Below are 58511 nucleotides of genomic sequence, written 5' to 3'. Positions count from 1 at the left end.
CAGGACAGACAGCAGGCGTCTGCTGCACTCAGGTCTGTGGTGTGGAAAACAGTGGCCGGTCTTGCAATCAGGTACCAGTAAGCCTAGCCAAGGTTTTCACTGCAGGGCATCCGGAGCAGGCTGTGAAGATGTATGTTGTAGTGGATGGGCAAAGCAACCGATCCCTGGCTAGTTCAGAGTTCTTTGGCCTCTTTAGCTTGGGTGGGGAACATATACAGTTCACTCTCAAGATGTGCGCCAGTGTCCAGAGACAGGGCTGACCTGCTGGGAGCCTGAAGGGCCCTGCCCTGTTTCTCTCCACCTGGCTTGGGGCAGGGCCTGACAGTATTACGGTGTGGTGTGCTGGTTTGACAGTCATGGACAGAATGTCCCTACAGAGAGTGGTGAAGACAGCACACGACATCATGAGCTGTCCCCTGAGTCCACTACACGTCATCGCAGGAGACCGTTGCCTCAGAAGAACAAGTAAACATTCTCAGGGATGACTCACACCCTGGCCAGCACCCTTTTAATCTCCTGCCCTTGGGCAGGAGATATACCGGTACCAGGAGAAGCTGCGGGCTGTGAGGCTGCTGAATGGAAGACAGCAACATTGTAGCTGACATTCGGGTTGGTGGTCGTAGGACAGCACATTGAGTGTAACAAGGACTGAGAGATTGTAGGGGGGAGGGGGGCTTGTTTAATCTCACTGTAAACATGTGGTGCAGTGACAATAAAGTATTTCTATAAAGGAGTGCTTCTACTGCTGCTGGGCAGAGAGGGCTCCGTTTTTGTTTTTAAATTGCTTTTACTTTTTATCTATGTGATTTTAAGTTGTGATTAATATTAATGCTGTATTCTTAGTTTTAGATTTTATTATTTATGTGGAAATTGTTTTCCATTTGGTTGTGTACTTTTTGATGTGTTTTATTTATTGTTTATGGCTTTCGTTATGTTGGCAATTATGTAAATCTTGTCATGCCGCCTTCAGCATTGTTTTAACTATGGAAAGGCGGCATCCAAATAAAATGATGATGATGATGATGATGACAGCAGGTAAGAAGGTGAGTGGCTTTGTGATCGAACCACTCGAAGGTGGAACTCATTTTTCCCTACCGACCTTACTACAGTGTGATAGCTTGCCGGACAATCGTAGCCTGATTCCCACACCAGACATCACACAGCAACACCCTCATCTAAGATCGATCGCCAATCAGATTCCTGATCTGGATCACGAGGCACAGATTCTTCTGCTACCAGGAGTAGATTGCTCTGACCTGCTTTTGTGCAGTGAACAAATCACTGGATGCCCTGTACACCTAGAAGCTGAAATTGGGATGGGTCATTGTGAGAAATGTGTGCTTTAGACTCATAAAAATGTGGCCGTCTTTGCCACAAGTCTCTTGGCTAATGGCTGGGCCTCGGACCCGACACCATGCCCACAGCACTTCACGTTAAATGACAAAGGCTCTGTCTTTGGAACAACACTGTTTCAGACAACCAAAGATGACAATGCATTAGCTCCATTTATAAAAGACAAACAGTTCCTGTGAGGACTGCTGGAGCCTGAACTCAGGAGAGATGTCTCAGGCAGCTGGGTCACACCACTTCCTTTTGGCATACCTAGGCAGTGCTTGCCCAACAACCAAAAGGTGGCTCTTTCTCAACTCAACTCCTTGTGCAGGACTCTAGTGAGGAAGCCCGAAATGAAAAGCCATTTTGTAGATTTCATGGACAAGATGTTAGCAAACGTACATGCAGAACCCACACCACCATTGCAACAGGGTAAAGGATGCTGGTACCTCCCATTCTTTGGTGTGTACCATCCACAGAAACCTAGGCAGATCAGAGTAGTGTTCGACTCCAGCGCCCAATTCCAGGGCTTCTTACTGAACAAGGCTTTCCTCACCTGCCTGGACCTGACCAACAGCCTGGTCGGGGGTCTCCTCCGCTTCAGAAAGGAAGGCGTAGCTGCCATGGCTGACATCCAACAAATGTTCTACTCCTTTCTCATGAGAGAAGACCACCATAACTATCTGCGCTCCTTATGGTACAGTGATGAGCAGCATAGTCAAGACATCCAGGAATACTGCATGAAGGTCCACGTATTTGGAAATGGACCATTCCCCGCTATTGCAAACTATAGACTGTACCAAACTGAAAAGACTGTAGAAGAGAAGTTTAGATAAGATGTGTGCCAATTTATTGAAAGAGACTTCTACATGGATGACGGACTGAAGTCTGCACTCACCCCAGATGAGGCTATCAATCTGCTGAAGAGAGCACAGCAGATGCTAGCAGTGGCCAACCTCAAGCTACACAAGATTGCCTGAACTTGGGTTTCATCTTGGGAAAAACCAAGCTGGCACCACTCCAATGACACTTCATGCCAAGGCTAGAGCTGTGCGGAGCCATGCTGGCAGTAAAACTGGCAGAGTTGGTAGAAAAGGAATTGGGCCTCCAATTTACACAGACAGCAAGGTCATACACAATCAGCAAAGAAGGTTCTGTGTGCATGTGAGCAGCTGGAACAGTGGCGATATGTTCCTACCTATGTGTGTAAAACAGCACATTTTTGTAGCCTTCGGCCCCACCCCACAATATTATATACGTTGCATTCCATCATCTCAGTTTGCTGAGGCAACATGCTCCATTCCAGCATCTCAGCTTGCTGAGGCAACTTGGCTAAAGGGCGCCAAGTTCCTCCTAAAGCCAGACTAATTATCGGGGGTGTTTTCGTTTTATGTATTTTGTGTTTCTATTTTATATCTTGATGCTGGCAAACTGCCCCGAGATCTTTCAGACGAAGCGTGGTATACAAATGTAATGAATAAATGAAAAATACAACAATAATATTGAGTAAGGCAGCAAGGCGTAGTCTTAAGTGCGGATTTATTTTATTTTATTGCATCAACCTATGCGTTTGCCTTTGACCTATCCAGTACTGAAAAGGAAGATGTTAGTTAATAAGTAAACCTGTTGCAAGAATAGTTGTTTTCTGTTTTCGTTTCTAAATGAATGATGGTGTTATTTATGCAATATTTTAATTAAAAAACAACAACTACGCTTGTGACACAGATTGCACCTTAATGGATTGTATAATTAAATTTAATTTTGGGGGAAAGAAAAATATGTCTGAGGGAGGTCAAAAGCCACCGGTGTGACACCAGGGCTCACTCCGCTTGGGAGAAGGGAGAGCCATAGAGCGCCGCCTCCGCCTCCGGGATCCTCCGTTTTGGGCCGTGAGGAGAGGCGTTGTCGGAGAGGGCCTGGCTCCGCCTCCCGCTGGCGCCTCCCACTCCCCACCCCCTACAGCCTCTCTCCGCTGCCGGCTCCAGCCTCGGCCGTGACCACAGTGGAAGAGAAAAAGGGAGGCGAGGGAGGAGGAAAAGAAAGAGAGGAGGAAGCGGGGGGAGAAAAAAAAAAGGAGGGTGTTTATGAGGCGACTTCGGAGGCCGGCTCTTCATTCATGCGGCGGCGGCGTCGGAGCCGAGGAGAGGGGCGCACGGAGCGAGAGAGAGGCGACTGAAGGAGAGGGAGGAGGAGCCGCCGCCGCCGCTCCACAGCCAGCAGCAGCAGCAGCAGCAGCCTCAGTGCGCCGCCGCCGCCTGCCTCAGCCCTCCCGCTCCTCCTCAGCCGGGCTGCCCTCCTGCTCCTCCCGCGAACGGCGGCGGGGGCGCGGCGGGGCCGGACCATGCGGTGGCAGCGGAGCCCTCGGAGGCCCTGGAGGCTCCCTCGGCGCTCGCTGCTGGCCGCCCTCTTCTTCTTCTCGCTCTCCTCTTCCTTCCTCTACTTCGTCTATGTGGCGCCCGGCATCGGTGAGGAGAAGGGCGAAGCCGGGCGGGAGAATCCGTGAGGGGAACGAGGGTGGTGGGGAAGCGCGCGGGCGCGTTCTCGAGAGCCGCCCGCCCAGCCAGTCGCCTCAGGACCTGAAAGTGACCCTGTGTGTGTGTGTGGGGGGGGGGAATAAAATGGGGTGGCGGCTGCTTCATATGTGTGTGTGTGGGGGGGGGGGGAAGCCCCAAGATGGAGAGCCTCCTTCCTGTGAGGAGAAGCAGTGTGTGTGTGTGGGGAGGGTCGCCTCCTCACCCCCCCCAATCGCCTGAGCGGGCGGATGGGTTTTTTTGGGGGGGGGGGAAGCGAGGAGGGTTCTCCCCCTCCCACAACCACTTCCCTCCTAACGGTCGGGAAAGGGGAGGGGCGAGCCGGATGTTTAGGGGTGCTGCTGCTGCCGGGCGGGAGGTGGTGTGGTGCGACCCCCCCCCCCAATGCTGCTCAGGCCCGGCTGACAAGCTGCGTGGTCTCGACTGCCGCAGCCTTGGGGCGGGATCGCAGGCATCTTCTCTCGGCCCCCCCCCGCCCCCACAGCAATGACTCGCCCCCGCCCCTCCAAAGGTGTGTGTATTGAAATTTGTGTGTAAAACAGCACATTTTCGTAGCCTTCGGCCCCACCCCGCAATATTATATACAAATACAGAAACTTCGAGAGGATACCCTTACCTCACCTCCACCCCACCCCCCGGCTTGGTTTGGGCCTGGCTAGTTTCCTCCGTCTCTAGTACACCTTGCCACCACCCCTCTCCGCCCGCATTTCCCGCTCTCGCCTCTCGCCTACCCCGGTTCCGTTCTAAGAATCTATGGCATTCGTTCCCTCTCCTTTGCACCCGCATAGAAAGGGGGGGGGGTGAGGTATACTTTGCGTTGTTGTAGCGTGTCTCTGGCGTGGATCTATATTGCAGCATGTCCACAGTGTTATTCCTGTTTTATAAAACATAAAGTCCGTGCGTTTCGGTAGGCATCGACAGTTGCAAATAATATTTTTTGGGCGTAAGCGGGGCTTTTCGTTCATTTGGGGGGGGGGGTTCGGTATATCCCTGTGTGTACTTTAAGAATAGTCTTTTGACCCCAGTTCCTCCCTCCTGGCTATGAATTATCTCTTCCTTCATCTGTGTTCTTTCTCTCTTTCCACCCCGCCCCCCCCCTTGTATCCTGACCTTGACTAATTCACCTTTTTATCCTCTCCCCTTCTACATACAAACAGAAGGAAGATGTTAGGTATATGGATGGGAGATTGTGAAGTGTTAGTGTAGATTTCCTCTTCCTTTCTTCCTGTAATCTGGGCATTGGTGCCTCTTTTAAAAAGGCATCATGGAAGGATGGTTGGCTAGGAAATTCGCCTGAGTATGGTAATTCCCAAATGGACATGTTAAAAAACATAGGTAAAACTTGCAGGTTGGGCCTTCCAGGTAGTGATTTGGCAGCAGGTTCAAATACTTGGTGGTGATAGTAAAAAGCATTGAATGAATAATTAGTGATGTTGGCTACCTCGCTCCTAAATACCATAAGGTAGTTAAGCTCATATTATGCTGGTTGTTAAATATCTATTATTAAACATCTATTATAAGGGACATTTTTCTGTTCACTTAAGACAAGATTACTGCAGTTCAACTAACTGCTGTCTTCTTGCAGATTTCACTTTCTGTGCTGTCACGTTTATGGTCTTTTTATGTCTGGTTAGAGTGAAACAAAGTTTTATTATACTTTCGATCACCTGCCACAATGTTACTGTTACTGTCTAATGGAGTTTGGGATCAGACCATTTCTCTTGAGAACAACAGTATTTATTTAGTTACAGGTAGGTAGCCATGTTGGTCTGCCATAGTCATTTATTTAGGTCTTTATTTATTTAGTATTATTTAGGTCTTGGCTGTGTTTGAATTTACATACAATTAGGAAATTTGGGGAATACTTTGGATGGTTTTGCAGTAAGAACGTCTTCATTTAATGCTAAATAGCAATTTATTTTATATTACAGAAATGGTTAGCTGAGAATGTGAATGTTCCTGTATACAACCTTTAGGATAGAATTTGGTATTATTTCAGTTAGATACCATGATCTGACCCGTCTAAATTGGTGTTTTCCAAAGTGGTTGACGGTACTGTGCAGGGGATGAATAAAGATCCAGGGGCTGAAAAAGCCTCTATGGGTGGAAAAGAAATTCACAACATACCGGTAGTTTGAAAAAAATAGTTTGGAACTATGAGCTTCAGAAATAAAGGGCATGGGAATATATAGAGTGCCCTCCCTTGCCAGTGAGGAGTCCCAGCATTTAATAAGGTGGTTCCAGATTATAATAATAATCCTTATATTGTACATTTTATGCTTCCAAATAGTGGTTTATGTACTGATATTTCTTGACCCGATTTCATTTATATTGTTAAGATTATGGGTTGGGGTCAATAACAATTTTATATGCTCATCAATGGGTCAGTGAACTCAGAAGTTTGGGAAATACAGATATAAATAAACAGTTACTGTTACCTCAAGGCAGTAACAGGATAGAAATCCTAATGTGATTCTAATGTGATTGAATACTAATTTCAGTACCTTCCCTGCAGTATGAAGCCTGCCATTTGTAACATGTAGTGTTCATTCATTGTACAATGAGGCATCTGACCCTTGAAACAATGTAATAAATCTAGCTTTTTGAACCTAAAGGCTGCAATAGTGTAGTGCAATCCTAACCCTCAGATTTGCTAGCTGGGAGATGTTAGGATGTGGCACTTCTCTCCCCCTTGCTCTCTTGCTCAGCAACATAAATTACTTGTCCTGGCATATATACTTACCATGAGGAGAAATTCTCTGGCAAAAGTTATGCTGGTGTAAAGTGTGGGGAATGCACATGTTACAGGTGAGGAGAGGAATAAACAAAGTTACATTTCATCCTAAATTCATTCTCTAGTCCCAAGAGCTTCACCAAAAATGCCAGCATAAATTAATCACCCCATTGAAGGCACTGGAAGGGCAAAAAATGGTTAACACTGCCTCCCACTCTCCTACAACCCTGACCCCTGGCCAGCAACAGTTAGGATGCAGCTTCACTTATAGAGGACATGGCAGGCATATCTGCTAGTTTAATGTCACACAGGGTAGCTAGCCTAAATGTAAATTGATATTGAATGCATTAGTCAGTGGTTACTTTAAGTAAACTAGTCATACTGCAGTTGCTGAAACCTAAGAATGAATTTATTGCTTGTTAAAAGAGTAGTTTGAAAGCAGTCTGAATCACTGTACCTTGCACTCTGTAAAATGTTACAGCCACTGAAACTTGATGGCAAGAGTTCTATTTAGCAAGGTTGTGATTTTTCTTCCCAGTTTGCATAGTCCATGTAAGTTATCAGTTTGCGTAACTATCAGGAATTTGTTTCCTACTTTTTTATTAACATGCACTGAAAATAATTAGTTTTTTAAAATAAAAAAACACATTTTTTACAACAATCTAATAATAAACACTTCATAATAGTCATACTTGGCAAAGGAAATAAGCTAACAGTCTTAATATCTGCTGTAAAACCAGCACTTTTAACAACGACACACCTGCCTAAATATATCGGTACTTTTAAAATAGCTATGGGTATAGCTCTCAGATGGCAAAACATTCTGTATGCAAAGTGCCACCACTGAAAAGTCTTTATTATATGCTAAAGGCAATCAGGAACATCAGGAAGACTTGATTGTTAGCATTGCCTCACAGATTATGCTGAATGAACATTAAGTCCTATATGCATTATTCTTTCAATGCATATTTGCATTTGGGAGTAAACATTGAATACACTGGCACTTTTGGGAAAGCATACATAGGACTGGGCTATTAATCTTGTTCTTTTATCTTCAAAAATGTACAGTGGTGCCCCGCTAGACAAATGCCTCGCAAGACGAAAAACTCGCTAGACGAAGGCATTCGTCTAGCGGAAGGCTGCCCCGCAAGACGAATTTGTCTATGGGGCTGCCTCGCAAGATGAAAATTTTTCGTCTAGCGAAAGCGCGGCTGTCATTGCCGCTTCGCTAGACGAAAAACCCGCTAGACGAAAATTTTCGCAGAACGAGTTATTTTCGTCTAGCGGGGCACCACTGTAATGTGAGATGTGTTCAACAGTTCACACTATTGAATTCACCAACTTGCCACTGTTGAGTGCATTTTTTAAATTCTGGTGAGATCCCCTGCCCTTCTCACGAGTGTGAAGAAAAATGAGGCAATCTTGTTTACCTCAGACATAGTCTCAGAGGGTTTGGGAAGGCAATATGTCCCCCAATCAACTCAGATTGTAGCTGGATATCCTACCCCATAGCTGCACAGGTCCTTGGAAGCTCTCCACTGGAGACATCATCGTTTTCTAGGGAGAGGGTTGGGGCAGTGCCGGACGCTAATTTGGGTTGACTATTAAGGGTGTCTAAATTATAGACTTATATTTGTTACATATATGGAAGAACAATTCCTTTCATAGTAACTAAATTTTCCTACAGTATCATAAGGTAGTTCAATTATCTGTCCCATGGTTTTATTTTAGATGTGTTGTCCTTAGAGACACTCCTATTCATTAAAAGTTTTGACTTGCTTTTTTAATATAATTCTCAATATTGATGCTACTGCTGGCAGTAAGCTTTGGCTTCCTCAGGCTATATACTTTGAGGCAAAGTCAGTTCTAGTAGGGGAAATATATCACAGGAATATATGTTGTTCTTACTGCAATAGAGTAAGATGGTTACTCTCTGGAACTAGTGCTGCAGTAGACATTTCAGAGTCCTGAAATGGATAAGCAAAATAATACATGATGGCAAAATAACTAAGTTTAATAGAATTGGAGTTTGAAGGGAGCTGAAGGGGATTCTCCCCCATTAAATAGAGTATGATGTGCTTAAAGCAGGACTATACAATGTATGAATTGCAAGCCAAATGCTGTCCATGAACCATATATTTTGGCTTGCATGTCTGCATATTCTGCAAAGCAGGATTGTATTTATAGGCTTAATGGTGTACTGTGCTTAGCAACTTGGTAGAGCACAAATTCTTCATTTAATGAGAATGACTTGCACCTGCAGTGCAAGACAGTATTGGGCAAGTAGACAGCATTGGGCTAGATAGACCAATTGTTTAAGGTCGTTTCCTATGTTCAGGGTAGCTTAAAATGTTATTGAAAAATGCCAACCAAAGCCTTGAGAGCTGCAGGGGAATCCTTACTCATAGTCCAGTTAATTAGTGTAGCACACTGGCAGTAATTTGGAACAGGGAGTTCTCTGTAGTAGTACCCTGGTTGTGGAATTCCTGCCCAAAAGAAATGCATTTCTCCCCTACATTGACAGGTTTCTGGTGCCAAATGTTGCTCTATTCTTCAAAATTTTGGGAATTAAATATATTTTTAGAGTACACTGGTATGTTATTGCTGCATTTGTTAATGATTGTAAATTGCTTTCATATGATCTTTTGTTAGTATTTTTGTGTGATAGATGCATCTTTAAGGAACTATTTTGTCACCCACCCAAATGGATGAAAAGTAGGTTAAATTGCAATCAGTAACTACCAGTAATTTCTTCACATGCACCCACTTAACAATGATTTTTCTTTTTTTTACATTTTTTTAGATGTCTTAAATATGTTTTTTTATATTGTTTTCTTACTTGTTTGCTGCCCTGGGCTCCTTTGAGTAAGTAAGTGTCTTCTTTGTGTGTTCCTGCCAGGTGAGGTACAGGTGGTTATGAGTAAGAAGACCTTATCAGTTTTGGCACCCCAGAACAGAATGACCTCCATAGGGAGCTCGCAGTGCCTACTTTCAATGTATTTGTGCCCTAGGTGGTCAAATTATGTCCACATGCCTTCTAAAGGCAATAGATTTAAAAAATAATTATTATTTTCTACCCTGCACGTCATGTTTTTTTTTAATGCTCCATCGTGTTTTTATTACCCAGTGCATGTTTTCACTTTTGTCTCATTCTGCAAGCTCTAACAACTTGGTGAAATACTGAAAATAAATAAATAGCACCAGACTTCCCCCCCCCCGCCCACTTGTGATACATTGAGTTCTTGATCATTTAGTGGATCAGGGAAGAGGGTCTTGCCTTCAAGCTGGGGATTGGCCTAATTAGTTTGGTTTTCTCTTGGACCCTAATCCTTTCTTACAAATTATTTCAAGCTTGCAATCCTTCTTGAACTGTGTTAATGTGAATTGAATACAGTGCACAAGATTCATGCAATTGCTGACTGAGAATGGGTAATGCAAACTTTTTTTCCTAGCTTGATACCTAGATTTCAGAAAGAGAGAGAACTCACTTGTAGTTAGGAAACCTTTGGCTGGCTTTGAAAAATAAAACTCTGACTCATAGTCTTAGTAGGCTACAAAGCACTTATAAACATTAGCTCCTAACAGGTATACTTCTCAGGTTCTCACTAGACAAACAGTTGTCAGTTGTATACACTAATTTACTACCAATGTTTGGACCAGTTAAAATTTATCTTAAGAGAACAAACTTGTTCTATTGCTCCCTTGTCTTTCTCTCAGTCTAAAGCCAAGCCTGGTTTCTGCACTCAGGTGGAATTGGCAGTACATAAGGGCTACATCTATTTCATATACAGTCATACCTCATGTTACATTTGCTTCATGTTATGTTTTTTCAGGTTGCGTCCCGCGGCAACCTGGAAGTACTGGAAAGGGTTACTTCCGGGTTTCGCTGCTTGCGCATGTGCAGTAGCTACTAAGCTGCAGGTTTTTTTACATGTTGGTCATTGTTTGACAATATTCTTTAAATTTTCTGGTTATCAGAAAATCTTACTAAGTGAATTAGGAAAAGTATTTCACGTGGATCACACCTTCCTTATCACATGTATTTAGATTCCCAGTGGAATACCTGGCATGGCACTTTGAGGATAAAGTCATTCAGCTTTGTAGTGCCTTAGGCTTAGATAACACTGTTGTTGCAGCTCCAGTTGATGTTTGCAATGCAGCTCCTTCCCAGTGGGATCAATTTCAGTTCATGTGGCCTTGATATGGATAGGACTCTCACAATGATGTAACCAGCTTCTTGCTCTCTTGACCCTTGCCTCAGTTTGGTGGGGTTGACTTAATTGGTCTAAGGTGTGCTGAATGCATGTTTACATGATGGAGTTGTGCCTCCTGCACCCACTTGGAAGCCCACCTTGAATCCTGTAGGTTACAACAGCTCCTTCATTCTACATACAGGCAATAGGGTGTCTGCCTGGTATGTTTCAGGAAATGGTGAAAAGCTGCCAGACCAGCCAGTATGCATGGTGTGACCATTTTGCATGAACGTGGCAAATGCCAGATGGACTGGTTTACACATTTCACTTTTGTAAGAAAGTGCAGCTAATTTTTCACCACTTGAGCCATATAACACTGCTGCTGTTTTCATTTTCTGACATACAGGAACATATGAAAAATTGTCTTTCACTAGTTGACTATGGTGCCGTTTCCCAGCAGGGTTCTTTCCCACAATTTAAAAAGAGTCAGCTCTTCAAAAGCTTGGGCTGCAGTTTATCATAAGAACAAATCTGGGGCTCATTCTTATCTCTATGAAGAATAATGGGGTTTAAAAAATGGAAATAGATATGTATGCAGCTACAGAATGCATGAAAATGTATCTGTAATCATGGCCTGATGGTGTCATATTCATGCAAATTGTATCTTTGTACAGTATGCAAACTGGCTGCAGACTTTTGTATATATTACTGTGGTAGTGAGTGATAGGCAGATCTATAAATGTAAGATCTTTCTGAGCTGTGTGTTTCTGATCTTGCAGTATTTTTGGACAAGCTTCTTGCCTGTGAGGAGGGGATCCTTCCTGGATCAAGAAATATGGATAGTTAGGCCTTCCTTATATTAAGACAAACCTATTATTATTAATAGCATTTATTCATCACTTACTACATAAAATGTCTCATAGTTGTAATTCAAAACCCATACATTATACAAAATATAAAAAAATATAAAAAGTTAAAAGGAGATAAGACTAAAAGTGCTTATCCTGCAATAACATAGAAAGGATGAACACCAATATAGGCTTGGGTATCATTATACTGTATAACCCCAATTAAGATCCAAATGTGTGGAAGAACAGGGACATCTTTGCCTGGCACCTCGAAGTTGATGATGATGGTGCCAAGCAAATCTCTATGGGGAGAGTATTCCACAATTGGGGAGGCACCACTGAAAAGCCTGTCATTAGGTTGCCACTTTCAACACCCATTTGATGGGGGCACACAAAGAAGAGCCTAAATTGACAATTTCAGGGTCTAGGTAGGTTCATGTAGGGCAGGCATGTCCAAAGTCTGTTTCAGGGGCCTAATCTGGCCCGCTGGCTGGCCAGCCCTCATGGCAGTATATGTATTGGGGTAAAATCCTAAAAAAAGCTTAGCAACTGCAATCCTTAAAAAAAAACCACAAAAAAACCTCAACAACTTTGGCCTTCACTCATGTTCACGTCATCAAATCTGGCCCTCTTTGTAAAAAGTTTGGGCACCCATGACCTATTTCCAGGTTTGCGATGTTCGAGTTCCAAGTTGTTCATCAACTAAGTTGTTCGAAAACCAAGGTACGACTGTACAGTAATCAGAAGCTGATGCATTCAGGCCAAGATTAGTCTTGTAAAATTAGCCCTCCTGTTCCCAGTCAGCAGTCTGGCTGTTGAAGGCTGTACTAGCTATCATTTCCAAACTATCTTCAAAGGCAGCCCGGCATATAATGCAATGTATCCTTGCTGATCTCCAGCAAAACGTTTAGATCTGCAAGTAGATCCCAATTTTCTTTCTGCCTGTGCCTCATTATGCTACCAAATTTAACAAATAGTTTGTTTTATACTTAATATCTTCAATACAGTGGATCCATATTGCAGTGGTTAAAAATGCAGTTTACTATATGGCCTTTATTTTACCATGTCAATTTCCCTTAAAATCCCAAGTGTAGAGCATTCAAGTCTGGGTGAAAGTGATCAGTCCTGTAATATATACCCCTTCCACATGGTGGAAGTGACCTTGTATATTGTTGCTGACTGGACTTTGTATTCTTGGCTGCTGAATAGTGCATGATCTGCAAATCGTATGGTCAGTCTTTAAATGGAATATTGCTTGGCTCCATAACTCCTCAGCTTTAATGGGTTTATTACTCAAAGCAAGGGGGCAGTGATAACATGTCATTCTGTTTAGAGCTTTGCTTCCGGATTAGTCTTTGTACGAAAGGAGTGGCTCTGGTGGTATGCATAAGGTTGAGGGAATAGTTCGTCTTTTCTGCTACTAAACAAAGTTTAATAGAAGATCACCAAACCATGCAACATGTTTTCATTATAGTAATGCTTAATAAACAACACACCGTGTTTGCCTCCTCTTTGGGTGCAAACAAGTATTGTAGTGATCAGAATAGTTTGTTGCTAGGAGTAGTGCTAGTGTCAGCAACACAGAAGTTGGAGAGGTCCTCTGTTATGAAAGAGGTTAGTTTGCTTATTGTATATATGAGAGACTGGTAAACGTGCATCACTTTCTAAAAAAAAAAAAAAAAGCCTTTTGCTGCTGCTGGAAAAACCATCCTGATACTATGCATGTCCAGTAACAGCTTTGACGTTTTAACAGGAGCTATTTGCATTATTTAAATACAGAGAGAGGTCCTATCTAGAGGTTGCATGTGCTATTTCCTTTCTTCTGTTGCTCTGAATTTGACTTATATCCTGAGACATTTCTGCCCCTTCAGATGGCGCAATGGGTCAGTGTGTCTGGTTGTTAACCAGAAGATTGGTGGTTTAAGCCCAATCAGGGATAGCTGTGGGCAGAATTCCTACATTGCAGAGGGTTGGACTAGATTACCCTTCTGGTCCCTTCCAACTGTTCAGTTCCATGATTCTATGATTGCCCCTTCCATGTTACCTGAATAGGCTGCCTGATCTATGAATTGGACTTCTGACTGTATTCCTTGCATATTGGCTTCTATGAGGATAATCAAGATGTAACTGCTTGAACATTTGGACATTAGTCCTGATTGAAAACAAATCAAGCAAGGATCTCAAGAGTGCAATAAAGCCTTGCTTGCATGTGAATCTTTTTTATACTGGATATGTTTATCTCTTATTTCAGTTTGACCCATAGAATCATTGAATTATTGAGTTTGAAGGGATCCTGAAGGTCAAGTCCACCCCTCTGCAATACATTAATTGCTGCACAGCATTAATATTACCTGCCCTTCACCCTAAGGTTCCAGAGCAAGTTGCAACAATTAAAACACAATATCAAAAACAGTTTATAACAATTTTAAATTTATGGAAATAAAATGGGTCCTAAACGTATGCATCTCGGGTATGAAAAGCTGTTCCATAACTTAGGGAGTTCCATAACTTAGGAAGTGCCACAGAGAATGCCCTTTCTATAGTTAACAAAGCCCTTAAATGATAGTATTGAATAGAGAACTATGTTTGGAATCTCACAAAAATCTATGCAGTGGGGCATTTTAAAATGGTTTGTGTGTCTTTATATTATATGCAACTAGAGCAATGAGTAACCAGTCACTGCTTTTTATGCATATGGATCTTGATGGGTGCAATTGTACATTCAGTTTTCTGAAAACCTGGTCCTTTAAGCCTTGCTTGGATTCCTTGCAGTGGTAATCTTTAAGTGCTCTCTGTCAGTTCAGTCTGTTCTGATCAGATTTAAATGAGACAATGGTTTTAACATCCCTTGAAAATGCAAGGCTTGTAAATATTCTTTGGAAAAGATGAGATTGAGCTATCACGTCGAACTTTCAGTTTTGACACAACCTGATATAATGGATCAATTTTACACATCCTTGGTGCTATTTCAACCTGTCACTGCCAATTTGCTTGTTAACAGTGATTTTCTTCCTTGCTGCTGAATGCTGGCCATTTTGATGATGATATTGAATGTGGATCATATCTTCTTCTTACTCATAGCCGAGTAAGATTGTCTTCCATGAATGTGGTCAAACATGTTGGAGCAGTGGTAGTAAGGTTGTTCAGAAATTGGTATTAAAAATGAAGAAAATCTATTCCCTCACACCCAAACAATGTATTACATTAAGAATATATTGCATTCATTAGGCCAGTTACAGTTAATGTTTTATGCTTTTCATTCTTTGCAAAATCACACAACTTGTGTGGGTCCCCCTCCCCCCCCCGAACTGGAACTTTGTATGTTTGTTCTACAGTGGGTGCCCAGGGGATTTCAAACACTGTTTATGGCATTAATAATGTTTAAAGACCACCTTGGATCCATCAGTTAAAGCAATAGAGACAGATTATATGAATCCGACACACTGTGGGACTGAGGTTAAGATGGGAAATTTGTTTGTAATTTGAGGTACCTTTCTCCTTGGGAGGTAATTCAACATGTAAAGCAGGGTGGTTCACTGTATGGCCCAAGGACCACATGCAACCTGCAGTGCCTTTTTTGGTGGCACTCAGCACCATTTGATGCCCCCTCAATCCTTGTACCACCTTCCCAAAGCTGAGTAAGCAAGGCATTGGTCTTTGGGAAGGAGGTGTGAGTGCTCTGATAGGGTGCTAGAGTCCTCTCACTTCCTTCCCAAAGCCTAGTTACCATTTTTTCCAGCTTTGGGGAGGAGATAGGACGGCTCCTCTGTCCAATATTTAACTCTAATTCCTATATCTTCCTTCTATAGGAAACTAAAACAAACCCAACTTCTCATAGAATAAAGAGTCAAGCTCCATGAATGCATTGACCAGAAGTCAGTGAGAGGCACTAATGGAGGGAAAAGGGAGCCTCCTAGTGCTTAAGACTTCAGTGTAATGTAGACTATCCTTTGCCAACCTGACCAGGGCTAATGTGAGTTATAGTGCAAAACATCTTAAGGGCATCTGGTTAGCAAAGGTTGATGTAGGCAAAACACTACACTTCTCAGTCTAAAATTACTTCTACATCACTCTGATTGTTTGTGTCCTGAAAGACTGTGCAATATGTCTTAGAACTGCATTGATCACCTGTAGCCGTATCACACTGATGTTCGTAACCCAAAGATGCCTAGTTGTTTCCTTTACATTCTCTTCTGACAGATCAGCTTCCTGTTGATGGCAAAAATGTTTTGTTATCTCCCTGAGTTTATTTTTTAAATCTTTAATCCCATTTTTTTTTCACCTTATGAGTTCATAAGGCCATCCAGTTCATTCTACACAGACTTCCTGCTCCTTTTTTATAGACAATGCTACCAGAGTTGATGCCATCAGCATTTTCCTGCTTTCTTTCCCAAGGTCACTGAAGAAAAGTGTTGGAACATAATAAATCCCGGAGTCCATAAAGGAGGTCCACTTGCTATTTAACTCTGAAAGCTGTCTTTTTAGCATAGCTTTTCATAATCTCTTAGTATGTACATCTTAAATTTTTCTTCAACTTAATTCATTTTCTTCATAGCATTAAATCACACATAAATTCTGGATGTGAGTTTCTGGCCACTTAATATGCTGCTGTGGCATAAAAGGCCATCTCTTCCACATGTTCCTCTGCTGTACAGCCATAAGTAGCAAAAGGAAATCATGTAAAGGCATTGGTAACTCTCACTTCAACCCTTTTCTACAATGGGATCTTTATATTGGTTTCCTGCTAGGTTTGTTTAGTTGCATATGATGTTGTCTCCTTGTACACATGAGACTTCAACTAATCTCAGAGTTGCATAAAGGGCCAATTGCTTATCCAAACAACACATACATCATGTATGCAAGTTTTGAAGTTGTGGAAACCAAAGGTCAAAAAGGGAATAAGAAGGCATGCATGTTATCTATGTGATGTAACACTTTCCTTTCTATTATAAAAAGCATTTCCATCAATTTATAAAAAGTTATGAAACTTCATTGAGCTCATTTCATGCTTGTAAATGGTAACTTGCTTAATTGGTTCTAGGCAACTAAGCAGGGAAGCTTTACTAAAGCAGTTATTCTTTACTTTAGGCCACAAGTTACCAAGATAAGTATGTGGGCAGGTGGACTACTGAAAATCTTCATAAACTGGAAAATTTAGGATTTTATCCAACTAAGTTCTACTTAGAGTTGACTCATTTAAATTAAGAGGACTAAATCAGCATTCATTTCAATGGGTTTACCTTGGGGATTACTAATATTGAATAGAAACTGAAGTCTTTATTTGCAATGCTGTGTTAATTGGGTTTGTGTCAGGAAAGTGACATTCTGCCTTGTTTTGTGCCACAATGATCTGTTTGGGAAGCAAATTTTAAGTTCTTCAAATATGATTAGTGCTACTATTTTTTTAAAAATGGTGGTTCTAAATCTCAGATAAAATGGTGCATCAGATACTGTAAACCATCATTTTCAATTATTATTGCTCCCTCCTGGAACTGGTGTTGCTTTTAAGAGAAAGCTATACTATACATCTCTCTTTAGATTTATCTTCCCAGCAGAGGTATCTCTGGAGAAATGTACTCAAGATCCTTTTTTACTGGCACAGTCCCAGGAGCAATTAAAGGCTTCCCTATACAACAGACTCCCAACAGGAGAGACCTCTGGAGTGTTTAGATACTCTAGTTATAGCAGAGAGCAAAATAACATATCCTCTTGTAAGTAGAGGAAACCCAGACTTGACTATTGTGTTTTGAATTGTTCATATAAAAAATTCCTTCCAGCCTTTCACTCATGAAATGAAGCTTCAGTATACTGCCAAGGAGGGAATAAGATATGGAGTATACCTTGAATAGAATCCCATGAGACTTGATGTTTTGTTTAAGACAGCCATGTTTAACAGCTTGCCTGGTAGCCATAGGCAACCAGGAATTCCATGCATACAAGTAGGTGGAATTCATTGCAGGCGAGTAAGCAGGTGGAGGATGGTCAAATCTCTCTATCCCTCCTCTTGTCAGTTCACTTAATTTCTGTGCTAGCTGTGCTAGCTTAGCTGCAGAGGAATGAAATCCCATTGCTCTATGGCCAGCATATTAACCAAGCAGGTTTGCAGTGGATTGGCAGAGGAGGTATCTGCTTGAGATAAGGCTTTTTTACTAGTCTTCTTGAGAGGCAAGTAGCCTGTGTTTACATGCTGACTGTGGAGGAGTGAGATTCCTTTACACTTCAGCCAACATTGAAATACAGTGGTACCCCGCAAGACGAATGCCTCGCACAACGAAAAACTCGCAAAACGAAAGGGTTTTGCGAGTTTTTAGTTGACTCGCGAGACGAATTCGTCTATGGCTCTTTTTCGCAAGACGAATTCGTCTGGCGAGGTACCACTGTAAGCACCGGATCCTCGCCCCGCCGTGTTTTAAAGCTGCAGGGAGTGCTGTTGTTCGCTCCTTGCAGCTTTAAAACGCGGCGCGGCGCGGATCCGGTGCGCGGGGGGCGGCGTCGGATCGCGCACGGCCATCCAAAATGGCGGCGCGATCCCCCCGCCCCCCGGAGCCTTGCCCCGCCGTGTTTTAAAGCTGCAGGGAGTGCTGCTGTTCGCTCCTTGCAGCTTTAAAACGCGGCGCGACGCGGATCCGGTGCGCGGGGGGCGGCGTCGGATCGCGCACGGCCATCCAAAATGGCGGCGCGATCCCACTCCGCCCCCCCGCGCACCGGAGCCTCGTCGCGCCGTGTTTTAAAGCTGCAGGGAGCCAACAGCAGCACTCCTGTTCGCTCCCTGCAGCTTTAAAACGCGGTGCCGCGCCATTACAGGGAGCTGTAAAGGCTTACCTTTTTCTCCGGTCGGGAGGGGTGTTGTGCATCGCATCCATCTTGGATCGACTGTGCATGTCTGCGATCTCCAGACATGCACAGTCGATCCAAGATGGACCCGATCCATCTTGGATCGACTGTGCATGTCTGCGATCTCCAGACATGCACAGTCGATCCAAGATGGATGCGATGCACAACACCCCTCCCGACAGGAGAAAAAGGTAAGCCTTTACAGCTCCCTGTAATGGCGCGGCACCGCGTTTTAAAGCTACAGGGAGTGAACAGAAGCATTGCTGTTGGCTCCCTGCAGCTTTAAAACACGGCGCGACGAGGCTCCGGTGCGCGGGGGGGCGGAGTGGGATCGCGCCGCCATTTTGGATGGCCGTGCGCGATCCGACGCCGCCCCCCGCGCACCGGAGCCTCATCGCGCCGCGTTTTAAAGCTGCAGGGAGCCAACAGCAATGCTTCTGTTCGCTCCCTGTAGCTTTAAAACACGGCACGGCGAGGCTCCGGTGCGCGGGGTTGGCGGAGTGGGATCGCGCCGCCATTTTGGATGGCCGTGCGCGATCCGACGCCGCCTCTCCCCACCGGAGCCTCATCGCGCCACGTTTTAAAGCTGCAAGGAGCGAACAGCAGTGCTGCTGTTCGCTCCCTGTAGCTTTAAAACACGGCGCGGCGAGGCTCCGGTGACGGTCGGAAGGGGCCCCCGGACTTTTTTCCCCATAGGAACGCATTAATTAAATTTTAATGCGTTCCTATGGGAAACGGTGCCTCGCAAGACGAAATTTCCGCAAGACGAAAAGTCTTGCGGAACGAATTAATTTCGTCTTGCGGGGTACCACTGTACAGCCTGTTAGGCTACTAAAGATGTTTTGCATGTTTTTAATTTTGTGGGTTTATTTAAAGTCTAGTTTAAAAGCTTTCAGCCCACATAGTGAACAGGCTGATGTTTTGTTAAAAATATGCTAGTTGCTGACCACATGACCCGGAAAGCTGTCTGTGGACAAACGTCAGCTCCCTCGGCCTGAAGCAAGATGAGCACTGCACCCCATAGTCACCTATGACTGGACTTAACCATCCAGCTGTTCTTTACCTTACCCTTACCTTTTGCTAGTTGAAAGTATGAATGGGGGCTGCAATAGTCAGTGGGATAGCTCTTGGCAAAACTCTCTGCCACTTTCCATGGCCTCTTATTCCATATCTACCTGTCATTTCCATATGGAAACATAACTTTCCATGTTGGTATAGGCAAGCTTTATTCACCCCACCCACTCACAAGGTAGATAGCAAAATGTACAATATGAATTCACTAGGGTTGCCTTAGCCAGGATGCCTAGCTGCACCCCCAGATCCTCCTGTTTGAGTTATTGTCACTCTGTGCTTTAGAAAAGTCAAAAACAGTGCAAGCAAAACCTATCCCAAGGGGAGAGCACTTGGCAGAGAGGTTAGTAGAAGTATCATTGTGCTGAACATTGGCATATAGGGCAGAAACAATATGAGGTTCCCAAAAGTCCAGCACAACACGAGATACTAACAACTTTATTTTTTATTATAGAACATTTATAGTCTGCCTTTTTACGTACTTAAAACAAAATAATATAGCATGAAATTTTTTTGCTGTCTTCTTTGGCAATCACTTGTAGCCAAGTAAGATTATGTTGCATGAACATGTACTTCCGGTGTGAGCGCCATCTCCAGCGGTTGCGAGCTGTCTCTGCTCCGAGACAGCTCCGGTTTCCCTGGGGGTTAGGAGTCCCGCAACCGCGCTGCGGGCTCGGTAAGCCACGGGAAGGGAGTCCCGTGGTCCAGGTTCTCTAGCGGGCCCCGCGGTGCCGACCCGTTCTCATGCTTCCCTTGTAAAAGGGAGACATGAGTGAACGGGCTCCGGCATGGGGCTGTAGAGACCGTCCCCAACCGGGCAAACGAAGCAGCGGCCAGCCGCTGGAGATTGAGCGCTCCACTTTTCCTTGATCTGGACTGTAAAAAGGAATCTGTAAGTACAGATTTTAATTTCGATCTAAAGTACTTTAATTAGGCTTACAGGAGAGAGATTTAAAACGAGGAAGTCCGTCTCTCCCTGTCGCGGCAAGTTCAAAGTAACACCGGATTAGGCTGTTGTTATTCAAGACTGGCTTGAAGTTTTAGGCTGATTCTGATTTTGGACTTAAGAAACCCCTGTGTGGGACAAGACTGAGAATTCTGATTTATTTCTTCCGGTGGTTGGTGATCTACAGAGTGAGAAAGTTAACCCTCTGATCTAGGGGGAAATGGCGGCTGGGATCTGAGCAGTGGACATGGAAAAGTACTGAGACTTTGTTATTTCCTCCTACTCCTGCCTACTCCTGTTTGGTTCCCACGGTCCTTCCAGACCCAACAATGACTCCAGTGCAGAGGAAAATTTTATTGGAATTACAACTTTTGCAACAGAATGTCATTGCCAAGTTTTCTCAGATTCAAAGGACTTGTAAGAACATTGTTGAGGAACTCCAAGAAACAATTAGAGGGAATTATATTCCAGAGATTTTACCTGAAGAAGAAAAGGCACAAGTACAATGGACGTAAGAGGACGTAAGAAAGTTTCATGGACGTAAGAGGTCAGAAACTGGTAACCGAGACTGTATAACGGCTTTCTGGGGTGGCAGCCCAGAAATGCAGGAACAACAACTCTGGGAATTACAATTTGATTTGAAGAGTGCAGCAAAGATACTTTGTGACAATGTTTTGGTTTCTAGGTATCAAGGAAAATGTGACATTCTGGAAGAGGAAGGGAACTGCATTAGTGTGGGAGAAGAAAAATCTGGACTGGAAAAATGTTGGGGGAAAACCTGGGGGGAGATTGAAATGGGGGGAGGGAAGATGGTGAGGAGGGGGATGGGGTAAAAGGATTTATGAGACTTAATAGGAAGGCTAACCATGGTACTCCGACGTCAGAGGGTAAAAAGGATTTGGAGAATGGAAGAAATATTTAGGTTTTTTGAAAATGAGTTGACTATAATATTTTTGAAGTTGGAATTAGAAGTAATAAGAGCAACAGCTTTACTGAGTTAAGAGAAGAAAGGATATAAGAAGTTAAGATTTGGAATGTGATGTTTTATTTGATAAGAATAAGTTTTATGATATAAGATTTGTTGATTATAATTGCAAGATTAAAATTAGTTATAAGGATTTAGATTTTACAATGTTACAAAGTTACTAAAGAAGATTCGAAATGAACGTACAAGGGAGGGTGAGAGGAGGTCCCAAGTAAGATTTGGAAGAAGTGAAGGATTTTTAAGTAATTGTGTTGTTTTTGTGGGTTGGGTGTATTGTGTTGTTTTGTATGGGATGTGGGTATTTGTAATTGGTTTAATTTGGAAAATCCAATAAATTTTTATTAAAAAAATATATATATGTTGCATGAACATGGTATAACATAGTGTCTACATGAACATGTAGTACAGGGGTCAGCAAACCTTTTCAGCAGGGGGCCGGTCCACTGTCCCTCAGACCTTGTGGGGGGGGGGGCGAACTATATTTTGAAAAAAAAAGAAGAATGAATTCCTATGCCCCACAAATAACCCATAGATGCATTTTAAATAAAAGGACACATTCTACTCATGTAAAAACACCCTGATCCCTGGACCGTCCGCGGGCCAGATTTAGAAGGTGATTGGGCCGCATCTGGCCCCCGGGCCTTAGTTTGGGTACCCCTGATATTATAACTGAACACCTGTAGATAGAAGTCAGCTAAAGTATTAGGTCTAACCTTTAAAAATCTAACCAGGCAAATTAAGAACATATCTGTTTTTTAAATTTCTTAACTAGATGGCAGAAAAAGGGCAGGGAAAAGGAAAGGGATGTCAGAGTTTGGGACATGGTCAGAGAATGCTTTGTGGATTCAGGGAAGGGTAGTGGTGACCACAAATAATGGCTGATTACTGAGACAAAACCAAAATGTGTAGAGTCTTCAGCAGCATCTTGAAAATATGTGTAATTTAGCTTTGGAGAGTTTCCAGTTGCACCTTTCAGTATACACTAGACAGCTATTTTTAGATTCCAGAATTCTTGGCACCATGTATAGAGGGGGAGATTTGGCCAGTTGTCACTGACATCAGATGAGACCAAAGCTGGAAAAATTTTCATAACTGATGATGTACAGCCTCTCAATGAAAAGTTCAATGGAAAAAGCTAGGGTTGAATTCATGAGGATTCACTTACCAGTAGTTCATTTACAGTATTTTTTCTCTCCAAGCAAGTTGTAGACAAGCGGAGTCACTTAAACTAAGGTTACCAGATTTTTTTTCAATGAATCTGGGGACACTTTTCAACTTCAGTCGGAATGATAGTGGAAATGATAGGAGACTGATTTGTAAATCAGGACACGGGGACATCTGGGAACCTTAACTTAAACATGTGTGTTATGAAAACTTTATGTCAAATGTAAGAGTTCCTAAAACTGTTTAAATGCCTTTTGCCAAGGTTTCATGCTTATAAGGAGCACAAATGTAGACTTTGGGCCACATTGCCATTTACAAAGCTGCTGATGGTTCTAGAAATACATCATAAATACATTCCAAAGGTGGTGTTTGCAGTGTTAAATTGCCCTGTATCATAGTACACCTGTTCTTGGTTCCTTGTTGTACAAGCAGTGGCTTGCAAGCTGTTGATTGTTCAATCCTCATTGAAGCTGATTACCAGCATTGAGTCTTCCCTTGTAACGGTATATAAAATGTAGTCTAAGTACATGTCAGTAGCTAATCACTAAGATCCTTAGGGCAAGGAAGTCATAGCACTACAACAAGAGAGGAAAGATCACTAGTTCAAGTTTCACCGTCACCATAAATTAATTATGGCCTTAGGCAAGCCACTTACTGTTTCAGACCCCTTCTCCTAATATGTAACTTGGTTATACTCACAATAGTTTGCAGGGCGTAATAATAGATTACTTGAAGTATGTCTGTAAACCCAACTCCAGGAACCATGGAGATTTCATGATGTAAAGAAAATCAATACTAAGCTAGGCTACAATGAAAACCACCTTTAGAACATTTCCCTGACAGGAACAAGTTAGAAGTGAAGTTTTCGATCTGGGAAGCTGTCTACACACCTGCTCCCCCATCAGGGCCTAAACATGCAAGTACTAAATACCAACTCTCTAAGCTGGCTTCAGTGTGCATTAACACATTCCTTTAGCCAGAAATGTAATAATGGCTTGTCAAGTAAGATTGGGAGGGTAGTGAGACATCCAGAGCTGAAGGCAATTCTTTAGATAGAGTAGTATATCGGGAAACAAAATTTTAGTGTCCCAGCTACATTTGACCAGCAATATATTGAATGTGGGAAACAATGCATTTTCACTGTTACTCAGATAAAGAAGCTCTGTTGGATGATTTAGGAATTGGGTTTCATGTCCCACAGCCATAGTAAAGATGGTGTGCACTGAGAGACGTGAAAAGACCCTCTGAAGCACACGGAGAAGGGAGAAGCCCCATTTAAGGGTTCTGAGTGCTCCTTTTTCCTGAAGTTTTTCCACTACCTCTCCCATACCTTTGGCCAATTATTGAGACAGAAATGTGAAGTGCAGCCAGAATCCAAATGGGAAATGTAAACAGAATGGTGTGAAATGCTTAACTAGGCAAAGGCCTTGCTGCCTCTCTGTCCACAGTCCTGTGTTTCTCAGTGTTTTTCTGACTCGTGGCCCACTGCCAGAGTCCACATTAATAATGTATGGCTTTTTTATGTCGCTGCCTTCCCAGCATCCCCTTCAGCTGCTGAGTCAGAGAAGATTGTTACAGCAGCAGCCTCCAGAGCAACAGAAAGCAATGAAATCCTCCTGCAGTGCTGTTGTGCTGTCATCTGTTATGCACATCTGCTCTGCAGGAAAGTCTTTGCTAAAGATGTTCTGGTTTAAAAAGCCAAACAAGAATGTGACTGTTTCACCAGTTAGTAACTGAAGAATGTATTGTACATCTAGAGTGGATGATCTTAGTTTAAGATTTCCATCTAGTATATGCCTGAAGAGGGGAATGAGTTTGTCTGCAGATTGCTGTTTTCTTAAATATTTGAAGCATAACTGTATATGCCATAAACTACATCATTTTTCCTCTGTGTCTGGTTCATTCAAGGTGATAGAGATTATAGATATCACTTCGCTGTTGAAAATGGCTGATTAAAAATTTTAAGGAACCCAAAGAGTAGCGATATATATGTATATATATGTTAAACTGTGTCATGAAGGCTAGTTGTGTTAACTCTGTTGCAGCAAAAACAGCAGTGCCTTGTGACACTTTAAACTTACTATGGCCAGGGGTTAAACAATGTGTGGCTGGCCAGCTGCTTCAAAGAGTGTGTTTGCCAATTGTTTTAAGACAACCCCTGCACTCCCATCTGAACCACTCAGATCTGAGTGCAGGGACTGTATTAAAATGCTTGGGAAAACACACTTGAAGCACCCTCTTCTCCTTTAAACACCACTCATGCAATGTTAAAGGGAGAGGTGGGTGCTGCTTTAAAGTGTGCTTTTGCAAAAGGATTTCAGACAGCCCCTGCTTGATGCTCTGGAGGCTCACACAAGAGTGCTGAGGTCATCTTTAAACTGCTTACAAACAGTGAAGGGGCTTTGAAGGCATTGCAGGTTCTCAAATGTCCAACTGCCAGCTGGCTGCTTTGTGTTTGAAATCTTTGCATAAAGGATTGTGAGAGGTGTGTTGCTCTGCCCACATGTCAGATTTGATCCACAAGACTGATCCTGCCAAGGATCTGGCTCATGGAGCCAAAGAGGTTCCCCACCTCCATTTTAAAGTATTCTTCATTTTATACCATTTAAAAAATCTGTTTTATCTGCAATAATATATAACCAATGCATTAATATCCTGTCTATTATTTGTGCTTTGGCCTTATCTGATGAGTTCTGGCAGAAACTGCACATATATATCAAATAGCATAGCAAACAATGTATTTCCTGTCAGTTTTACTAAACCAACATGATTGACTAATTATATTTCTTTTAGTGTGCCAGTAGTTGTTGACTAGGTTTAAGTCTTATATGCTTGTGTGATTTCCGTACTGGTAGTAAAGATTACTTGGCTTACAAAACAGCTGTCATGCATTGTTAAAAGTAACAAACATTTTTTGCATAATGGCTACTCGAAGAGGGGGAAAACTGGTTTACCTCTATATAGCAAAGGAAAAAACTTTAACTGAGGGCAGTGAGCAGTGACAATAAGCTCTGCAAATCATAAGAATGCAAGTTAGAGATCTACTTAAGCCCATGTTATGTTGTTGTTTTTGCTTGTCACATATATGAATGTACAGTGGTATCTCGGTTCTTGAACATAATCGGTTCCAGAAGACCATTCAGCTTCCGAGATGCTTGAAAACCAAGGTACTACTGTACCAGAAGAGAATAAGTAGGTACAGTGGCGTAGCAAGCCTCTGCACAGCTGGGGGCAGCGGCGGCGCAGAGGCACCCCCGTGGGGAAAGTCACAACGCACGTGGATGCAGAAAGGGGGAATTTCCCCCTTTCTGCGGCTTTTTTTCGGCGGGGGGGTGGGCCAGCGAGGAGGGAGTGTCATGCCAGTGACAAGCGTGATACCCCCCCCTTGCTGGCCCGCGCCGCCCCCCCCCGCCGAAAAAGCGGCGGAAAGGGGGAAAAGAGAAGCAGAGCAGCAGGCACTTGAATGCGCCTGCTTTGCTTCCTTCCCCCCCTCCCAGCGGTTTTTTTCGGCGGGGTGGTCCAGCGAGGAGGGGGTGTCATGCCAGTGACAAGCGTGACACCCCCCTTGCTGGCCCGCAACCCCCCCACAGAAAAAGCGGCGGGAAGGGGAAAAAGAGAAGCAGAGCAGCAGGCGCTTGAATGCACCTGCTCTGCTTCCTTTCCCCCCCTTCCAGCGGTTTTTTTCAGCGGGGGTGGGCCAGTGACACCCCCTCCTCGCTGGCCCACCCCCTGCTAAAAAAAACCACTGGAAGGGGGGGAAAAGGAAGCAGGGCGGGGGAGGGGTGGGCTGGCCAAAGTGTCACCCCCCATCCCCTGGAACTAGGGGCGGACTGCCCCCCCACCCCCCTTGCTACGCCCCTGGGTAGGTAGTTCCTGCTCTTATCTGCATTGATAAAATTACTTTCTATTAGTTTTCATCCTGGTGCTGCTGAATGAAAAGTTCATACTTGAGTGAGTGAATTGTCAACTGCTGTAGAATTGCTAATATACTCTGTTGATTTGCAAGAGGAAGTTCATATGCCGGAAAAAATAACAACCTCAGATATGCTGATGATAAAACCTTGATGGCAGAAAGTGAGGGGGAATTAAAGAACCTTTTAATGAGGGTGAAAGAGGAAAGTGCAAAATATGGTCTGAAGCTCAACATCAAAAAAACTAAGATCATGGCCACTGGTCCCATCACCTCCTGGCAAATAGAAGGGGAATAAATGGAGGCAGTGAGAGAGTTCACTTTCTTAGGTTCCATGATCACTGCAGATGGTGACAGCAGTCACGCATTTAGAAGACGCCTGCTTCTTGGGAGAAAAGCAATGACAAACCTAGACAGCATCTTAAAAAGCAAAGACACCACCTTGCCGACAAAGGTCTGTATAGTTAAAGCTATGGTTTTCCCAGTAGTAATGTACGGAAGTGAGAGCTGGACCATCAAGAAGGCTGATCGCCGAAGAATTGATGCTTTTGAATTATGGTGCTGGAGGAGACTCTTGAGAGTCCCATGGACTGCAAGAAGATCAAACCTATCCATTCTCAAAGAAATCAGCCCTGAGTGCTCACTAGAAGGACAGATCCTGAAGTTGAGGCTCCAGTACTTTGGCCACCTCATGAGAAGAGAAGACTCCCTAGAAAAGACCCTGATGTTGGAAAAGATGGAGGGCAAAAGGAGAAGGGGACGGCAGAGGATGAGATGGTTGGACAGTGTTCTCGAAGCTACTAACATGAGTTTGGCCAAACTGCGAGAGGCAGTGAAGGATAGGCGTGCCTGGCGTGCTCTGGTCCATGGGGTCACGAAGAGTCGGACATGACTGAACGACTGAACAACAACAAAAATGCAAAAGACAAATCTATCTAGTTAGGAAAAGATGATCATGTGTTTTCACCCTCATTCTGAGCCTTTTCTCACCAACACATGCAAGGATCTATGTATGAGCTTGCTAGTTTGTGCCTGGCAAGTACATTTTTTATTTTGCAAGAGCACAGAATCAAGGGTGGTTCCCACCCTTGTGTGCCTTGGAAATCATGAGGACTCTTCACAATGCCTGGCTAAGTTCAGAAGCATTGAAGTATGGGAGAAGCTCTCCTGGATGTTGCTTTAAGCCTCAGTGGCACTTGGAAAACGACTTCTTGCTCCTTTCTCAAGCCTGAAGCTTACTGGATAGGTGACAAGTTTCCATCCCTTTCCTAGCTAAGACTCACCCTGCTCAATTTTGCTAGGTCTCAAGTTTAGAGTAATGTCAGAAGACCCTGTTCTCTCCTTCTGGCAAGAATAAATTTTGTATGCTACCAAAGCGGAATGAGATTGTTAGCTCCTGCAATATGTCTGGGACAATATAACCAACATAAAACTTAAGCATTTTGCAAAGTTTATTTAATTTATCTAATATATTTATATGCCACCCTTTTGTATAAACCTCCTAAGGCAGTTTAGAATAAAATGTGTATGTTCAAAATAAATTAATTTGATTAGGTTCCCTTACATTGTGTTGTCTTCTTCTTTGGCAATCACTCCTAGCTGAGTAAGATTGTCTTCCATGAACATGGTCTTAACAGTGAGTCTGTAAGTGACACTGGAGGCCAATTCTGGATCCACACATCTTCCACAGGGACATAGGTTTCTGGGCAGGAGTTGATCATGGTGAGAGTTTGCCATATGTGCCTTCCTCTTAGCTCATTTCTTCCTTTCGTTCTGAGTTTGAGTGTCTTCAAAGTCCATGACACCTTTGGTAAAGGCTCCAATTGGAGCGTTCACAGGCCACTGTTTCCCAATTGTTGATGTTTATACTACGTTTTTTAAGATTTACCTTGAGAGAGTCTTTAAACCTTTCATTGTCCACCAGCATTATGCTTTCCATGTTTAAGTTTGGAATAGAGTAGTTGCTTTGGAAGACAATAATCAGGCATCTGAAAAACATGACCAGTCCAACGAAGTTTATGTTGAAGAATCATTGCTTGGACACTCGTGATCTTTTCTTCCTCCAGTACACTGACATTAGTCTTCCCAGGTGATATGTAAAAATTTTCAGAGACACTGTTGTTGGAGTTGGAGATGGCGTTTATAAGTTTCCATGTTTTAAAAGCATACAGTAAAGCTGGTAGTACAATCAAGCATTTTGGTTTCCCTGCAAATGTCCCAGTCCTCAAACACACTGCACTTCAATCGGGAGAAAGCTGCACTCACTAAGCTCAGGTAATGTTGGATTTTGCCATCAGTGTTGGCCCTTGTGGAAAGATAACTGCCTAGGTAGGAGAAATGATTGACACTTTCCAATGTTACACCATTGAGTAATCCAACTCAATGTGGCGCTGCAGAGGGGTTGTTTTGTGCTTGTTGGTGCAGCACTTTGGTTTTTTGGATGTTGAGCGATAGGCCCAAGCTGTTTGTAAGCTTCTGTGAAGATATTTAGGATGGTTTGGAGGTCATTCTCTGAGTATGCACACACTACGTTGTTTTCAGCATATTGAAGCTCTATGATGGAAGTTACGATAACCTTACGCTTTGCTTTCAGCCTACTCAAGTTAAAAGAGCTTTTCATCTGTTCGATATGTATATGATTTCTACCCCAGTGGAGAGTTTCCCTTTGACAGTGTGTAGGATTATAGCAATGAAAATAATAAATAGAGTTGGGGTGATAACACAACCCTGTTTAACACCTGATCCCACTGTGAATGGTTCACTTTGAGAGCCATTGTTATCTGTAATTGTTGCTGTCATATAATGGAGGAGCTGAAGGATTGTCTTCCAAGTTGTTGGCACATAGTTTTGGGAACTCTGCCAATACTAAGTCTGTGCTGTATACTTTTTTCTTAAATATCTGTGCAACCATTGCTTGTTTTAGTAAGAACATTGCATCTTTTTGGTCTTGACTGTTGTATTTTGTACATCCAATTTACAGTTGCAGGACTCTAAAAGAAACCACAGTCAGATGCTCTAATCAATATTAGCTTACCCTGTTGCACTTAAGTTGAATATTTTATCTTATTCCAGCCATTATTAGAATTTTTGTTTGTGATAATAGTTTGTCTGCTCAGCACTTTCTCCTTTGTGGCAGTATACAGATAGCTTTCTCAGCTGTGGTTTTAGACATAATTTTTGTGTCTAAAACCACAGTTGAGAAAGCTGTCTGTGATTTTTTTCATACCAGCAAAATACGAGTTGGTGTAGTTATACACCTATAAGCGTATAAGTCAAGGGACTTAGTTGCGATCTAACAAGATTTAGGTGGATTAAGCTCTGAATTTAATCAAAGGATAAGCTCACAGCTTTACTTGAAATGAATCAACCTTCCTTACCATTCAAAAATAGCTTTCAGATAGTTGCCATGTGATGGCACGACTATGTTTTAGCAAAGGAGGTAGGAAGGAAGAAAATGGCTTTGGGATTTAAAAATAATCTGTGGGTCAGTGTTCAAATAAAGGGACAAAGCACTGTCCTATACTGAGTGAAATCAGTGGTCTGCCTTGCTTAGTAGTTGCTGCCTTTTCTGGCCAATATGTTGTAAGTAAAGTCTAACATGCTATTTATGTGTATATGTGCTTCTGGAACAAGAGTGCACACTTACCAGTACTATTGCTCTGGCTTAACTGAAACTGGTATAAGTTCCAGTGACTTCCTGTACATAGGATTGCTATGTTAGTCAGGCAAAGGCTGCAGATAGGTTCATAGCCTTCAGGTACAGTAGTACCTCTGGTTACATACTCAATTCGTTCCGGAGGTCCGTTCTTAACCTGAAACTGTTCTTAACCTGAAGCACCACTTTAGCTAATGGGGCCTCCCCCTGCTGCTGCGCCGCCAGAGCACGATTTTTGTTCTTATCCTGAAACAAAGTTCTTAACCTGAAGCGTTATTTCTGGGTTAGTGGAGTATGTAACCTGAAGTGTATGTATCCCGAGGTACCACTGTATTTGAACTTTAGTTGTGTGTCTTGGTCAATGCTGTATTCTAACCCTGTTCAAGGATTGTGGAGTTGCTTTGTTTAAATATACCTAGAGGTACTAGCATTGTAATTGGTTTGAAACCTGACACAGGCACACCTGGCCACTAAGGAGGTGGCTGTATGTAAATGGCAATCCCTTGAGAAAACAAGAGAGTTGAAAGCAATTAAAGCAGCCCCAAGCAAATAAAATGAAATAAAGGCTCACTAACAGCTAGACAAATTAAAGTGTGTACTTCATGCAGCAAAAACTGAATCTAGGTAGGAAAGGGGTTTAAATAATGCAGAGTAAAATACTAAATGCACCTTCGTAGACAGCACAACAACAGTAAATTTGTCACTAATGTCTGAGCCCATTTTCATATATAAGCAGTACAGCAGGTTCTGGTCCAGTAATAAAGCAAATCTCATTTTCCAATGTGACTAGTGTTCAGAGGCAGATGGAAATAGCGGTTTTGAGAATCTTAATCCAGATTAAGATTCTGAGTTCATTCTTCCAAGCCCTGAGTGAGGACTTGCAACCATGAATATATTCGTTTTTTTTCTGGAGGCTATGTGTACTATGTATGAAGATTTTGTTCTGTTTTGATTTCAGTAAGTTTTTTTTTTAAATAAAGGTAAAGCACTACTGCTAACATGAATTCTTGAGATAGCTTGTACTATCTATCTATATCTATCTATCTATCTATCTGTCTGTCTACAGTATATGTTTCCTTGCACCTATGGTTTACTTAAATATTTTTAATGACTTTGTTTTTAAAAACCTTGAAAGAAAGCAGATAATTATTAAAAAGACAATTATTATGTGGATGTCATCTTCTTGACCAGATGTAGGATGAATATTCAGAACAGTAGAATTGGGTACTATGTTTAGATTTGTGTGATACTTGTCTGAACGCAGCAGTTAATAGACTGTAACTTGTGGTTATATTTCCTTTTTAAATGTCATTTAAATTGTGAACTATTTCTTGGGTAATGTGCTTTTAGGAAGGGGCTCCTGGCAAGTTTGGAATTTATTTTTCTGCGTTTTAAATATACTGTAAGCTGCCTTGAGAAATTTGGTTATACAAAAGGAGTAAAAGTACCCCCAAACAAACGAATGAATGAGTGAGTGACTAGGGAAGACCAAAGAAGTATACAATGTTTCTCTAGTACTCATGTTCCAGTCCTAATAAATTGGGAATCTTCCAGTCAGCAACATTAAGGGCCACTACTTCAACAGCTAGCTCCCAAATATTTGCAGACCAAAGATTTATTCAAAATAAAGTTTTGTATATAGAAATGATATCCAATATGTTGTAGTGCATGTCTGATCCTTGTCAATGAAATTCCAAGCCTTTTAAGAGAAAAGTGGGATTTCCAAGACAATTGGAAATTTCTAGAATTTACAGGCACTCTGTGCTTGGTGATTATTATGAGTGGAATATTTTACTTGTGCTGTGTCCATTCCTGCTACCCTCCTACCACTGACCACCGACCACCTCCTGTTTTATAAATTTGTATTTTGGATAGGATGAGAGAAATGAAAAGGATAACATGTGCAATCCTTGGTAGCAGATCTAGAAATAGGAACTTTGTTGAGTCATTTCAAGGATTTTCAGGAGTATATGTTGCAATTGCATTCTGTTTACAGCAAATCCTCTTTTGATTCCTGAGACATGCCTCTCCCCCCACCACCCCACCCCGATACTAGTGATATTAACTCTCTGCTGGGTGAAAATCTCCAACCTCAATTCTAGTTGCTTTAAGACACAATTGTACCAGAAGCCAAACTTTTGTGCCTCCCTTGTCATTGGTGCTCAAACTGATTTTGTCAGAGAAGCATCCTTATTATGAGTCCCTTCTATTTGTATTTAATCAAAGGGATCTTCTCCTCACTACAAATGTAGATTTTTAAATTTTCACTTAAGTATCTTAGGAATCTTTCTGAACCACCACGTCTTTCCTTGGATCAGCATCAGGTGGTTTAATCTTACTTGTAGTGTGATGAGGCTCTTTTCCCGTGACTTTGGCAGAGAGGTATGTGCCAAGTATGTGCCCTTGTACCCATGCAGTGTCAGGCGGTTCTCTCTGAGCTTGCACAACCTTACAAACAAGATAAGGTCTTATGCTTTATATTAACTCAGTGAACTTTCCCGCTTCCTTCGCAGAGCTTTTGGTGTGCTTGTCTCCAAGGCTGCTAATGAGGGAAATTTACTTTCAGGCATGGAAGGGAAGCAGTCAGAATGGTCAAAAGCTGGTTACCAGATCTAAAGCTCCTTAAAATGTCTGCAGTATTCAATGACTTACACGGTTACCTACGGACATAGTCAAATGACTTGCCTTATTGTTTGGCCCTTGACATTTCTTGGATTTTGTATTAACCCATTTATTCAAAGATTTGCTAAAATGCCATCTGAAATGGCGCTTTTAAGATTCAAGGAAGCAAAAATCAGGCAATACAGTATGTCATTAAGTGAGATTTCTAATGGAGTGCTATTTACTCCAACTTCAAGCTCTTATGAAGATGCCTAGAAGCTACAGAACATTCTCTTCAGGTCCATTACATCAGTTTCTGCAATCTGTATTAACCGTACACTCTACTCCATTATAAGGGACAGGTCTACACAACCTTTATATAAGCTTTGTTACATGTGTACTGTAATTTCTCAGTGGAGGAATATCCAAGTATCTCAGCTGAAGTAATATGATGCAGTGTGACATGGCTAGTGATGTTAAAATCTCGAGTATAATCTTTTGGAGAATAGTCTTTAGAATATTCTTGATTAATGAGAATATTAGAGAATTTTAATTTAAAACAGGAGAATATTCATTTTAATGCATTGAAAATGATATAACTTTAATAATAATATTAATATATTTCAGTATGTCAATCTCTGGTAAATGGCACCTTGTACCATTGAATGGCACTGCAAAAACCAGTTACTGGCACTAAATAAAAATATAGAAAGGTCAACTGTTTAAATCAAGGCCACCTCACATGCTGTTACACATAATTGTTATAGGCCTAGGTACTTTTAAGTGTATAAAGCATTAAAGCTACACACACACACACACACACACAACACTGTATGGCCAAGGGTATAGAATTGCTAAGAATAAGGTCACACCAAAATAGAAAAAGGCTATTACATATAGTTGAAATACATACAGATTCAAATGTTCATCAAATTAAATGAATAGCTTTTTAAAAACTAAAAACTAAAAAAAAAAGTTTTCTGTCACTCACATTTCAGAACTGCCAGTGGTGAATGACACAATGCCCAATTGCCCAGTAATGTAACTGGATCAAAAAAATCATTATTCATTACTTACACTGGCAATATCACAGCGTGACTTATTATTTACTAGATTTTTTACATGTGCGTTGTAAAACTGGTTCTTGCATTAGAATTTACAGTTTGTGGAGAATATTCTCCAGAAAATTTTCTAGCGGAGAATATTTTCACCTCGCCTCACTAGACATGGCTATCTCTGCTGAATGGCACAATGCAAACTGAATTTCAAATTACAGAATTTGACTTCAGATTATATCATTTGGTCCAATTATAAAAACAGAAGAAACTATCTTGTCTGACTATCTATTGGTTTAATTGCCATTAAACCCATTCTGTAGTTGCTCAGCCACACAGTTAGCATAATCAAGGCCTGTTCATGCACCTTGCAAAGTTAGAAAGTTCTGAGTACTTCAGAGTTCATACGATGTACAGGAAAGGAGCATAGCTCAGTGATACAGCACATGCTTTTCATGCACAAGCTCCCAGGTTCAGCCCCCAATATCTCCACATAGGGCTTGGAAAGACCACTGGCTAAAGCCCCAGAGAGCCACTGACAATCAGCATTCTGGACAACATTGAGCTTGATGGGTCATTGGTTTGAATCTGTAAATGGTAGCTTCCTATGTTCCAAATGAGAATGAAACACTTACCTATAACACTATAATTTCTACATACATTTTGCAGTGTATTTTGCACTACAGTTTTTTCATATATGGGTGTCTAAACTGTGTATATAAAGATGCTTTGAGACTCACTCTCCACTGCCAGGCATGTTATGAAGTTAATTTGGCAACATCTAGAAAGTTGGAATTTGTTTTGTATATCCATCACAAGTTGGAAAAATGTGACATTGTGGACCTCAGAATAAGTGTACCGAGAAAGCGAGCCAATTTTATTAATTTGTTCAAAATACTTTCTACTGCATTTGCAGCATTCAGGGTGACTTACAAGAGTTGGATTTCTATAGGAAGTTACAGTCAACAACCATAATAAACAGCAGTACAGTAGGGCGTGGAATGGTGTAGGAGCTTTTCCTTCTGCAATTGAAGTTTCCTCTGTGAGGAGTGGGATTTGTTGTGGCATGGGGCAGAGCAGTCTACCACCTCTAGTTGCTGGAGGCAGTTTGGATGGGGGGTCCATCTGCCCAGCCCCGCTTACACACCAATGTGCCTTCCTATTGGCAGGCAGGAACTGCTACCAGCATCATGCATAGCTGTGGTAGGCAGTGGAAACCAACTAAATAGGGTATTTGTGGGACAGAGTTAGCCCAGGATCTACTGGATCCTGCACTGACCCTGCTGCTGTCACATGATGACAGCAGGCCTGAATACAAGCCTCTTCCTTGCATCAGTAAGAGCTGGTGCAGCAAATGGTTATTTGTCCCCCCTCCCACCTTCTGCCCCAGTTGGCATGAGTGCTGGGGCTGCTGAAACTGCAATGACTACACTGCCCATCAAGCATTGCAGTTGCCAGTCTGAGAGTCTGGTTGATCCCAAAGTCTGAAAGTGGGACAAGTGACATGCACATATGCATCTGCTTTATGCACAATTATATCAAAGGTCCATCTAGCACAGTACTGTCTATTTTGGGCAGTATCTCATTGTGGTTTTCGATTTTGCCCTGCCTTCTGAGATTCGTTTTAACCGGAGATGGCAGAGAATAAACCAGGGGCTTACTGCATAGGAAAACACATTATCTACCACAGAGCAACAATGTCTTCTTCCTGTGGCAGACAGTGATATATTCTTGCAGCATGCAGTATTGTATATTCAAGCGAGTGACTGACATAACCACCAGTTTTTAAATATTTTGTGTGCAAAACATAATTGGTTTGTGCTTCTTAGTTGCTGAGAATTTATCAGAACTTGAGACAAGCTGCCATCTGATGACTGACTAGGAAGAAATATGGGTGCCATCAGAACCATTTCTAAAGACTGCACAAGTGTTTAATGTTTTGCATTTTTGTCAGCAACTATTTGTGTATGGAGTTGTAAAGGTTTTTGTTTGTTAGCAGCTGGCAATCTACTGCCACTCAACAGGCTAATCTTCTGTCTTTAGGTCTGCAGGGGCTCAGATGTTAAAATTTGCCACCACACTAAAATTGGATTGGATCTCATATTTACCCTTTTCAAAAATCCACCAGGCTAGATAAACCCATTAATCTGCATAATAATAATTTGTAATCTGTAGATGATCTCATTTATCAACTAGAGTATTTTCAAACTGTATGACATATGTGGAAATTATTCTGCTGAGTGGTTTTTTGGAGGTAGCTGTTGCAAACCATTATATTCTGATGCATAAATGTGCAGTGGGCAAAACAACCCATGGTTTCTTTTGAGACCAGGAAAAATTATTTTGCACATCCCATTTGCTATGATAATGCAGATATGAAGATTATTGTTGGAACTAAATATTTACAGATAGGGTTTTGCTTCCCTCCCTTGTATGCATTTGCTGCACCCCTCAGCTTAAACAAATATGCGAGTTATATGTAATTGTCTCTTGTCCTCACCCCTGAGAGAGGCACCAAGATTTGTGTGCTTCTTCAGGTTTGGACCCTTGTCCTGATATTTAAGCTATGATTAAAAGTTTTTGTTGAGCCTTTTAGGAGCAGAAGTCCATACCCCTTAATGTAGATTTATTTTTTATTTTTATAACTTGTCTGAGCCTTTGAGAGAGTACAAATATTTTATAGATACCTAAATGGAATTGCTCTTTTTGGCTCTTGCTTATACATCATTGTGGGACGCGGGTGGTGCTATGGGTTAAACCACAGAGCCTAGGGCTTGCTGATCAGAAGGTCGGCGGTTGGAATCCCTGCGACAGGGTGAGCTCCCGTTGCTCGGCCCCAGCTCCTGCCCACCTAGCAGTTTGAAAGCATGTCAAAGTGCAAGTAGATAAATAGGTACCGCTCTGGTGGGAAGGTAAATGGCGTTTCTGTGTGCTGCTCTAGTTCACCAGAAGCGGTTTTGTCATGCTGGCCACATGACCCGGAAGCTGTACGTCGGCTCCCTTGGCCAGTAACGCGAGATGTGTGCCGCAACCCCAGAGTCAGACACGACTGGACTTAATGGTCAGGGGTCCCTTTACCTTTACCTTTATACATCATTACACCTATACATCCTTCCTAGCAGACTCTCTTGGGTGTTAGGATCATCAGAGGAGGTCCTCTTGGTAGTTCTACTGCCCTCAGAACTTGGGGGAGTGGGGTTGATGCAGTAGAGGGAATTCTCTGTGTTATTTCCTAAACTGTAAAACTCTTAAGTGACTTCTTTCCCTCTCTCTGGTTTAGTGCCCAACAATTTTATTATGAAAATGAAATATATCTCATCAGTGCCTCATGGAAAATAACTTGCAAATTTTCAGAAGGATGTGGGTAGGGCTAGAGAGTTCAGGTGACCTTTAGGCCCTCTAAAGCAGATGAATGTTTACCATGGATCTCATCTCATAGAAAGCTGCTTTATAGAAGTATCTCGTCAAATTGAGCTGAACATTATGAAGCCAAGCTTTCTCTAACTCAACCAATCTAATGTGGCAGCTGTGAGTGAAAACCCTTTATTTACTTAAAGCATCTATACTGTAATTTTTAGCCAAGGTAAGGCTATAAATAACACAGCATGGAAACATTTTGATTAATATAATTAAGTGGAAATGCTATTGTGAAAGAAGTATGGTATCTTGGTAAAGTTTATTCCTTGAAAAAATAAAAATAACTCTAGTGTCTGTATTCTGCTTAAGTGGAATGCTGTACTTTCACCCCTGCTAAGTAGCATTTTAATGGGACTGAGTTTGTTTCTAAATACTTGAATATTTGTGCTTGTGCATTCCTTGTTGCCAGGATGCCACTACCACTCTTTGTGTACTTTATACCATAATGCTAATTGTTGATTCAATTTATTTATAGTTGCCATTTTCATGTGTTAGAAGAGTCCTTCTTCCCCTTGATTTGCATGAGTATAAAAACTACCTTGCAAGGTCTAAAAGATTTTAATAAGAAATGCAATTTTATTAAATTTCCACTATGGCTATCAGTGGCATTGTAAAAATGCATTAAAAGCATGACAGATATCTGTGAGTTGGTCATTAAAAGCAAACTCAAATATTCTTGCAAAACGTCTGATGAAGGATAATGTCTGATTAAACAGAATATTCAAATATACTTATTAAGAATATTTTGTGAACAAGCCCTGAATGCCTCCAGGAGCCCACCCAGTACTGGTAATTTAAATTCATTATCTTCAACTTAAAGGAAGTTTTCAGGCAACACTGTTTGGATAATAGCTTGGCATTACTACTGGTTGAAATTTCTAGCAATTTGTTAGGTGTTTTTGTATGACAGCTGTTTTGGTGTATTTATCTGTACATCATCCACTGCCTAGCACAATTATATGTAGATTAGATGCCCTCCCTCCCTGCTGCTGATGAGATACTGGGGTAGAGGGCGCCTGAGGAATGTTTTGGATCTGCCTTCTCAAAAAAGCATGTTGCAGAAGATTGTATCAGAATTTTTTATCTGGGCTGTACAATGTCAGACTGCAGGTTGGCTCTCACATTATTGAATCTTCCTCCAAAGCCCACCCCTACTCCGTCCATATAAAATTAACTTGTCTGGGAGAAGGCTATGTTAGAACCCTTTCCTTTCATATCTAGTTTTTTTTAAAAAAAAATATGTGGATATGTTTATTTTTATTCATGGAAGAGCATTCATGTGAGTACCACCCCTTTCCCATATGACCTAGTATGAAAGCCCAGCTTATAATATATATATGTAAAGCTGAATGAGCACAAATTAAATGTGTGTAAATTGTGGGCTTACTGTACAGTAGTTTGGAAAACTGTAGGCCTCTTGCACAGGATGGTTGACAAGAATCTTCCTGAGAAAGTGACTCCCTGCTTTCCTCTGATGAGCCATGGCTCTATCAAATGAATTTATTATCTATGAGCTTCCCCAGATGCAGTCTTTTCTTGCTGACTGATGCTCTAGAGTCTAGCCCTTTGTGTGGTACTCAGATGTATGTGTCTAGGCCAACATTGTGTTTTTTTATTTGCAGGCCAACTTTTTAGTACTGCATCAAGTAAAAATCAAGTGCATTTTCATACAGTTTTCATACATTAGTATCTGAAATACATGGTTCACTTTGTGTGTGTTGCATTAAATAACCTCAGTGTGAGAATAAGTATTGATCAGGGCTTTCACCCCACTGGACTTCTCCAACATGCAATAATTAGAACAATTTCTTCACACATTCTCCTATGTAGTGTAAACTTGCAAGGGGCCTTTGTTTCCAAATAGGAGAGCCCTTCACTGAATAAAAACTTGGTGTTTTTTGTCAACTTGCATTGGCATTGCACATTCTGCCTGGATGGAATTTATTTTCCACTTCTGTCAAAATAAAAGCAATGGCCTGGAGTTAACAAACTCTGTGCTTGAACACATCTGAAAAAATTCCAGTACTACTTATCTCCCTGCCTGCATAGCCTGTGGCAAAACTCGCATCTAGTCTTCACAGTTCACTACATAGCATGATTGTAAAGCATACCTAATTGCTGTCTTTGGTGCCCTGTGTAGCATATGTGTGTGTTACCTTATTTCTCACTTCATGGTCCTTCATGGTAGTGGCACCCCCACCCTACAAAATGTCCTGCCCAGGGAGGCAAGTCTAGCTAGTTTTGCTCATATTCTAAAGGGTGAGAAGAGATGGAACTTCCTGCAGAGTATTGGCATTGCAGGTTGGCCCTTGTCGTCTCTTCCTGCTTTCACTAATTTTATTGAATTTCTTCACCTCAAAGCACACAAACCTGTTCCAGTGCATGTGAGTTTAAGCAAAAAACAACCTATATATACCACACATCTAAAATACACAGCAGTTGAGAAGCAATATACATAAGGCACATTCTGTAGTGACCAGTGACAAAGAAATAATTTCTAAAAGATTTTAGAACTTGTTTTCTTTCTGCAAAAAGGCGGTGACTAATTTAACCTTTGTTTTTCTTGCAGTGAACACCTACCTCTTCATGATGCAAGCCCAAGGCATCATGATTCGTGAAAACATGAGAACAATAGGAGCTCAGGTTTATGAACAGGTGGTCCGCAGTGCCTATGCCAAGAGGAACAGCAGTGGGAATGACTCAGGTATGTTTAATAAACCTTTCTCCTAAGGTAAAAAATACCATCTCAGGTAGGAGTGGGGAACTTACCTTTGTCTGACCTTATCCCAAGAAGCATTGAACAGCTTTCAGACACAGTAGACTGAAAGCTGCCGCATTGAGATTTCCAGTGGAACCAGTGTATGATAGTGGCATTTGTAAGGATACTGAAGTATCTTGTTTTCTATTTGAATATCTCGGATAGTAACCATCTATGTTCCTGACTTGAATTTTAACTTTACAAGCTTTACTCTGATTAGATTACAGGGCTGTTACTAATATATAACACACTTCACTTAACTAACACTGTTTCTGTTATGACCTGAATAAAATGCCCATTCCCTATGTTTAATGAACTCACATATGGTGCCAGTAGTTCAGCTGCACAGCTCTCTTCTCAGGGGTATCTATTTAATACATTAGATCTGTCAGAGGTCTTTTTTCAAATGTTTCACCTAGGGTACACAGAATGTCCCAGGTTCAATCCCTGGCATCACCAGGCAGGGCTGGCAAAGATTACTTACCTGAAACCCTGGAGAGCTGCTGCCAGTCAATGTAGACAATATTGAGCAAGATGGACCAATAGTCTGGCCTAGTATAAGGCAGCTTCCTGTGTTTCTATGAAACAAAGCCAGAAGTGATTCTGCAGTTTATACCATCTTCTGGATGGTTACCTAAGTCACTTAGTAGTCTTCCCAGTAGCCTACTGTGCAGTGATTTTGCCTGCTGATGACACAGTTGACACTCTTCTGCCAAATAACATTTTTGATCACTGCTCATTGCTATATGAACAGTTCACACTGAATGAGCTAAAGTGGACATTAGCCTTGTTTTGCACGTCATATTAAGTTATAGTACAGAACAAACATGGTTTTGTATGAACCAGCCTCATGCTTGTGTATGCTTCTCAGTACTTCCCATGGTGCTCCTCCCTTGCTCCTGAAGTACCACAGACAAAACAAGCTCATAGTTTCTTTCCTGGACCTGGGCTCCATTTGTGGACCATTAGAAGGATGTCTGCAGTCAGTTAAATAACAGTATCTCGACTTGAGTGCTCATTATCTACAAGAAGGTATAGCCTACCTTACCTTCAAGCCAAAAGCTCATTGGAGACCTGTTACTTTGACTCCATGCTGAAACCTAGGAAAGCCATCTAGTTTCACTACATTCCTGGGACATTGAACAAGTATGGGGAGAAGTAGGCTCATTGTTTCTGCACTAGATGATGATGATGATGATGCAAAAAGCAAAGCAGATACACAACCAAAAAATTCTGTTTACCTCACATGTCTATTTGTTCAAAGTCCTAGGTAAAGGTAAAGGGACCCCTGACCATTAGGTCCAGTCGCGGACGACTCTGGGGTTGCGGCGCTCATCTCGCTTTATTGGCCGAGGGAGCCGGCGTACAGCTTCCGGGTCATGTGGCTAGCATGACTAAGCTGCTTCTGGTGAACCAGAGCAGTGCACGGAAACGCCGTTTACCTTCCCGCCGTTTACCTATTTATCTACTTGCACTTTGATGTGCTTTCGAACTGCTAGGTGGGCAGGAGCTGGGACCGAGCAACAGGAGCTCACCCCGTCACGGGGATTCAAACTACTGACCTTCTGTTCGGCAAGCCCTAGGCTCTGTGGTTTAACCCACAGCGCCACCCACGTCCTAGGCTGTTCAAATACTCTGAGCTGGAATTAAGTACTGCACTGGTCATCTCATTGCTCCTAGTGTTATATTGAACCCAAAATAATCATCAAGCATACATTCATAGAAATTGTCATCATTTTGGGCTGACATACAACGCTTGAGTCACAATTGGTTGCAAAATCAACTTAGTCTCCTTTGTTCAGTATTGTTTGGCAATAATAATGTCATTTTAATTTCCATTTAACTACCACACCCAAGAGGTGGAAACTACTGCAGATTTTCTCCTTCTGGGAGGACAAGTGAAGTAGGAGCTCTGTAAGATTTGAATTTCCCTATGCATATGGGAAGAAGGAACCTTTAATAACCTTGTACATCTGTCACAGTTTTTTAGATTACACAACTAAGCCAGTCATCTTTGTAAATGGCAGTTGTCTCATTTTCCTAATGCTATTTTTAGATGGCTTGAGGAAGTTATGAAACCTGGCATGCAATCCAGGCAGTTGGTCCAAGGGTTCTTTGGTCCTAGGATGCACTATTGATGTATTTTGGGAAGAACTGTCATTCAGGTACATTTGAATAATCCACATACCTTTGAGTAGTTTTCTCTTTCCACCTGTGGAGAAAAGACAAACAAGCTAAAATTTAGGAGAATGGTAGAATTGCAGTGAATATGAATGCAGTGAAGGTTTATCTTATTTATGGAAAGAGCATAAGAACCCTGCCAGATCAGACCAAAGACCGTCTAGTCCAGTATCCTGTTCTCACAATGGCCAGTCAGATGTCAATGGGAAACCTGGAAGCAGAGCCTGAATGCAACAGCTCTATGCAAGATCCTAATAATTAAATGAAGCTTCTGCTAGTAGTACTACTATTGAACTCTCTAGCATTTTTCAGTGTGTGAGCAGGGAACCCTGTGCTATATGAAAGCACATCAAAGTGCAAGTAGATAAATAGGTACCGCTCCAACAGGAAGGTACGCCGTTTCCATGCGCTGCTCTGGTTTTGCCAGAAGCGGCTTAGTCATGCTGGCCACATGACCCAGAAAAACTGTCTGCGGACAAACATCAGCTCCCTTGGCCAGTAAAGTGAGATGAGCACCGCAACCCCAGAGTTGTTTGCGACTGGACTTAACTGTCAGGGGTCCTTTACCTTTTTGATATACAGTGGTGCCTCGCAAGACGAAATTAATTCGTTCCGCAAGACTTTTCGTCTTGCGGAAATTTCGTCTTGCGAGGCACCGTTTCCCATAGGAACGCATTAAAATTTAATTAATGCGTTCCTATGGGGGGGGGGAAAGTCCGGGGGCCCCTTCCGACCAGCACCGGAGCCTCGCCGCCCGCGTTTTAAAGCTGCAGGGAGCCAACAGCAGCACTGCTGTTCGCTCCTTGCAGCTTTAAAACGCGGCGCGACGCAGCTCCGGTGCGCAGGGGGGCGGAGAGGGATCGCACACGGCCATCCAAAATGGCGGCGCGATCCCACTCTGCCCCCCCGCACACCGGAGCCTTGCCGTGCCGTGTTTTAAAGCTGCAGGGAGCGAACAGGAGCATTGCTGTTCGCTCCCTGCAGCTTTAAAACGCGGCGCCGCGCCATTGCAGGGAGCTGTAAAGGCTTACCTTTTTCTCCGGTCGGGAGGTGTGTTGTGCATCGCATCCATCTTGGATCGACTGTGCATATCTGCGATCTCTGTTCGCTCCCTGCAGCTTTAAAACACGGCACGGCAAGGCTCCGGTGTGCGGGGGGGGGGGGCGGAGTGGGATTGTGTCACCATTTTGGATGGCCGTGCGCGATCCCTCTCCGCCCCCCCGTGCACCGGAGCCGCGTCGCGCCGCGTTTTAAAGCTGCAAGGAGCCAACAGCAGTGCTGTTCGCTCCCTGCAGCTTTAAAACGCAGGCGGCGAGGCTCCGGTGCTTACAGTGGTACCTCGCCAGACGAATTCGTCTTGCGAAAAAGAGACATAGACGAATTCGTCTCGCGAGTCAACTAAAAACTCGCAAAACCCTTTTGTTTTGCGAGTTTTTCATTGTGCGAGGCATTCGTCTTGCGGGGTACCACTGTAGTAACATTCATGAAAAGCATGAGGAGTAGAACAAAGCAAGCAGAAATACAACATGTACGTGCCTGATTTTAATAGAAATTTGTTTATTTAAATATGGCAATGACCATAACAAATAGGCATGATAAAGTGGCTCATCCAGATGCTAATGGTGTCCCCTGGACTGTCATTGCTGATTTGCTTGTCAGCTTCTGTTGTATTATGTTCCAATATAATAAGCTTTATGACTGCTGACCTTTATGGCATGAGTTGAAATGATGGAGGGGTAATTTTCAATGTTAGGCAATAATTGCAATACCTTTTCTGTCTTAACTTTCCAGGCCCTACCAACTCACTTGATAGCTTGGGGATAGTGAATCGTGCACTGAAAATGCAAATTAACACTTGTGATTTGACATTTCGTTGTTGTTGTTTTTTTAAATGCTCTGTGAATTGTTCAACTGACTGGGGGGAAAGGCATAACTTACAGCACTTGGACAGAGATGGAGTTAGGAAAAAACCCCAAATAGATGGAGAAGAATAGGCAGAGAGGCACAAGGCTGTACCTGTGCTACAGTCCCCAGAAGAACCTCGGCTCATATTCCTGTTAAACCAAGAATACCATAGCTGTGCATAGAATTTGCACAGCTTAAGATTCAACTGCAGCATCCTGTAAAGCAAATTATTTGTTTGAGCTAGGTGTCCGTAAGTGTCTTAGTAGGTTCTTGTGGTTGAAGGGAACAAGGCAGTTGTAGGAGTCTGGTTTAGGAGAGCAAAGCCTACCTGACCAGATTAGATTTGGGCAAAGGATAACAGCCAGAACATTCATTACATAGTTGAATTAATTACCCATACTCAGAGGCATAGCAAGCCCAAGTGGCACCTCGCCGCAAAGCATTGTGGGGGGGCGGAAAACGCTCACTGTGACTCGAAGGGGTGTGGGCGGATGGTACCCCAGGTCCAGGCGGACTGAGTAAAGCAAGCACAGCTAATGCTTTTGCAGTGCTGTGGTGAGTCCTAAGCCCAAAGCTCTAAATGTTGTGGTTAGCGGCAGGTATTGTTGATGAATAAAAGAGGCTGCAAAGTTAATAGCCTAAATAGCACTCTTCTTTTCCCTCATCCCACCTCCCAGATTATCCTCTTGATTTGAACCACAGCGAAACATTTCTGCAAACAACAACTTTTCTTCCCGAAGACTTTACATACTTTCCAAACCATACCTGCCCTGAAAGACTCCCTTCTATGAGTAAGTACCGAAGGACTTGCAGAACAATTTGCCTTACTTTCTCATCACTCCTTTCATTTCGTAGCCCCTCATCATCCTTATGGGCTTCAGAGCCAGTTGGATGAGTAAGTAGGAGATACTCTTTGTTTTCTTGGTGTATTTGAAGTCTTCATTGTTCTTCAGGAATTCTCAATTTTCTAGTAGTAATGAGTGCTTCACTGGTTGAGCGATTTACTTTGAGAAGATTGTAACGCTAATTCAGTCCAAAGATGAGATAGCGTGTTCCATGTATTGCTGGTCTTAAAATATTCAGTCTCAAACATGAACTCATATAATTATGTTGAAGGACTAGGCTACATACCACGTTGAACAATTGGTATGTGAGTCTTTTAAAAACTTTAAATGCAAGCTATTATTATTATTATTATTATCACCCCACCTTTTCCCCTAATGAGACTCAAGGTGGCTTACAGATAAAAACAAGGACAGCTAAAAACATAGAAAAATATATCATTAAAATACAATTAAACAGTGATAGAATTTAAACTATATACATATATAAAATCTGTTTAAAATGTACCAACAAGCCATGAGGCGGATAAGGATTGTAACTATGATAAGTGCAAAAAGTTTTACAACCTCCCATGTTGTTATCCCAAACCTGATGAGACAGTCTATCTGCTTAACACTTTACAGTTGAATTCAATGAAGCTTGAATTCAAAGCATGAGTAGGCAAACTAAGGCCCGGCCAAATCGCCTTCTCAATCCGGCCCGTGGACGGTCCGGGAATTAGCATGTTTTTACATGAGTAGAATGTGTCCTTTTATTTAAAATGCATCTCTGGGTTATTTGTGGAGCATAGGAATTCGTTCATCCCCCTCCCCCCAAAAAATATAGTCCAGCCCCCCACAAGGTCTGAGGGACAGTGGACTGGCCCCCTACTGAAAGTCTGCTGACCCCTGATTCAAAGTGTTGAACTTCAGCTGCATCATTCCTTTAATATGAGAAGTCAGCTTTCTACGAAACATATTAGGCACATCCCAAAATCAATTATAACACCATATATAGAGAGAAATCAGTTGCTTTTGACATACTGGGAGTTATGAAAATGTAAGAATTGAATTGTGCAGCAATATAATGGGGTAAAGAAATTCAAGAATTGTAAATGCATATTCTTAATCAGAGCTTTACTTGTTTTTTCTCATGACCTGCTTTTTAACTATGTACGCAGAGGGCCCTATTGATGTAAATATGAGTGAAATCAGTATGGAAGAGATCCACCAATTCTTCTCTCAAGACCCTGCTATCAAACTAGGAGGCCACTGGAAGCCTAAAGACTGTTTGCCTCGTTGGAAGGTAATCTAAAGACAAGGAAAGCTGAAGCTCATCTTTCCCAAACAATAGTATTATTATACCATAAGGAAAACAATAGGCTTGCATAGCTAGCTTACACCCAATTTTGGCAGAAAATGAAAAATACTTTTCCCTTTGTTTTTTAAAGAAACAAACTTCCAAAGTGCCCTGCACAAAATCCCTCAGATGTATCTGCCTACAGTTTGGGAGGCTTAATACACTCTGGAGCGACTGTTGAGCTTGCAAATTTTATCCACTTCTGTGAAAAGAAAAAAAGTTGTGGTCATTTTACATTCCCTATTATAGTAAGTGGGGATGCAGAAAAGAACCTCATTTTTAACACATAGTTCTGAATAAGAAATCAGTTTAGAAAGGGCTGCCTTCCAAAGCTATAAATCTTTTGGCAGGTGCACACCCATACAAGCTTTCTCTTCCTCAGGCTATATATGAATTACACAGTCTAGCCAGGTCTATGTTGTTAAGTGTGTACCTGTGGTGGCTGAAGCTTTCTGTTGTTGTGTAAAAGAATTAAATAGGTTCAGACCATCCTGTTCCCTAGCATGGAGCTGTCTAGTCATGTCTTTAATATTCTGAAATCCCTAACAAAAGTTTGAATTGCAGCAGGCTTTAAAACGCTAGAAGGATTATGAAATCCTGCTTCAAATTCTCAAGGGATTGAGGATAGTCTAGCCAGTTGTCCATTCTTGCAGATTTTTTTTAATTGAAGATTGTATCCATTTGATTTACATGTCCTTGGTGTTTTGTGCTGGTAGCCTGTGAACTGATAGTTTAGGTTGTTTCCAAGATCTAGAAAGAACTAATGGTCATTTTTTTGTCTCTAGGTGGCAATCCTTATCCCATTCCGCAACCGTTATGAGCATCTGCCAGTCCTCTTTAGACACCTTATTCCAATGCTGCAACACCAACGTTTACAGTTTGCATTTTATGTTATTGAGCAAGTAAGTTAGTTTGTGTGTATTGTTTCCCCCCAATCTAATTTCTCTTCAGAACATACATTGTAATAAGATGACATAGTAATGGTTTATTTCTGAAATACATGTTGAGAGAAAGAGAGGCAGTAAACTCTGCTTTCCATAGGGCTCTTGCGTACTGTATTAAATCCCTAAAATGTGCCCAGAATGTGCCTGCAGTTAGTGATACCAAAATGCATGCCATGTTAGCTTTCCTAGTGTGGTAGTGAATGTCCCCTTTCTGTGATCAGTAGTTGGGGCCCAGATACTACTTCACTTTACCCTGTAATCAATCCAGCAGGTTTTTATGAAACCTCTCCAAACATATACCATTAAACTAAATTATTTTCTGGTGTCACAGTTTTCTCTGAAAGCTGATATAATCATCCCATAAGTTCTTTTTAGCTGATATTGCTGATTTTGGCCTTGGTCTTGAAATGAACTTTTCATATTAAATTGCTGTGCAGCAGTGAAATGCTCCTATAACTAAACTCTCTGCAAGTAACTGAGATACCATATCTTAACTATTTTTTGCCATGCTGCCCTTAAAGGTGCATGTGAACTCCTCAGGGCTGGGCACTGGTAATTCTTAGCCTAGTGTGATAAATTGCCCTATGTTTATGTAGCAAGCAGAATTTATTGGGGAGGCAAGAAAAGGAAGAAAATTGTTGAAGTAATTGCCAAGCTGAAGTAAATTGCAGTTACTCTAGTTCATCCAATCTGGGAGGTAATTAACTGTTAGAAAGTCAGTATATATGGGACCTGTAGAGCTTCTAGCCCCCAGGCTGCGGAAAATGACCAGGCCACAAATCCAAACTGGCCAGTCTGTGTAGTATTGGGCAAATGGGATCTAGAAGAAACCTAACCTGTTCAAGCAGTGTTGCAAGTTAATTCCAAAAGCCCTTCCATCTTTTGTGTACCTTCTAATTATTTTTCTGCCTTGATTTAGAATGTATTTTTCTTCAGGTCTTTCCTGAAATTAGTTCTAAGCAGTTATTCTGTGGAAAAAGGGACAGTTACTTATCCCTAGCTACTCATTGTGTTTTTCTAACAAAGTGAATTTTCTGTCAGCCTGAGCCGCATGGTTGGTTTATTTAGCTCAACATTGTCCTAATGTGCAGCAGATTTCCAGGATCACAGTCAGAAGTATTTACCAACACTGAGTCCCTGAATTTCTATTGACTGGAGATGATTGGGATTGAACATGAAACCTTGTAAAGCATGAACTCTGCCAATTAGCTGTAGTCCTCACATTGGCAATTGATGAGAGATAGCTGAGTGGAACAACGTAGGCTTTGCATCCCTAAAGTTCCTGGTAGGGATGGACACATCAGGTTTTTTTCCAGTCAGTCGATTTCACACAGAAGTCTGTTCAGTTTTTGCATTATCTGTGATTTTAAAAAAGAAATATATGTATTTAAAATTGTATTAAATACATAAATGTATTCTTTTGCAATATATTTAAATATGTTTATCTCAATACACACATTTCTAATTTTATCCCAAACACCCACCTTTTTTTACATGTTTCATTTTTTTTTTGAGCTGAAAACTGTTGCAAAATTTTGAGAAGTGCAAAATCTGCATTCTGATCCATGCAGTATACTAAGTGATATGAATTAGGTCAGCACTTAAATGTGAACCAGAACTCTCCATCTCTAGTGCTGTAAACAAATGAATGAGCACATGTAATTAATTTGTTGGGATTCTCTCTCAGGCTGGTAACCAACCCTTTAACCGCGCCATGCTCTTCAATGTTGGCTTTCGGGAAGCAATGAAGGACTTGGACTGGGATTGTCTAATCTTCCATGATGTGGACCATATACCTGAAAATGACCGTAACTATTATGGATGTGGGCAGATGCCAAGACACTTTGCAGCAAAGCTGGATAAATATATGTATCTGTAAGTAACTACAATCATGTGCTTTACTTTTCAAGTTAAAACGGTTAAAGTAAGCAGAGGCAGACACTTCTGTGTCAGTTTGCATCCTAGAAAAGTGCTATTTGTGACAGGCAATGAAAAGGAAGCCAAATTTGTCCTTACTTGTATTAAGTTCTGCTCATAGTAACCTTGACTGAAACTTCTTTTTATATAGCCTTCCTTACAATGAGTTCTTTGGAGGAGTGAGTGGCTTAACAGTGGAACAGTTTAAAAAAATCAATGGCTTTCCAAATGCCTTCTGGGGCTGGGGCGGAGAAGATGATGACCTTTGGAACAGGTAAATTGCATGCAAAATAGGTGGGAGGGGGTGCATCACATGCAAGTTCTAATTGTGTTATGACTCCCCCATAGGCTATCCAATTCCCACTGTGCCAGATGAATAATGAGAATTATGATATAAAATATTGTGGCATGGGGGTCAGGGCTGGCTTAACTTTGGAATGTTTGAGGATTGGTGACACTTCTTCTGGGGGACACACCTATCTTGGCAGTATAAGCCGCCCATAGGCACTGCCCATTTCCCTTCTATGTTATTTGGTCATGTGCCTGTGACTTCCAGTCTTTCAGACTAACATTTAGACAACTCCCACCCCCCTCTCCATGACTTTTAAGGAAGATCTTCCAGGATCTGTAACATTTTTATGTCCTATGGGATGGGTTTTCTTTACTTAACAGTTCTGGATGGGGTGGTGGACTGCTCTGTCTCAGGGTCACATGCTTGCTCCCCCCCCAATTGCCCATTGTATTTCTTAACTAAAGTATGATGTGCAGTTAAGCTTTTGACCTGCACATGGTGTAAATATGATCATTTGGTTATATAAGATTGTTAGGAGCACTAGCTTACAAACCATTTGTGGGGATTATTGCTCAGATCATGCAGTCCTGGCAAATGCTGAAGTCAAAAATGCTAAAAAGTTTTTCTCTTCCCTCTTCCCTCTTCCCTCTCCAGAGTGCACTATGCAGGCTACTTAGTGACTCGGCCAGAAGGAGATACAGGGAAATACAAGTCTATTCCTCATCATCACAGAGGAGAAGTGCAGTTCTTAGGAAGGCAAGTCAAATTTTATCAGATTTCCTGGCAGGCATGTGTCTGTTGCTAACCTGTCTGATCCCAAACACTAAAACTCTGCCACCTTAAAAAACTAAGGGTGGAGTCAAGTGACTTAAAAGCTTCTAGTGTGATACTTTAAACCATATATGGGGTGTTGTTGCTTACATTCTCCAACATCATTTTCCAGCATCATAGTTAAGCCTGGTGTAGTCACACTTCTTCAGAAATGTATGTGGATCTGAAGCTTTGTTGTCTGTTGTTACAGATTATATTGTCTTGCACCTCTGTGATTCCTTAGCATTTGAATCCATGCTTAGCCATCCTGAGAGATGCAAATGATTTTAGCATATACCTGATGTGTTATGTCTACCACAGAAATATATGTAGTGGCAGGTAGGAACTTCTGTTGTGCTAAATCAAACCTACCAACCCAGACATTCATATACAATTTCCTTGTGTCTCAATTCCAGAAATCACATTGATTGCCCAGTTAATGTAAATAGAATAAGAATAAATTGCTCAGCCCTTTCCCAAACCTGCCCAATATTTCAGTTGGATTACCAAGAGTGAAGATTCTGGATTGTTGTGCAGAGCTCAATCAGCTCTGTAACCTCACCAGAAACATCAGTATGCCAGCTACAATAAAATTAATCTGATCATGGACAATCCACATGATTTCCCTCCAAGCCTCACTGAAATATAGCTATGCCATTATTTTGCTATACATATGCATTGCATGGGGCTTGGGCAGAATAAGCTGACACAGTGTACCCAGACTAATTTATATTGAAAGCTAATAGCTCAATGGAACATCTGATTTGCATGCACACTGCATCATTTTCAATCCCCATCATCTCCACGTAGGTCTGGGAGACACCCATTGTCTGAAACCTTGGAGAGCTGCTGCCAGTTGGTATAGACTGTATTAAGGTGCTGGTAGATGAACCAATGGTCTGACTCTGTACAAGGCAGCTTCATGGGTACAATCAGCGGCATACCCAGCAGCCGTCGCAATACTTGAGAGAGGCTCATATGGTTTTCTCTGCCTTAGCAAATGTGGATTTACTAATGCTTGCACTTGGGAAATATGTTTCTCCTATTTTATTCTAAAACATGCTTCTGCTACTTTATTCTGAACCATGACATTCAGAAATCTAAAAGCGATATAAGCACTTAAACGTAAATAACTTGATGAGTTCAGTATTCTCCACTTGAATGAGGCTTTCCCCACCACTTTCCACAAACAGGCAGCTAGATATTTTATACATTTGCTTTAAGAAAAAGATGTTGGGGATGACTTGGCAACTTTGTCGGTAGTGGCTATTCTTGCAGGATAATGCCAATTGCTATTAAATAACAGAAATTTTTATAAAGAAGTAAACAGGAGTTACCGCATTTTACGCTCCATAAGACACACTTTTTTCCTCCTAAAGAGGAAGGGAAAATCCCTGTGCGCCTTATGGAGCGAAGGCTTCACTCCACGGTCTCCCCCCATTCCCCACCACATTCGGCAGGAGGTGGGGAGAGGCAGCGGCGATGTTGCTGGATCGTGCCAGTACCTCCGTTCGCCGAAAGAAGCTTCTTTCTGCGAACGGAGGTGCTGGGCACGATCCAGCAACATCTCCGCTGCCTCCCCCCACCTCCCGCCAATTTCCTCCACCACCCCGCGCTGCCCTCCGATACCAAAGGCAGGCTTTTGGGATCGGTGCAAGGTGCGGGGTGGTGGAGAAAACAGCGGGGATGCTGCTGCTTTCTCCACCACCCCGTGCGCCGATGCCAAAAGCAGGCTCATCCCCGCATGCTTTAAAGGGACATGGTGAGGAGGGGAGAAACAGAGCGTTCTCCCCTCATCTCCATGTCCCTTTAAAGGAAGCGGGGATGAGCCACTGTGAAGGGAGAAGGGGCTTCCCCTCCAGCGCCCCCTCCCTGCCTTTTAGAGGAGGAAAACCAGGAAAATATTTTTTCCTGGTTTTTCCCCTTTAAAAAACAGGTGCGTCTAGTGGTCCGAAGCGCCTTATGGGCCGAAAAATATGGCATACAGTTTGTGTGTGTATAATTTATTTACAGTTGTACCTCGGGTTGCGTACGCTTCGGGTTATGAACTTCCGTAACCCGGAAGTGTTTCCCGTCGCACACACGAGCCGCACATGCACAGGAACGTTCTGCGTGCTTTGCGCATGCGCAAAACACGTTTTTCGGGTTGTGTACATGTTGGGTTATGTACAGAGACCCAGAACGAATTGAGTACTTAACCCGAGGTACCACTGTATTTGAATAATAAATTCCAGTTTCCTAACAAAAATTACAATAAAAACACAAATAGCATGCCAATTCAAGGTTAAAAACTTCAAGTTCCAAAATAGGATGGTAAAAACTTCAAGTTCCAAAATAGGAATGACATCTGCCAGACCGTTGGCAAGGACTTCCAAAGGGCAGAGCCTGTCACACTAAAGGCTCAGTCCCTGGTGAAGGCTGGCTGAACGGAAGGATGATGGGGGACAACCAAATGTGTCCTAACAGAAGATCTCTGTGATTGAGATGGAGTGTAAGGGATTGGGAAGTCCTTAAGGTACAGTCAATTCCCCATTGGTGTGTTATTGACACATGTACAACCACTGACACACCCAACATTTTTATCAGGGCAGGGGGGCTTACATCCTGCAGAAAACGTGTGGTCCCTTGGAATGCAACTCCTGCGTAAATGGGCAGTTGCCTGTACTTGGAGCCTAAGGTTTTTCTGTTGTTGTTTTTAATGGCTATGGGAATTAACACAAGAATCTTGGCCTGGTAGCTAGCAAATTGGCAACTAGTGCAGTTCTTTCAGCAAATGAGTGGCATGTAGTTGGTAACCTGCTCCTGTGTGTAGGCGTGTCCATTGCATTCTGCACTTCTTGCAGCTTCCAGACCAGATACAAGGGCAGCCCTGCATAAAGCACACACACATATTGTATGTGTATTGCAGCATGCTCTCTAAATTAACTGCACACTCAAGCATAGAATGAGTCTGCAGTGCATGTTCTGGGCTGTTTTCCAATCTCTCCTTTGCCTTGATGAGCCATTTGATGCATTGTTTCACTTAACTTCCCAGCTTTCATTCTGGTGCTGAAGTTGGCAGGCAGAGATTGTGTGTAACATTTAAAATCAGATTAGCCATGAATTAAACCTGCCTGCAGGTAATGTCCTTCAATTTAGCAGCCTTTCTTCTCTAACTCCAAATATGTGGGACAGAGCGTCACTGAAGTCCAGTTGGATCAGTCCAGAAGCCTATCTAGTTCGGGTTTCTGTTTCTCATCATGATGCCTATGGGAAGCCCATTGGAGAGTGGCCCCCTGCATATGACTTCAGAATTTAGCCCTGGCCTTGAAAATAGCCCCAGGCTATATTAAACTCTTATGAGGATTTCCCCCAATTAACAAATCTGCAGCATGGTTCAAAGAGGTGTTTGGAGGAGCACAGCCAAATCGTTCAATCACAAGTCCTAGGTGGGGGTGGTCAACATTCTTTCATCTGATTGCTTAACAACAGTGATGAAGTATTTTTACTGTCTTTAGCAATGGTGCTGCCTGCTGAGGTCAAAGCCTTAGAGATGTATCTCTGCACTGTTTTTTAACTTTCTTTAGGTATGTCAGATTGACTTACTTTTTCTAAATGAAAGCTAAGAACATAGGGTTCTGGGCCTGGTATTTGTGGCAGCCCTGTACACAATATAGAAAATTGGAAAGCAGTCTTGCAGTTGTGCAGAATAGATTTTTTTAGGAGGTTGGGCTTAAAGAAATTATGTTGCTTTTCATGCCACAATATGTCTGATGCAAATCTAATTGCAAATTAAAAATATTTCTCAGTGTGCTTTTTGAAATCCCAGTCTCCTACTTATGATCATTACTTTCTGAATGGTTGCAATATGTTTAGGGACAGAAGTCTATCATACTAAGCATCCTCTTAGTAGAAATACACTAATTTCTCATCTTGAATTTTGAACATTTACCTTAATGTCTCCCAACTTTTTCTTCCAATAGGTATGCACTTTTGAGGAAGTCCAAAGAGAGGCAAGAATTAGATGGCCTCAATAACTTGAACTACTTTCCAAATGTTACATATGACGCCTTGTATAAAAACATAACTGTCAACCTGATGCCAGAGCTGGCTCTGGTGAATGAATACTGAGAAGGTGAAAAGAAGAAAACATATTATTTTGTAGGTATCTCTTGGACAAGAAAAATCTTGTGTCTAATGAAGGATCACAGTAATTTTGAAGAATAATACTCCCACGCACACAGATCGTCAGATTATAAACTCACTCAAGACTGTGCAGCGAGCTTGGACTTCACTTGCTTTTTGATTTCTCTTTTTAAAGAACAGTGATGTGACCTGCTGCTTTTGTTCCAGCATTCCATCTCCTTTATCTTCAATACCAAACTGTGACTGAATGTGCTTTCCTGTTCATCAAACCAGTTTGGCTAAAAAGGACGCCATTGGCTTCTTGACTTTGGGTGCCAGAAGCTTACCTGGAGGCAATGACCCTAATGGGAGATGAACTGCTACTTAACAATGATATCATTCTTCTACATTTGTGTTTCTATTGGTTTTTTTTAACTGAACTGCTTGAAGACTATATATATAAATATATATACATACACACACAACAGAATCACTTCTTAAAGAAGTGCAGGTGTAAATAAGCTTGTAGAAACGGTTTTTTTTATATAACTATTTTACGATCCCGAACTGAAGCTGAAGGTTTACAACATAAGATAATTTATGTAAGCCCCCACCTGTGCAAACACTTCAGAACATCAGATGACATTCATGTGAGTAATTTTCTTCAGAGCTACTTACCTGGCTGTTTGCAGGTTTGGGACTCTGCTAGTAGGTTATGAAGCTTAACAAATGGAAGCCATAGCAGTGCTTATTTGAGGGGTGGAATCTGACTTTGGAAGTAGGGATTTTATTCATTAATGAACAAAGACCAGTCTCGTGCATTTTGTGATTGGATAGCCTTTCCAAATTTTATGCTGATTGATCACATTCTGCCATATATCTCATAGTGGAAGCTAAACACAGGAGGAAATGCTTCTAAATCAGCTTCGCCTTTGCAAGGGACAGATTCTCCAAAAAGTTGTAGGTCGTCACTCACCCCTCATATCCACCTCACCCCTCATATCCACACATTTTTGGTTCAGACTAAGTTTGCAAAGTCTACAGTGATTCCTGTAATTGAACTTTGGGCGTGGGGAAGTTATAGTATTTTGATATATTTATTGTGTAAATGAAACTGTACACTGAACTAATATAGGTTAAAATTGTAGGTTAGAACTCTTGGTTATTACAGTTAACTGAGAAGGTGTTGCACAAGTACAAATACTGGGATAAATATATCCAGACTCCAAATCATAATTAAAAGAATGAAGGGCATTGAAATTAGTTCAGGGGGGCAGAATGTGAGTCTCTATGACTCAAGTGCTTGGTCCATATCCTCCATTCAGTTTCACAGATCTGGTTTTTGTTTAAATGGGCATCTTAGATTTGTGCCTTTTTTGTTTCATTTTTCAAAAACTAATCCACCTGTTCATACAGTATGTACAAACTTTTTTTTTTTTACTAGGGCTCATAACCCTGGTAAATGTCTTCTTGGATTGCTCTAATATATATTTATAGACGCAGATTGTGAGTACTTAACCTGAGAAGTACTTTAATTTCTTTTATTGCATTGTTGCCTTCAATTTGTTTAACTTGCATAGTTTACACTTAGTTTCTTTGGTTCGGTGGATGTATGATCCCCCATATACATTTGTTGTGGGTGTGACTGACCAAGCCTATTTTCTTATGTCTCAAAAGAGTTATGAAAGTGTGTGTGTGTGTGTGTGTGTGTGTGTGCGCTTGCTCGCACGTGTGTGTGTGTGTGTGTGTGTGTGTGTGTCTTATCAGCCCATATGAAAGGCAGCAAGTCTGCTCTTGAGAATGCTGGTAAGTGTGCTTTAAAATATTTCATAAGGGGAACCCTTCATGGCTGCTGCAGAGGTAAGGATTTGCGTGTCTTTTTATTTTTTTATGGCACATATAGCAATAAAGACTTCTAAATTTTGACTTTTTTCAGATGTGAATAAGACACATACCCTTTTCTTGCTTGTCTTTTTTTTAATCTAGAAAACTGATAGAAAACAACATCTTTATTTAATGGTGCTTCAGTTGAGGAATGTATTTTCAAATTGTCTGAATTCACCATCACATCTACATATACCCAAATAGATATTGGGCTGTGTGGGATTTCAAATCCTCAAGCTTTTGAGTAGATTTCCATCCCTCTAGAACCCCTATTCTTGAACAAGAAAAGGAATTACCTCTGCTCAGAAAGGCATTAAAGATTAGCATGAAAGGGTCAGTTTTACTCCTTAATCAATGGCTTTTGGTTTATTTTGTTCTTTCCAATCAAGTTGTTTTATTTTCCTCTTTTAAAATGTGGAATATCTTTGAAATGTGCACTGTTATCAGCTAAGTCAAATACTATATAGTAAACGTAATTGTTGAAAACATAAATGTCAAGCGCATGTGATGTTATAGTGTAAAAGAAAAATCATTTAAAAAACTGTACATACTTGGGCAGCTGAAATTTCAACAAGGCCACTGCTCCCCATCTCCATCAGCACGGTCAGCTAACACTGCTGGGGGCAGAACACTATGATAAAAATGCGTGTTTTGTTTTTTGTTTTGTATGAGCCATGTGGGTCTTTATTTGCTAAAAGATTTGTTTTAAAGCCACTACATTTTGTAAAACAAAAAAACAAAACACAGCTCCTTCTTGAAAGAGTTTACCAGCTGAGTAACCACCATGCATTTCCAAACACGTGCTCGGAAAAGGTAGCATTGAACAACATGTAGCTTCCTTCCATCCTATTGTTTGAGCTTGCTGTTACGTTTTCTATGAGGTGCCAGGGGTACATTTTTGCACTGAAATCTATAGTGTTTTAAAACACACACAATTTTCAGCAAAGCAATCCTTTGTGTCATTACGTTTATTTACCCATGTGTTTGTACATTTTTGTATTTGTTAATTTATGAATGATTTTTTTCAGTAAAAAGAATACATATTCAAGAACCAAGAGACTATTGATGTCACATTATTTATCAAAACAATGTTTAACCTGCAGGTTCTGTGTAGCACAAACCACAGATAAGCCTTAAATGTACAGTTTAGTTGAAACAACTTGCCAGATAGCTATTTTTAAAAAGTCAACTTTTTTCAATCTTCTCCACACACACTACATTCCATGAGATAGTATCTGAACTTTGAACATTATAATCACTGAAGACGGTCAACCTGTTTCTGTTAGAAAGAACACTCTCACTGTCCCTTATTGTTCAGAGAAGTGGCATGGGTAATTTTCTCCAGGATCGTGAGCCAGGTGTACTTTGATCTTATAATTCCAGAATCTCTTTTGGAAAACGTGTGATTCTTCTGTGGGTTACATAACAAAGTGCTGCCTTAAATTCATGATACGGTTACTTTCAGACCATTAAAACTAGACCATCAAAACCAACTTTGACATTTGCCCATGTTTAAAAAAAGTTTGAAGCTCATTCTCAAATACAATACCATGAGCTACTAGCTGGGCCCCGGCTAGTAAAATTGTTAGCAGTAAATCACAATGTTACAGAAACCTCAGATACAATAGTTTCATTAAATCCAGACCAATCTCATACAGAGTCTGAGCTGCTTTTCAGTCTTCATGGAATTAAGCTAATGCACATGCCACATTTTATTGTGACATCTCAGTGTTCAAGAGAGACTGTATTGCAATGCAGCTTGCATCTTTTCCAGACCCCTTGAAAATGGATGTAGAGATAAACTAATGTTGAACCTGGAATGTAGCATTGTCCTGGAAACACACACCAGCTTTTGTTCAGGAGGAGATTTTTCCTATCAAACTGCTAAAGCCTCCCTTTGCTCAAGTCCTTGGCATATGGCAAAAATAAAGTACTGAACTATAATGTGTTTTCACAAAACTATTTACCACTTGATCATTGGTGGTAGAAGGGATATTTTCCATCTCTAAACTAGCAATCTAAAATTGCTTCTCTATTTGATATCTGTTGTGAAAAATATAGGGCACCTTGAAATTGGCCAAGGCCTGAGACACAAATCAGAACTGTGCTTATTCACGTAGAACCTCTTGTTCAGTCCTCAGAAATGATAAAAGTCAAGGGAACAGGCTAGATTCTATTTAATGCTCAGGAGTTTAACTAATCAGATTATCCTGTGATACGGGTATAATTAGGCTCTGGTAACTTGCAGAGGAAGTGCCT

At 41.8% G+C, this 58511-nt stretch overlaps 1 protein-coding gene across 1 annotated transcript; it reads left to right on the top strand.

Annotated features, from left to right (window-relative positions):
* The first annotated feature begins 3585 nt into the window (after window positions 1-3585).
* On the top strand, window positions 3586-57303 carry B4GALT5 (beta-1,4-galactosyltransferase 5). The gene is made up of 9 exons (XM_033153518.1): window positions 3586-3797; window positions 39846-39980; window positions 44798-44911; window positions 46123-46247; window positions 47087-47203; window positions 48933-49120; window positions 49314-49436; window positions 50109-50210; window positions 54227-57303. The coding sequence occupies exons 1-9, from the start codon at window positions 3674-3676 to the stop codon at window positions 54372-54374; spliced, it is 1176 nt and encodes a 391-aa protein (XP_033009409.1). The 5' UTR covers window positions 3586-3673; the 3' UTR covers window positions 54375-57303.
* Window positions 57304-58511: the final 1208 nt, after the last annotated feature.

This window comes from Lacerta agilis, chromosome 6 (genome assembly GCF_009819535.1).
Source record: "Lacerta agilis isolate rLacAgi1 chromosome 6, rLacAgi1.pri, whole genome shotgun sequence".
NCBI lineage: Eukaryota > Metazoa > Chordata > Lepidosauria > Squamata > Lacertidae > Lacerta > Lacerta agilis.
Note: the sequence above shows the minus strand (reverse complement) of the source record. Positions and strands in the feature narration are given on the sequence as shown.

Coding starts and splice junctions, on each gene's coding strand:
- B4GALT5 (XM_033153518.1), top strand. CDS start 3,674: ATGCGGTGGCAGCGGAGCCCTCGGAGGCCCTGGAGGCTCCCTCGGCGC. Junction 49,437..50,108: donor GATGATGACCTTTGGAACAG/GTAAATTGCATG, acceptor TTCCCTCTCCAG/AGTGCACTATGCAGGCTACT. Junction 50,211..54,226: donor GAAGTGCAGTTCTTAGGAAG/GCAAGTCAAATT, acceptor TTCTTCCAATAG/GTATGCACTTTTGAGGAAGT.